Source organism: Homalodisca vitripennis, unplaced genomic scaffold (genome assembly GCF_021130785.1).
Source record: "Homalodisca vitripennis isolate AUS2020 unplaced genomic scaffold, UT_GWSS_2.1 ScUCBcl_817;HRSCAF=3595, whole genome shotgun sequence".
In the NCBI taxonomy this organism is placed as follows: domain Eukaryota; kingdom Metazoa; phylum Arthropoda; class Insecta; order Hemiptera; family Cicadellidae; genus Homalodisca; species Homalodisca vitripennis.
The window spans coordinates 29,867-101,955 of record NW_025776950.1 but is presented as its reverse complement, the minus strand read 5'-3'; the positions used below and the strand labels follow the sequence as shown (position 1 = coordinate 101,955).

Below are 72,089 nucleotides of genomic sequence, written 5' to 3'. Positions count from 1 at the left end.
ATCGACTGTTTGGAATCCACACCAAAAATACCTTTGTGACGATCTTGAACGAATCCAGCGTCGTTTCATTCGTTTGGTGGGTGTCAGAAATGGATACCAATATCAACAAGTACCCAATTGATGATCTGTACTCCAAACTTGAACTAGAACATCTTGAGACTCGCAGGACTGTGTAGCTGACTTAGTAGTTCTACACAAGTTGGTAAAACAGTGAGATGGTTTGCCCAGACGTCCTTCAACTCCTCCATTTCAAGACACCATCCAACACTCGTTCCAATGACCTCTTCATCAGGCAACACTATGGGACAAAACTATGCAGCAAACAGCACGGTGGCACGCCTGCAGAGGGCCGGCAACAACCTGCCTTCTACTGTCGACCTGTTCCACGATGGTGTGAGAACATTGAAGTGGAAAGTGAAAGGTGCAGTGCTACCAACTTAAATGCCTCCACTCAATTTCCCACATATTACACCATCAGTTTTTGTTATCTTCGCTGCTAACTTGCTGACTACGTATAATTATTCATATTCTTTGTTATTGCACGCCATAGTTATCTTGTCATTATTGTTATTTTTACTGTTGCTGTTTCTGAAAAATTGTTATGAATATTCTTGTTATATTATGTTATAGTTTATTATGTTATTTCTATTGTTCTAGTTAGTTTATTTATTTGTTGCTGTTCTCATGTTTTTATTGTTACAGTTTTAAAAATTTATATACATATATATATTCTTGTTATATATCACGCCTTGCCATAGTTTATTATGTTAATATCATTTTTCAGCCTTTCACATGTTGTGTTGTTGAAATTCTTGTTTAGGTTAAGTTGTTATAAGTTTATAATATGAATCTTGAATATAAAAATGGAGGAGTGTGTCCGGTGAAAATAAATAAATAAAGTATGGTGCATATCACTGAATAGGATTTGGCATAGCGTTACTGAAAAATTGTTTCAAGTGTAATCTTCATGGAAACTAGAAAATCATTGAATATATAAACTTGTAAACACTATTATTACAATCATATGAAATATTTACATCTGACATAATAAACCAAATAAGATATATTAAGAATTATATTTTCTGTGGACTTTAGTGTTTGCATGTAAATAAATTTGTAACATACAAGCATAAGTCCTATGATGGCGCATACCTAACCATGGCATTCAACTCAGCTTTACCTATCCCAAAGAAGGCTTACACAATTTGTCTATGGTTTTATTATAATTATCATATGGTTGTTTTCTCCACGAGAAGTTCACGAGAAGTTCTTATTCATTGAAGAAGATCATTATTAATTCAATTACGAGCACTCTTCACTCAAAAGGTAGTGTGAGAACAATGCAGATGTGGCGCACTGCTTCAAACTCGTTACAGAATACCAAAGCTCTGGCGAAAGTCGGTTTACAGGTACACCTGCTGACTTTGAAGTGTTTTCCATCTTCGCGTTGGCCAATTTAAGCGTACTTTAATGGTGATGATATCAACCTGACAACTTATAAACGTCAGTAATGGAATCATATCAGTTGGTAAGACAATTTTTGGGCTACTGAATAACAATAATCAATGAATTATTTTATTACATTCTGTTACCTCAATTTTTTGTTTACGCGCGCGCGCGCACACACACACACACACACACACACACACATATATATATATATAATATATATATATGTATAAAATAAATACTTTTAAAACTAATAAGTCTTTTTTCTGAATCAATCCAGTTATTTAAACTATTTCATCATTATTTGTCATTTAAATTTGTTCCCTTCCTCTACTAGATGTTACCCGCGGCTTCGTTAGTGATTTCCTGCTGATAACAAGATAATCATAGTAACATAATTTTTTCAGTTGCATAAAAAGCGATCCTGAAATAACGAAGGTCATTGGCAGATACTTCTTCTGATCTACTTAAAACAAAATTTTGGACCTTAGGTTTAAAAGATTATAAATGCTCGAGAGCCTAAAGGCACAGAGTGTAGTATTTTATAATAAAATTGCAGAATATTGGGAGAAATACTAAATTCTGAGTCCATAGTTTTTTTTTTTTTTTTTTTGTGTGAAAGGGCCTAGCTTATTATGATCCCTATTATGATTTTTAAACGTAAGTACCAACGTTTTGAATAGATACGTATCTTGTTATAGTACGCGCATTACTTCATAAATATAGTACATAGACGTTTTTGCGTGAAAGAGACGCAAACCTCTAAATCACCACTCAAGTTACTATTAAGCTGGTTACCTAAAAGGACTCATACGCCAACTCACAGACCATCCTATGGTGACAGAGCGAGCACTTTGTCTTCATCAATCTTTATAGATGTTGAACTAGGCTGTTACCCATAAATTTATTTATTTGCGTATGTAAAATTATATAATTGTAAAATGGCGACAAAAATGTTAACATTTCTAACTGTTTATTCAATTATGAAACCTTTAAATCTGTAGTTTGACATTTGAGTAAAATAAAGAATTTATTTTAGTACACACGAAAAGCACAGGTTGTATCTTGTTTTGGATTCTTAAGAAGGTCAATAATTTTTAAATGCAATTTTAACGAGTTGGTCACTTGAATATCACAAGAACACGAACGCTTTAAAGTTTTTGTTAGGATTCGGAGTAATGGCTATCAAAAAGTTTCTACTAGCCAAGGCTTTCTCACCCCATTTTAATGGCAGGTTTTGGTTTCAATGACATTATTTAACCTGCTTACGAGAATAATATTTAAAAGTATGTTTATGAGCAGTTTATTTTCGGTAGAATTTAAGCCCTCCATAAATGTTTGCTGTTTGATTAAAAAGGAATCCCCATGTTAACAGTATACGTATTTAAAAATTTCACATAAGTCGGCCATATAAGTTACGTTAAAAAATTTCTATGTTGGGCGATGTATTAAATGCTAAAAAGAATGAATATTTACTGAATGATAACAAAACAAGCGTATTTGAAAGGTAGAAAACTGATTATATAAAACTATACTCTTGAAATACTATGCATCACTAATATCACAACAGATTTAATGTAACAAATTGTGCTTTTACTTGACAACAACGGCTCTTTAACAAAATAAACAAAGGGTATTTAAAAACGAATTGAGCAGATACAGTAATGAACAATCATGTAGTACAGTCCCAGTAGTTGAGTAACGGGGCGAATGAAAAACACAGATGCACATTTACATAACGCCCTTCACTAATTCTCTGTACAGCAGTGTACTAATTGATGACTCTTTACTACCATTAATGATGTCCAATAACTCTAATGAATGATGTCTGCTCATAAAGTACTATCATCAATCATATTACATGAACCATACAGAGCAGAAATCACATATGTACTGAGCTTTCCATTTGTCCGCAGAGTAGTGTGATATAATTTATTACTATCAAAATTACGACTTTCATTAAAATTTCACACACAGGGATTCCTCAATATTTTCTCCCCTTGCTGTTTAAAATAATTTGGGATATGGACACTTCGTAGGTACAAACTTTAAGTTTAAATTCACTGGAATGTTGAAAATCCCCAGTTTCAAACAACATCCAAAAAAGTTAATGTAAATTGTCGAAAAGCTGTAAGCCAGTGTTGATGACCCCATATTGATTAGTGATATTCATAATTGCCGTTGGTTGGTTAAGCGTTAGCCAATGACGAGAAAGCACCGCCCCTTTCAACTCACATGTACAGCCGGATATGTGCTATTGTCAATTTCGGTTTAACAACTGTTGACTGAGTATGATTCTTCAAAGAATATATAAATATTTCTAGAATTTAATGTTATAAGCAACGTTTCGGCACGGAAACGCTTTTAAAAATGCTTTTATCATTTTATATTTTACTGTCTAAACCCAATTGAGATTTTAAATGTAATGTTTTACGTTATATATGTGGGTTTTTTAAGTAAACAGAAACTTTGTTTCAAATCTGTAACATATCTTAAAGTATGTATATGTATGAAAACCATTTACCTAATTTTTTTCACTTCTAATCGTTTCTGCAATGTCAAGAAAATGTCTCATTGTTTGAAAACCTTTCAAAATATATTTGATTTATCATTGAAGAACATAAAATGTTGGTACAAATCTGTATCTCCCAGTATTAGTAACCTTATCCATCGTAATAAAAACACATTTTTAACATTGTTTTGAGTTACAAGTACAATTTTCACGGATAATAAAAACAAATATTTCAGACTACACATTATTAGAGGCCATTCTTTATAAAATAAATATTAAACACACTATTTTGATTTTTCTAACCAATTCAGTTTAACAGAAAATATCTTCCATGTCTTAGAAGTGGTATTATTTTATAATCGAAGTTACCTGTATTTTTTGTACTTCCGCAAAATTGTATGAATAAACTTGAAATATATATAAACAAATTATAACAACTTACATGCTACAAAAAAACGACTTTATTGCATTTTTCCAACAGTATAACCATAACGCACTTGATCAAATAATGAAAAATACGAAACTAAAATAAAGTGAATTTAAATTTAAATTACAATAACTGGCGTATAAGTTATTCTATTGTAAATTTTGTTTTAGGGTTAAAATTTACTGCTTATAACTGTAACAAAAAGAAATATAACTGGTGCATCGTTATCCTGTGATCCCCATAGATGTGTAAATTGAAACCAATGTTCAATTTCCTTTTATTGGCATTCGCAATGAAAATCAAAATGTTGCAAAGCCAACCTTTGGGCACGTTGGAGTTATTTATGATTTTTATCCACAGTCATCTTTTACAGTACTCCATTTTTACTATCTGTATACGTCAGACCAACATACGTCGTGTCAACTACTACTAGCTACATTATTTATCCAAATGAAATATTTAATTCGTGGTCAACTTTTATATTTGCATAGTGCCTTACTGGTTAGTGCAAACTTTCACATATAAGAGTTAAGACTCTGCATTGCGCTATTAGACAAAATATGATTTCCTGTTGTTAAAACTCCTCTGAATAGTTCACCAGCAAACCAAAAATCTCCTTCTCTGAAAATAAATATGACATATATGAAGAAAATATTCTACTCGATAATTACATTACTCAAACTATGATTATAGAAGTTTATAATGAATCTATTTTTCTGTCTATTAGTTAATATAAGGCCAATATTAATAAACAACCCTGTTCTATGTAGTGTATTGGAAAAAACCCCTTACCACCATATAAAATAACTACCCTATTGACCATTCATTAAAAATATAGCTAAACCGCAACAACAGTTAAAATTAGAACTATTAAGGTCAAGTTGCGATCGTCAATGGTCTGAATGAAACTGACAATTTCCTCTGCACTGAATTGTATAGTCCGTTATAGTAGGCTTGTTTTGTTTCACTTCTGGATAATAGTTCTCTTATTTTTAGATAAGACGTCGAATTTCTGGTAGACAATAGAATAGAACTTTATTTGGCAAACGACCAGGAAAGCACTATTGGCACAGGATGAAAACACGGGAAGTGGTCAAGTTTTGCCGGAAAATGAAACTTCTTCAGCTTTATTCTATTGATACTGAACAACTCACAAAACATAGAGTGGTTTGCAGAATAAAATAAATAGGAACGTTGAATAATTCTTTAGAAAACCCACCTGGCTTTCTCCTTGAACGAATAACTAAAATATTCATCAACGTACGTAGTAGTTTTTAACTAATAAACCAAAATTAAGTGTGTTTGATCATAAATTCAGGCAATAAGGCTATCACTATGGGCTGCAGTAGCACCATGTACCTCACATGGCTGTATTTACATAAATAAAAATACAACTATTTTAATATGCGATACTAATATACAGTTAATATTTTTTGACTCTATATTATGAGTTCATTTATTTCCTAAGAGAAGTTTGTAAATGATTATAATTGCTGGACAACATGACTTGACAACCAGAAATTAAAAATTGTAGCATTTTAGATACCTTTATCTTTTTGTTTTTCAACACATTTGAATTTTGACCAAAAGGGTTTATACGGCATTACAAAGCAAACGCTCAAGATCCCTAGGTGTTCTTATGCATACGTAAGAGGGGTTGGAACAGGAAAGCATTGTTCAGAAGATCTCATTAGTTTTGTAAAGGCCTTGGATGGCTGAGAGGCAACTACCAGGCATAGGAAACCTGGCCCTCTGTTACAAAAAAAGGTTTTTTTTTGCATTATGTAAGTTGAAGATCACTTTGACTTAATTTTTTTTACTTAATCAAAAAAGCAATTCTATCTTCGTCAGGTACATCTTTTGCGAATTTTTGAAGGCCTTACAAAAAAAAAAGTTTTAAATTTTGGTTTATGTCTTCGATATGTGTAACTTGTGTAAGTTGTTATAATTTTTATATATTATAATTTAATTATAAACTTTTGCGGAATTATAAAAAATAACTTCAATTATAAAATATTACCACTTCTATCAAGTACAGAGCAAGACAAAACGTACCAAGACATTTTCTGTTAAACTGAATTAGTTAGAAAAATCAAAATAGTTTGTTTGATATTTATTTGATAAAGAATGGCTTCGAATAATGTGTAGCCTGAAAACATTTGTTTTTCTTATCTTTAAAGATTATACTGGTAACGCAAAACAGTCTTAAAAAATGTGTTTTTATTACGATGAAAAAGGTTACTAATACTGGGAGCTGCAGATTTTTACCAACATCTTATGTTCTTCAGTGATGGATCAAATATATTTTTAAAGGTTTTCAAACAATGAGAAATGTTCTTGATATTTTAATTACGTTTAGAAGTGATAAAATTAGGTAAATGGTTTTCTTAGATATAAATACTGAAATATGTGTTACAGATTTGAAAAAAGTTCCTGTTTACTTAAGAAACTACATATATAATGTAAAACTTTACATTTATAATCTCATTTGAGTTTAAAGAGTTAAATATAATGAGATAAAAAGCAATTCTGAAATATTATATTGTAACAAAGATCTAGTATTCATTGCCGAAACGTTACTTATAAAATTAAATTCTAGAAAAATATATATGTATATATATATATATATATAATTTTTTTTTTTTGAAGAGTCATACTCATTCAACAGTTCTTAAACCGAAACTGACAATAACACATGTCCGACTGTACATGTGACTTGAAAGGGGCGGTGCTTTATCGTGATTGGCTAACGCTTAACCAAGCATCGACAATTATGAATATCACTAATCAATATAGCTTCTTCAGCACTGGCTTACAGCTTTGCGACAATTTAAATTAGTCTTCATTCCTAAAGCAACTTTTTTGGAAGTTGTTGAAACTGCGGGTTTTTAGTATCCAGTTAGATTAAACTTAAAGTTTGTACGAAGATTCAATATCCTAAATTATTTAAACAAAGACTTCCTCGCTGAAAATATGCAGGAATTACTATGTGTGTAGTTATAATTGAAAGTCGTAATTTTGATATTAGGAAATTACTCACACTACTCTACGGACAAATGGAAAGCTAAGTACATTTGATTCCTGCTCTATGTGGTTCATGTAACATGATTGACAATAGTGCTTTATGAGTAGACATCATTCATTAGAGTTATTGGACGTCATTAATGGCAGTAAAGAGTCATCAATTAGTACACTGCTGTACAGAGAGTTAGTAAAGGGCGTTATGTAAATGTGCATTGTGTTTTTCATTCGCCCCGGTACTCTACTATTGCTACTGCACTACATGATTGTTCATTACTGTATCTGCTCAATTATTTTTTAAATACCCTTTGTTTATTTTGTTAAAGAGCCGTTGTTGTCAAAGCACAATATGTTACATTAAATCTGTTGTGATATTAGTGATGCATAGTATTTCAAGAGTATAATTTTATATAATCAGTTTTCTACCTTTCAAATACGCTTGTTTTGTTATCATTCTGTAAATATTCATTCTTTTTAGTATTTAATACATCGCCCAACATAGAATTTTTTAACGTAACTTATATTGCCGACGAAAGTGAAATTTTTAAATACGTATCCTGTTAACATGGGAATTCCTTTTTTAATCAAAGAGCAAACATTAATGGAGGGCTTAAAATCCACCGAAAATAAACTGCTCATAAACATACTTTTAAATATTATTCTCTTAAACAGGTTAAATAATGTCATTGAAACAAAAACCTACCATTAAAATGGGGTGTGAAAGCCTTGGCTAGTAGAACTTTTTTGCTCAGCCATTACTCCGAATCCTAACAAAAACTTTAAAGCGTTCGTGTTCTTGTGATAGTCAAGTGACCAACTCGTTAAAATTGCATTTAAAAATTATTGACCTTCTTAAGAATCCAAAACAAGATACAACCTGTGCTTTTCGTGTGTACTAAAATAAATTCTTTATTTTACTCAAAGGTCAGACAGGAGAGAAAGGTTAACGGATTTAAAGGTTTCATAATTGAATAAACAGTTAGAAATGTTAACATTTTTGTTGCCTTTTTACAATTATATAATTTTAAATACGCAAATAAAGAAATATATGGGTAACAGCCTAGTTCAACATCTATAAAGATTGATGAAGACAAAGTGCTCGCTCTGTTACCATAGTGACGGATGGTCTGTGAGCTTAATAGTATAAGTGGTGCTTTGGATGTTTGTGTAACCACGCAAAATAGTAACTATGTACTATATTTTTGAGGTTTGCGTCTATACGCATAAAATACGCATCTATTCAAAACTTTGGTACTTACTATAATAACCTATGCTTTTTCACACTATGGACTCAGAATTTAGTATTGTCTACAATAGTCTACAATTTTATTTAAAATGCTAAACTCTTTGACTTTAGGCTCTCGAGCATCGATTTTCCTTTAAACCTAAAGTCCAAAATATTGTTTTAAGTAGATCAGGAGATGGAAGTATCTTTCAATTACCTTCTTTATGTCACGATCGCTTTTTATGCTATTAAAAAAGGATGTTACTATGATTACCTTGTTATCAGCAGGAAAACACTAACAAAACCGCTGGTAACATCTAGTAAAGTAAGGGAATAAAATTTGAAATAAAAAATAACGATGAAATAGTTTAAATAACTAAGGGATGATTCATAAACGGGTATAACAATATTTATTAAGTATATATAATAAATAATTATGTATATAAAAAACTATTTCAGGTAACTGAATGTAATGAAATAATTCATGTGGCTATTGCTGTTCAGTTGCCAATTATTCAGTAACTCAAAAATTGTCTTACCAGCAGATATAATTCAGTTACTAACGTTTATACGTTATCTATTTATAAAACTGTCATTAAATTGGCCAACACGAAGATAACAAACACATCAAATTCAGCAGATTTACCTGTAACTAAACTGTCGCCAGCTTTGGTATTCTGTATTGAGGTTGATGCAGTGCGCCACATCTGCATTGTTCTCACACTAGCTTTCGAGTGAGGAGTGCTCATCATTGAATAATAAAAAACGTGGAATTCTCGTGGAGAATACATCTGTATTATAATTAGAATAAATCAATTTTTTATGGACAAAGTGTGTCATCCTTCTTTGCTACAGGTTTTAATGAAGCTAAGTTGAATTCCATGGTTAGGCATGCGCCATCATAGGACTTACTCTTGTATGTTAGAAATTAATTGACATGCAAACATTAAAGTCCACAAAAAATATAATTCTTTATATATCTTATTTATTTTATTATGTCACATGTAAATATTTCTTATGATTGTAATAATAGTGTTAACATGTTTATTTACACAGGGATTTTATCGTTGCCTTGACGATTACCTTTAAAACCAATTTAACATATTTCAGTGACGCTTAGCCAAATCCAGTGGAGTGATACCCACCATAACTCAACTCAACATGCCTTTAAATAAATGAAGCTTCGTGCATGGATTTTACTAACACTCAGTGATTCTTTTTATAGGCAAATTTAATCTTAAGAATATACGTATGGCATTTGGACGTTCTTATAAAAGAAAAGAGGTGTGTATATGTTATATATAAATAAGGTCATATAACAAATATATATATATATATATATATATATATATATATATATATATATAAAACAGTAAAAGCAACGCTAATAAGAGTAAGGTAACTTCTGATCCGTACTCCATCTTGTAGATACGTGCAAGGATTCAAGGCGACTTTGTTCGTTGTTGATAGATTTTAATACTTGGATATAAGCAAGGTACGAGTTAATACAAGAGAAACTCAGAATATAATAGAAGAATAACTATTACCCTGTATGAATTAATACAGGTTTATTAATAATTTAATAAATATGGTGACATTAATCACCTTTAAATTAGCAATATGTTACTTGATTGTTTTATTTTTACGTTTACCTTTAAACTAATTTACGTTTTGGATTTAAAATGCCCATTTATTTTAAACAAAAAATATAATTAGGCAACTATAATATCAGATATATTCATAATTTTGTGGTTTAATCTACAGGAATACTTATACGTAAGGTAGGGATTATAATTTTATAATAATTATAACTTTTATTCTAACATTTTAGTTGAAAAGGTAATCATAGCTCTCAGGTAACGACCTGCTGCAGTGTTTTCGGTGGGGAATGACTCATTTGCTCGGTCATTAGTAAGGTTCTCCAGTCATTAGGGTAAGACAGTTTACTGTTTTATGAGCTACTTATATTAAATTTACTTATAAGTGATTCCTTAGATATTTAATATTTTTAAAGTATTGCTTGAAGCTGTATACAATTACATAATGACTATTTGAGGAATTTCATATATTATGCACTATATTACACTGTATAACGACGAAACAACGATTCAACCCTACTAGCAAACCATTAGTGAACTTCATAGGAAATTATCACTAAATTTTGTTTAAGAAAGTTCAACAAAGCTTACGAGAAAGGTGGTCTGGCGTACTCCTTCCTTGTTGTTTAGTCTATGTGTCGACGACGTGTACATCAGAATACTTTTATGTTAATTATGAAACCGACCGCGTAAGCATAACGTAGATCATATGACTTTGTCTTGAAATAATCTAATTCCAGGCATCTTATTATATAAAAGTTGATTGGATTATATGAATTGACTATGAGTGGCAAGAATTGTAACAATTCATCATTAAATCGATTTTACCATAAAACATGGGATCGCAGGCAATGAAACGGGTGATCTTTTGACTTTACAAGGATCTCAGGCCACATGTGTTGTTCCTGGGCCAATCTGGACGACGTTCTCAGGCTGTAAACGCGGTAAAAATTTAACCATCCCGTCAACAATTTTACATGTGAGCGATTAATTCAGCTATTTTTTTAATCTTGTCAAAGGTTTATTAGAATTAAAATAAACTGAGTGAACCCGCGTACTTGTGTTACTCTTTTCCTGTGCTATTTCTGATCCGGTTTCACTCCATTAATGTTTATGACAACACAATATGGTTAATTAAAATAACGTAATAATGGTTTAAAATTGAGTTGATTGGGAAATTTTGGGTTGTTTTGTGCTGATTAACCTCCTATAATAAATTTTATGATTTATAAACATTCCCAAGTCATTGTAAATCACGTACAGGATTTAATTACAGGTAAACAATTGGGCGGATTATTTTTATGGATATAGAAGAATAAATAAATAAAATTAGAGTTTCACCGCAGTATCCTCACGTAATAGCTATATTTCGGTACTTCAACCAAAAATCTTTACCCAGATTGCACTGACAGGGTAACCGATGTCAATTGGTATTATGCCGATAATGAGAATTCTATATTTTCCAATCGATTCTTGTGGTAAGGATCGGTAGATAATCATCGGTACACAGGATAAATACAAACGTAGTTTTTTATTAAACAAACTTAATATAAGGTGTTGTTTTTCGTATCATTTAAAGCCAAATACTGAATATAAACGCCTACAGACATTTTTAAAGTACCAGGATGGTTTCGTATTTTACAACAATTTCAGATAAAAATATAATACTTGACACATTGATATTGAACCTAAAATCTGCTGTTTTACGCGAGTATAAACATTTTTACTTTTGGATGACAGTTACCATGAAGTCAGAATAAAATGTTGAATAAGAGCGTAATTTCATTAAACGTTTTTTTATTATACACGATACACCAAACCTGATATCAAAAAAATATTTCTGGAAATGTCTGCTAAAATGTTGAATGTTTTCTGATTACCAGGATGTGCAGTGCGAAATAAGTCTTTATATGATTTAATAATCTGTTACCATTTTCTTTATATAAGCTAAGCTTTGTACAGCATACAATACAATGCAAGCTACTTTATTACGATTATAAACTTTTTAACTGGAATGACAAACTTCTTATTTCAAACTCTAGACTTCAGTAGTATGAGACTAGAGGAATCGGAAGACAATCTTAATTTAAATGACGTTCATATGGTTTTACAACTCTTGAAGAGAGAAAAAGAATATAATGAAACACAACTTTCTTTCTACTATTATGGACCGTTTATTTCATAATAACCCATGCGATTTTTTCAGCTATAGCATATGGCACATACTTTTGAAAGCATAATTAAGACAGCATGTTTACAGAACAACATTACGACTCGGCTGTACATGGGGCCATTGGTTTTAGCCCCATAAAACAATGTTAAACTTATTCACTTCTACATTATTTTAAAGATAGTCAACACACATCCAAACACTTATTAGGTTTTCAAAGATTTTAAAATGGGTATGGAGAAACAATCTTGAAAGTGTTTTAATTCCATTGTCTAAATATTCAAAACTATACATATTACAAGAAAAGCTAAAGAACGTGTTATGCGTATTACCTTTACCTTTAAAATTAGACATCTCCCACAATTGCAGGTCTACAAATATATTTGAAACGTAATATTATTTTCAAGGAGTAAAAGTTCATTTCACTACACTTGGCTCTTAATTTGACCAATTTACTGTTTTGTACAGAACGCTTACCAAGAGCACTACTGCAGAATACTGCGTCAGTTCTAAAGATATTTACTCGAGATATGGACACCTTTCTGCTAGTGAAACTTTTGCACCATAAAAATCAAAATTTTCAATACACAAAATCATCTCTTGCGTCCAAATAGTTTCTGAAGCAATAAATTAACACCGTCATTTGGTACCACAAAATATTTTTACGTAATTAAAAAGACCACTTTTATTACTTTTAGTTCCATTTAATTTATAAAATAATTAGTCAGTGACAGTTATCGCTCACGGTGAATGCCAATGTAAGGAGAGCTTCATCTTCCTCTCATAGCTAATAATTAATAAACTATATTTTTCCGTTGTAAACTAAGTATTTATATGATTATTTGTAACTATCACACCACAAGGGTTTCCTGGTATGTTTGCAAATAATCCTGACAGGTTATGTGATTTGACACAATTGGATATTGCGGACCTTTCTGCCTTCAGTTAGGTTCTTCTATTTTGAAACTGTCATTGCATTAATTATGAGATAATATGTATTATGTAAGAGCCCGACAGGTCATTTATAACGCGTATTGTTGTCTCTCTGTCCACACATCTGTATATCCATCTATGCGATAAATTTGGTACAAACGTAGACTTGAAATGAAACTTGGTACATAGGTTCCTCCTCATTGGTTGAATAACTCAATTTGTTTTGTAATCAAAATGCCAAATGGTAGCAACGTTTTCACTAAAAAAGTCGAACGTTCTAAGCGCCTAGTTGGTATTCAATACACGCTGTACACCAAACACGTGGTGTTGCAGACACCAGATAAAAGGCGCTAGTAATAGACGAGAAAAAAAAATTGCAGTCTGTTCATTACTCCTTCGTAACCTTTTCAAGGCTTTGGTACTTTTCGGTTTACTATGTATAATCTGATTTTCTTTTACATCAACCGCAACGTATGTGGATCATGAATATAAATATAAAATGAAATTATAAATAATAGCCGCTGACACATGTGTAATTTATCCAACCGACACAAGTTGGATAGTTGAATAGTTTAGCTGAACCCACGCAGCCCCCGCAGCCTTGTCGGTTTAATATTCATCCTATTGTTCGTGTGCGTCACTGTCAAGCCTAGTCTAAATAGATAGACAACACTAGAATAGCATAGTGGTTTGATGTTGAACTACAACTTATCAAGAACTAGCACTCTGAGACATACAAAGTGATAGGCATGATGCGAAGATTATGTTTTGGTGACGACATTACTGTTCTGTGCTAGGATCTGAATGAGATTTTATGATCTATAATCTTTCTTACGTAAATGTTGAAAAAGGTATGGGGGAAATGTATTTTAACTGTCTTGGGAGTCGAGTGAATATTTACATTATATTATATACATACGAGTACCACAAATATCAATAGCAAGTTTTACTTTTTCATGCGCACCTCAATTCTCGATTTATTATATTGTAATATAAACAGAATTCCTATATATATGAAAGTTGATGTAAAAACCAAGTCGATGAAAAATTTAGCTTCAACCTTAATATTGCACGGCGTTTGCAATACCTTTAAAAAAATTAATTGTAGGATAATGCAAATCTTATAGGAGAAATATTGCCCTCTATATTAAATAATATTATGAAACTTTTTTATTTTACAAGCTTGTATGCAATGTTATTGCAGTGTTTTATTCCAAACTTTAATTTAAGTCAACGTATAAGTTCTGAATAAAGATGTATAACTTAATAATGCCAGAAAGGGCAGCGTGGCCTTTTCAATAATATGAATTAATAGTTAATTATATTGTTATTGGGTAACAATATAATTACCCAATAACAATAATTCCCCAATAGTTGTGGTCCCTAACTCTAATCAACCGAACAACGTCAATTGGGACTTAATCAATTGGAAGTCGATTTAAATTAACGGTCCTCCGCTGAAATATTTATAACTAATAGCAATATTAACAACTCATAGCAATGCCACGTTACTTTGTGGTCGATAGTGCATTTGTGCCGTACTGGTGTCTTAGATTGTGTTAACTATTTTTTTAAGTAGTAAAATCAATGTTACTACACAATAGCGTTAGATACAAATATAATTTATCGTTTTCTACGTACTTAATTTTCACCATTTTATTACTTAAGACTTAGTTCTAAGATTTGTCTTAACAAGCTATTTTTGTGGGACGTAAGTTGCATGTTTTCGTCTACTATTGTACATAAAATAAACAAAAATTGCTTTTTAAACTATTTTTTACTAAATAAATAATACTAACTGAAGGCATTTCTTCTGGCAACGCTCACACTAGACCATGTCTTTTGGTACCCAATGAGTTTTATTCTGGTGATGAATTCATAATGAATTGCTAGGATATATGAAAAAGCTGAATTTAATATCAGTGTGCATGTATATAAAAGAAATTACGTAGTGTACTAACAAAAGAAAGGATTTACTTTTGGTTAATTTTTGTACACAAACTAGATTATATTCATTTATTTTCAGTGTGGACTAAATGTTTAATAATGTAAAATAAATTTAAAAATTATTTATATCTTGTAATTTTAATTTTCAATGTGGGTGACCGGACAGAACAGGCACACATACGTGAAAGAGTGTGTAGAAGATCGACAAGCAGAAGGAGTACAGACCATAATAAACTTTCTTAAAGTTTTCACATGATTACAATTACTCTCTTCCAGCATACCACCGGAAGATAATTTAAGTGGTGTTTCCCGATGTACGTTTATTTGCATGGATTGACTATCGAAGTCAGAAGTCTTGCTAGGTAGTTCGGAAGTCACCTTAAGTCGTTGGTCTTAAGTGTTAGAGAGCTTATTAGCCCTAATTTCGCCTGGTAAAACAAGGCATTCTTCAAGTTTTTGACTTTGTTTTGCTGTCTTCCAGTTTATCATGTAATCAGCCTTCCCTTTCTAAACTGGATTCAATAAAAGTTTCCGCTTCTCAGCGTTCTGCTGAAATCATCTATTTTTAACGTTCAATAACAATAAAAATTAAGATTCTCAAAACTAAAGAGCCTTTTATGAATAAGTATACTTACGAATTAAATAAAATAGAATTTCATAAGTTGTTTTTGAAAAGTTATTGTCTTCATAATACGAGAATAAATCTTCTGATACCAGTTTTTTTCTTTCCAAACAGACATTATTATGGCAAACAATAGCTAATAAAATTAACTAATATTAACGTAATGTATATTAAAACTGGAGATATTATACAGTAATTCACTAAGTGTAGGTCGATTGTTGTTGTAAAGATTTTAATTCACTTTCCCCCTTAAGCGGCGTTGGCGAAGGGATCATTAGTGGCAAATATAGTACGTATATACTACTAGTATCGCAGCTATATAGTTTTCTAGACAAGAATACGTAATACAATGATGTTTCAAACACGTTCTCTAATGTTATTATGGACAGTATTACTGACAAAAACTGGTTATTAAAAAACTAATATGAATATTAGTTACAAGATATTAAAATGTAATTATAGGACTGTTGTAAGAAATTGCTGATGTAAATCTTAAATACAAAAAGGTATTAATATTTAGGAACGTGATACACTATAAATTTAACATTATGTAAAAATACGGTTTGGGGTACTCCCATCTTGCCGTTAGTATAATTGGTTGAATAAAAATAATATGAACTTCGTAAAATTATGAATACAATTAAAACCACAGCTCCTTCATTCGTTTTATCCCTTTTATAGTATCATTCTCTCCGGTCATCATGAGCCACTGCGCTGTCCGCTGATGTTATTAACAGAATAATGAGGGGAATAAGTACGACACAAGATCGACTTTACTGATAAATACAGCAACGGTTAAAGACAGGATTTGAACCTGCGCTATCCTGAACTCTGTCTGTAATTCACCACACGTTCGCCAACCTAGTCAGCTCGGCAACCGACTTTCTCATAGCCATATAATTAGTTGAGTGTTAGTTGAACTAGCGGGATACCTATAAAAAATCTTACCTATATATTACAAATCTTCCATGAAGTTTAATTTTTATATAGACAATACAGACTTCGATCATAGTGCATGTCATATGTCCATGGAAATGTCGCTGAGCATTAAGAAATGTTCTTAGAGTGGTATTGTATGTAAGTGTGATGAGAACGAGAAAATAGCAGAATAAATATGTGTAAAATTTTTACACATATCATCACCCAATAGTGAACGAAGAAAAAATATTTTAGGTATAACACAATATGAATAAAGCTTTTAACACTTTTTTAAACTTTTATTTTTCTTACGATGTACATTTCGAAACCTGCGATTTCATCTTCATGTACTATATATATAAAAAAGTCACTTATTATCTACTATAGAACATTTTGAAATTTACAAAAGTGCCAAAATTACTCATAATATATTATTAAATGACAAAGATTTTGTAGCAAAAAATGTATGATTCGATAGACTTTTAAACAATATACATTGATCACACATAAAATTAAAGACAATAAATTTAGCTACCAAGGTAGTGAAAAAACACATGACAAATTGGTTTTAATTATTTATTTTCATAATTAACTTAACCTTAGTTAGTACCTGAAGATGAAATCGCAGATTTCGAAATGTATATCGTAAGAAAAATAAAAGTTTAAAGAAGGTGTTAAAAGGTTTATTCATATTGTGTTATACATATTTACAAAACACTTTTCGAGGCTACATCTCTAATATTTTAGGCTTTTGAAGTTTTAAGTGGAGTAATAGCTTTTACCGTAACAAGACAGACTGATTGTAATGTGTGTACATTTTAAAAATTAAATAAAATAACAATTTATGTGAATATGAAATCGGACTCTTTATGAAACATAGTGAAGCTACACTAAAAACGACAAAATTATCAGAGTAAAATTTATTGTCTAGTAGATATCGTTCCCTCACTAGCAGCCAGCCAGTAGATTCGCAGATATGGGTACTCGACTTGTTGAAGGCCGACTTGCTCTGGTAACAGGTTAGAAGTATTTGTTTTTAACTTTGTGTTTAAAGCTAATTAGCATTTTTGTTAAACCTTTAATATCTTAATAGTTCATAACTAATACTGTCATTTTAAGCCTTTGTGGTGATAAACTTTCCATCGATTAAAATTTATAATTTTAGTTTAGTTATGATTAGTTATACTGCATCGTAATGATAATATTTAATATACCGTAATCTATTTATTTATTGCATTGAAAATAATAACATATAGATAAAATATAAAACCATATAATAAGTGAATCAAAAGTATTTTTCTCACTTTAACAAATTCAATTTCTCACTCAAAGTAATCAATCAAATCCCAGATTTATAAGTCAGATTGTGACGTGTCTTTTCTCAACACAAACATTTACTGTTAAGAATGACACGTATCGCATACCCTAGATAAGCCCAATCAAGCGGGGATTCGATCCAGGGGTCTAAATTCTATTCTTATGGATTATGTATGTCAGTTGGGTTCAGATATATTGCTATCACCTAAGGTGGTGGTAAATTTTAAGCATTTAGTAAATCATCATTACCCAACTGACATTGAAAAAATAGAGAATTTGAAATAAAATGGTGCCGATGTGTAAGATATTTACTATCATCAATTAACGAAAAACATAAAAGTGTAACTACCTAGATCTCTATCTACTGTAAATCAAAGCTATCTCAAATCTCAAACCGCAACACACTGTATGTTATATAAAATAGTATGAACAAAAGTAATATCAACACTAAGAATAATATATAGTGTTTGGTCGGTATCGTATGAACAAAGATTAAGTAAGAGTGTAAGAGAAATAATAATATACCCAGAGCAATAATCTATTTGTTAGGTCCGTATTGCACGAACATAGATTATGTAAGATATTAATTAAAGTAAAGAACCACTAATACCAAATTTAAAGGTTAGGTCCGTATTGCACGAACATAGATTAAGTAAGATAGTAAGTAAAGTAAAAGAACCACTAATACGAAATTTAAAGGTTAGGTCCGTATTGCACAAACATAGATTAAGTAAGATAGTAAGTAAAGTAAAGAACTACTAGCACACAATTTAAAGGTTAGGTCCGTATTGCACGAACATATATTAAGTAAGATAGTAAGTAAAGTAAAGAACCACTAATACCAATAACCAATTTAAAGGTTAGGTCCGTATTGCACGAACATAGGTTAAAGTAAAGAACCAATAATACCAATAACCAATTTAAAGGTTAGGTCCGTATTGCACGAACATATATTAAGTAAGAAAGTAAGTAAAGTAAAAGAATACCAAGAATAATACGTTATAAGTAAATTTCGTGTGGCACAACATGTATAAACGATACAGAATATGATCGAAAGTATACTAATAAAAGTAATATATTACCGATAGCAAGAAGTATTCGATACGTCCGTATCTCACGAACAAGTCGGCAGGAGTGAGGTTAAGATCTCAGCGCACCGTGGGTCTTATCGTGGTGATAGGATTGTATAGACTGACCTCTCGCTCCTCTGCTGGCCGGTCCGTCTGACGAGTCTGCGTTGGAGCGCATGCGCGAGTTATCGTTCATGTCGTAACCCGTCAAGCGTCGAACATGTCGTGGCACGATAGCTGAGGCGAACTTGTTTTATCTGGATCCCGTTAATCATTGTTGACGGGAAAACTAATCCCACAATAAAGCTTGAATGGACGACCCAAGATAATAAAAAAATACACTGTACATTTTAGTACCTCACAAGATAAATATGCTATATGTAAGTACTGCGCTTAAAACTGTGTCCATATAGCAACACTGTCAGTTACGCTTTATACACTTTATCAAATTCAGCTCCAATGAATCCACCGCAGCCTAGATTAATGAGTCATATAAACATGCTCTGAGAATTACTATGCATACAATTTTTGGTTATAGTATTATAATAGTATAATCGAAGGCACAACTGTAATTACATGGCTACAACCATTCTGCTTAGAGTTCTTATATGATAATAGATAAAATTGTAAAGGAGCAGTTTGTTTTAATTTTAATCTTTTTAGATCTCAAAAAGGCTTATCATTCCAGTGATAGATCCAAACTATTACATAAATGTAAGCCATTGGTTTTTATGAATATATACTTTAAGTGGTTAAAAAACTTTTTAATTAACAGGAGGCAAAGTGAATCGATTTGAGGGGGTGAACAGCGATCCTTTGGTGGTGGATTATGGGGTGGTTTTTAAGGTAGCACCCTAGGCTTGGTTTTATTTTTTATGTATAAGTAACATTTTAAAATTAGTTGGAATGGTAAGTTATTTCTATTTTCCAACGATAGGCTGATAATCTTGAAGGAAAAAACATGTGATGAAGTCCGCTTGAAAGCCCTAAGAGATTTTATGTCTTTGAATAATTAGCTATTTATTTATTTACTCGTGAAAACACTGAAAATGCATTAAAATATTAATACCTGGGCGTTATGTTCTATCATTGTATGAAATAGGTTAATAATATTAATTTAATAAAAAACAAAATTCGAAAATGTATTTTTGCTTTTAGGCAATTGAAATACATTCTTAAAGAAGAAGAAATTAAATTCGCATACAATGGCTACATTTAATCGCTGTATCATTTCATGTAAAATCTGGGGGAGGTTTGTTTTCCTATCTATTCCAGCCTCTAAATCTTGTATAAAAATAAATTTTGAAGATGGTTTCATAATAGCAGAAGATTCTTAATAGTAGCTCTTTTTAATGCTACCGAAGTATTTGCTGTCTGCAAAATATTAATAAAATGTCTTTTGATTCATATTTATAACAAATTTGAGCAATTATTTTAAACAATTATTCATGAACACAACACCAGATACGCGTGCAACGCAGCTGTTTAATAAAATCAATAACACATACAAATCAATTTAGTACAGCTAACCCGTTGTACTGAAATCTCCGCCAACATTTTCATAACTATAATCTCTTTCAGTTACCATCAATGTCAATTTCAAAAAGTAATGTCATAGGTGGAGAGGAAGCGTGACCTGTCACAGTTAAGAGACTTCCACTCGCTTCCCCTCGCCAACTCTAAGCCATTTTATTTAAATAATCTATATCTAGACACTAGTGACTACACTAGATATCGCAACAGTCCAAAATGATGCCAACTAACTGATTTTCCTCTTCTTTTTTAACTTTTTTACCTTCCGTTTCTAAAACAGTATTCTCTTTAATTTTCATTCTTTTTATTAATTCCATCCCTCGTAAATTAGTTGCTACATCACAATCACCTCATAGTTTTAATTTTCAAAACAAAATATATTCATCTATGGTTTTAGATTATAACTGACTACAAATTATTATAGAATATTAATTTAGGCAGATCCCGACATAACTCGAACATAGCATAACGCTCAAGCACCCGCCCATGTAGGCCCACGGTAAGAAATCCTCAGGCTAAAAATTGTATTCTTTTCTTGCATTATTGTAAGTAATTTGTTTATTACGATTATGTGTAAGGTACTTATTGTTTTGCTTTTACAAACCTTTATTTGCAAAAAAATTCATCTAATTATGTGTTATCTCTATTTTACTTGAATAAAATTATTCATTCATTCATTCATTCATTGTATATTAATACTTTACTTTTACAATCCATTGTTTTGACATTTAGAATTCAACACGACTTTCATAGATTTTCAATGATACTTATTTTTACACATATTCTTCATTTCATTGTTATAATAAACCAGCGCTCAGGCGTCGGTTAACCCTCTACTACCCTATTATCAAATTCCGTTTGATAACAGGGCCGTTTGATCACATTCTGTTGCATAACCCTGTATACTGCCCACCTTCCGTTCAGGAAGAACAATTATATTTTAATTTTTCTAATTCGTATATTTACGATCATTATAGCACTTATTTCAAGCAAAATATTTTTTCATTCTTATTGTATCAACGAAAATTAAAATGAAATTGTAGAGTTATTAAAATGTACTTATCAAAACAGGATCTTAGTCTTATTTTTTACATAGCTCTGTTTGACAAGAGCATTCCGGAAAGTAAATGATAGAATGTGCGTGCCCCTAACTTTGGCTTTTCATTTTGGCTACTAGCCGTTTACTGTATAATAGTATATCAGACTTATCACAGGCTCACATGCCATAGAGGATAGTTTAAAAGTTCATATTATAATGGTTTCCAAGATAATTTCTATTTCAAATTTAAAAATAATATTATTTGCTCGCTTAACTAATAATAAAATTAATAATTAATTAAATAGGATTTAAATATATCTATTATTTAACCTATTAACAAAATAGGTTATTAATCCAATTCACAAAACTACATACACAATAGTTTTTATGTAGCACTTATAAGAAACGCGTGTAGGAATAACGCCTATATATTAAGTAGTTTTGGGGGATCCAATACCACCATCATCCATCATGAAGAATTTTTTCAAGACACCTTTTCGCGCATATCATCATATAGATGAAAAATATTATTAGTATATTAAAAACGCAATTTATATCTACTATACAATAACTCTCAATTCCTAAATTCATGTTTTAATATTATGCTTTGTTCTATTATTTAGGAGCCAGTAGTGGTATAGGAAGGGAAACATGTAAAGTGCTGGCCAGAGAGGGTGCGACTGTGGTGGTCACATGTGTAGACGAGGCAGGAGCTCAGGAGACAGTCACACAGTTGGAAGGTAAGTTACAGACAGTAATAATTACTGTTAGGTAGGAGCCAACAGTGGTATAGGAAGGGAAACATGTAAAGTGCCGGCCAGGGAAAGCGCCACTGTGGTGGACACATGTGTAGACGAGGCAGAAGCTCAGGAGACAGTCACACAGTTGGAAGGTAAGTTACAGACAGTAATAATTACTGTTAGTTAGGAGCCAACAGTGGTATAGGAAGGGAAACATGTAAAGTGCCGGCCAGGGAAGGCGCCACTGTGGTGGTCACATGTGTAGACGAGGTAGGAGCTCAGGAGACAGTCACACAGTTGGAAGCTAAGTTACAGACAGTAATAATTACTGTTAGGTAGGAGCCAACAGTGGTATAGGAAGGGAAACATGTAAAGTGCCGGCCAGGGAAGGCGCCACTGTGGTGGTCGCTTGTGTAGACGAGGCAGGAGCTCAGGAGACTGTCACACAGTTGGAAGGTAAGTGACAGACAGTAATAATTACTGTTAGGTAGGAGCCAACAGTGGTATAGGAAGAAAAACGTATAAAGTGCCGGCCAGGGAAGGCGCCACTGTGGTGGTCACATGTGTAGACGAGGCAGGAGCTCCGGAGACAGTCACACACTTGGAAGGTAAGTTACAGACAGTAATAATTACTGTTAGGTAGGAGCCAACAGTGGTATAGGAAGGGAAACATGTAAAGTGCCGGCCAGGGAAGGCGCCACTGTGGTGGTCACATGTGTAGACGAGGCAGGAGCTCAGGAGACAGTCACACAGTTGGAAGGTAAGTTACAGACAGTAATAATTACTGTTAGGTAGGAGCCAACAGTGGTATAGGAAGGGAAACATGTAAAGTGCCGGCCAGGGAAGGCGCCACTGTGGTGGTCACATGTGTAGACGAGGCAGGAGCTCAGGAGACAGTCACACAGTTGGAAGGTAAGTTACAGACAGTAATAATTACTGTTAGGTAGGAGCCAACAGTGGTATAGGAAGGGAAACATGTAAAGTGCCGGCCAGGGAAGGCGCCACTGTGGTGGTCACATGTGTAGACGAGGCAGGAGCTCAGGAGACAGTCACACAGTTGGAAGGTAAGTTACAGACAGTAATAATTACTGTTAGGTAGGAGCCAACAGTGGTATAGGAAGGGAAACATGTAAAGTGCCGGCCAGGGAAGGCGCCACTGTGGTGGTCACTTGTGTAGACGAGGCAGGAGCTCAGGAGACAGTCACACAGTTGGAAGGTAAGTTACAGACAGTAATAATTACTGTTAGGTAGGAGCCAACAGTGGTATAGGAAGGGAAACATGTAAAGTGCCGGCCAGGGAAGGCGCCACTGTGGTGGTCACATGTGTAGACGAGGCAGGAGCTCAGGAGACAGTCACACAGTTGGAAGGTAAGTTACAGACAGTAATAATTACTGTTAGGTAGGAGCCAACAGTGGTATAGGAAGGGAAACATGTAAAGTGCCGGCCAGGGAAGGCGCCACTGTGGTGGTCGCTTGTGTAGACGAGGCAGGTGTATCAGACAGGCAACAGGAGCAGGAGACAGTCACAGTTGGAAGGTAAGTTACAGACAGTAATAATTACTGTTAGGTAGGAGCCAACAGTGGTATAGGAAGGGAAACATGTAAAGTGCCGGCCAGGGAAGGCGCCACTGTGGTGGTCACATGTGTAGACGAGGCAGGAGCTCAGGAGACAGTCACACAGTTGGAAGGTAAGTTACAGACAGTAATAATTACTGTTAGGTAGGAGCCAACAGTGGTATAGGAAGGGAAACATGTAAAGTGCCGGCCAGGGAAGGCGCCACTGTGGTGGTCGCATGTGTAGACGAGGCAGGAGCTCAGGAGACAGTCACACAGTTGGAAGGTAAGTTACAGACAGTTAATAATTACTGTTAGGTAGGAGCCAACAGTGGTATAGGAAGGGAAACATGTAAAGTGCCGGCCAGGGAAGGCGCCACTGTGGTGGTCGCTTGTGTAGACGAGGCAGGAGCTCAGGAGACAGTCACACAGTTGGAAGGTAAGTTACAGACAGTAATAATTACTGTTAGGTAGGAGCCAACAGTGGTATAGGAAGGGAAACATGTAAAGTGCCGGCCAGGGAAGGCGCCACTGTGGTGGTCACATGTGTAGACGAGGCAGGAGCTCAGGAGACAGTCACACAGTTGGAAGGTAAGTTACAGACAGTAATAATTACTGTTAGGTAGGAGCCAACAGTGGTATAGGAAGGGAAACATGTAAAGTGCCGGCCAGGGAAGGCGCCACTGTGGTGGTCACATTGTGTAGACGAGGCAGGAGGAGCTCAGGAGACAGTCACACAGTTGGAAGGTAAGTTACAGACAGTAATAATTACTGTTAGGTAGGAGCCAACAGTGGTATAGGAAGGGAAACATGTAAAGTGCCGGCCAGGGAAGGCGCCACTGTGGTGGTCACATGTGTAGACGAGGCAGGAGCTCAGGAGACAGTCACACAGTTGGAAGGTAAGTTACAGACAGTAATAATTACTGTTAGGTAGGAGCCAACAGTGGTATAGGAAGGGAAACATGTAAAGTGCCGGCCAGGGAAGGCGCCACTGTGGTGGTCACATGTGTAGACGAGGCAGGAGCTCAGGAGACAGTCACACAGTTGGAAGGTAAGTTACAGACAGTAATAATTACTGTTAGGTAGGAGCCAACAGTGGTATAGGAAGGGAAACATGTAAAGTGCCGGCCAGGGAAGGCGCCACTGTGGTGGTCGCTTGTGTAGACGAGGCAGGAGCTCAGGAGACTGTCACACAGTTGGAAGGTAAGTTACAGACAGTAATAATTACTGTTAGGTAGGAGCCAACAGTGGTATAGGAAGGGAAACATGTAAAGTGCCGGCCAGGGAAGGCGCCACTGTGGTGGTCGCTTGTGTAGACGAGGCAGGAGCTCAGGAGACAGTCACACAGTTGGAAGGTAAGTTACAGACAGTAATAATTACTGTTAGGTAGGAGCCAACAGTGGTATAGGAAGGGAAACATGTAAAGTGCCGGCCAGGGAAGGCGCCACTGTGGTGGTCACATGTGTAGACGAGGCAGGAGCTCAGGAGACAGTCACACAGTTGGAAGGTAAGTTACAGACAGTAATAATTACTGTTAGGTAGGAGCCAACAGTGGTATAGGAAGGGAAACATGTAAAGTGCCGGCCAGGGAAGGCGCCACTGTGGTGGTCGCTTGTGTAGACGAGGCAGGAGCTCAGGAGACTGTCACACAGTTGGAAGGTAAGTTACAGACAGTAATAATTACTGTTAGGTAGGAGCCAACAGTGGTATAGGAAGGGAAACATGTAAAGTGCCGGCCAGGGAAGGCGCCACTGTGGTGGTCTTGTGTAGACGAGGCAGGAGCTCAGGAGACTGTCACACAGTTGGAAGGTAAGTTACAGACAGTAATAATTACTGTTAGGTAGGAGCCAACAGTGGTATAGGAAGGGAAACATGTAAAGTGCCGGCCAGGGAAGGCGCCACTGTGGTGGTCGCTTGTGTAGACGAGGCAGGAGCTCAGGAGACTGTCACACAGTTGGAAGGTAAGTTACAGACAGTAATAATTACTGTTAGGTAGGAGCCAACAGTGGTATAGGAAGGGAAACATGTAAAGTGCCGGCCAGGGAAGGCGCCACTGTGGTGGTCGCTTGTGTAGACGAGGCAGGAGCTCAGGAGACTGTCACACAGTTGGAAGGTAAGTTACAGACAGTAATAATTACTGTTAGGTAGGAGCCAACAGTGGTATAGGAAGGGAAACATGTAAAGTGCCGGCCAGGGAAGGCGCCACTGTGGTGGTCACATGTGTAGACGAGGCAGGAGCTCAGGAGACAGTCACACAGTTGGAAGGTAAGTTACAGACAGTAATAATTACTGTTAGGTAGGAGCCAACAGTGGTATAGGAAGGGAAACATGTAAAGTGCCGGCCAGGGAAGGCGCCACTGTGGTGGTCACATTGTGTAGACGAGGCAGGAGCTCAGGAGACAGTCACACAGTTGGAAGGTAAGTTACAGACAGTAATAATTACTGTTAGGTAGGAGCCAACAGTGGTATAGGAAGGGAAACATGTAAAGTGCCGGCCAGGGAAGGCGCCACTGTGGTGGTCACATGTGTAGACGAGGCAGGAGCTCAGGAGACAGTCACACAGTTGGAAGGTAAGTTACAGACAGTAATAATTACTGTTAGGTAGGAGCCAACAGTGGTATAGGAAGGGAAACATGTAAAGTGCCGGCCAGGGAAGGCGCCACTGTGGTGGTCACATGTGTAGACGAGGCAGGAGCTCAGGAGGTAAGTTACAGGTCACACAGTTGGAAGGTAAGTTCTGTTACATAAAATTGTATACATGTTAGTAGGGAAGGCGCCACTGTGGGTGGTATGTGTTAGTCGAGGTCAGGAGACAGTCACACAGGGAAGGTAGTTAGACAGTATAATTTACTGTTATTAGGTTAGTAGCCAACAGTGTAAAGTGCCGGCCAGGGAAGGCGCCACTGTGGTGGTCGCACTCAGGAGACTGTCACAGTTGGAAGGTAAGTTACAGACAGTAATAATTACTGTTAGGTAGGAGCCAACAGTGAGGAAGGGAAACTCCGGCCAGGAAGGCGCACTGTGGTGGTCACATGTGTACACAGCTCGGAAGACAGGTCACACAGTTGAAGGTAAGTTACAGACAGTAATAATTACTGTTAGGTAGGAGCCAACAGTGGTATAGGAAGGGAAACATGTAAAGTGCCGGCCAGGGAAGGCGCCACTGTGGTGGTCACATTGTGTAGACGAGGCAGGAGCTCAGGAGAACCGTCACACACTTGGAAGGTAAGTTACAGACAGTAATAATTACTGTTAGGTAGGAGCCAACAGTGGGTATAGGAAGGGAAACATATAAAGTGCCGGCCAGGTAAGGCGCCACTGTGGTTTCACATGTGTAGACGAGGCAGGAGCTCCGGAGACAGTCACACACTTGGAAGGTAAGTTACAGACAGTAATAATTACTGTTAGGTAGGAGCCAACAGTGGTATAGGAAGGGAAACATGTAAAGTGGCCGGCCAGGGAAGGCGCCACTGTGGTGGTCACATGTGTAGACGAGGCAGGAGCTCAAGAGACAGTCACAGTTGGAAGGTAAGTTACAGACAGTAATAATTACTGTTAGGTAGGAGCCAACAGTGGTATAGGAAGGGAAACATGTAAAGTGCCGGCCAGGGAAGGCGCCGCTGTGGTGGTCGCTTGTGTAGACGAGGCAGGAGCTCAGGAGACAGTCACAGTTGGAAGGTAAGTTACAGACAGTAATAATTACTGTTAGGTAGGAGCCAACAGTGGTATAGGAAGGGAAAACATGTAAAGTGCCGGCCAGGGAAGGCGCCACTGTGGTGGTCGCTTGTGTAGACGAGGCAGGAGCTCAGGAGACAGTCACACAGTTGGAAAGGTAAGTTTACAGACAGTAATAATTACTGTTAGGTAGGAGCCAACAGTGGTATAGGAAGGGAAACATGTAAAGTGCCGGCCAGGGAAGGCGCCACTGTGGTGGTCACAATGTGTAGACGAGGCAGGAGCTCAGGAGACAGTCACACAGTTGGAAGGTAAGTTACAGACAGTAATAATTACTGTTAGGTAGGAGCCAACAGTGGTATAGGAAGGGAAACATGTAAAAGTGCCGGCCAGGGAAGGCGCCACTGTGGTGGTCGCTTGTGTAGACGAGGCAGAAGCTCAGGAGACTGTCACACAGTTGGAAGGTAAGTTACAGACAGTAATAATTACTGTTAGGTAGGAGCCAACAGTGGTATAGGAAGGGAAACAGTAAAGTGCCGGCCAGGGAAGGCGCCACTGTGGTGGTCACATGTGTAGACGAGGCAGGAGCTCCGGGAGACAGTCACCCACTTGGAAGGTAAGTTTACAGACAGTAATAATTACTGTTAGGTAGGAGCCAACAGTGGTATAGGAAGGGAAACATGTAAAGTGCCGGCCAGGGAAGGCGCCACTGTGGTGGTCCCATGTGTAGACGAGGCAGGAGCTCAGGAGACAGTCACACAGTTGGAAGGTAAGTTACAGACAGTAATAATTACTGTTAGGTAGGAGCCAACAGTGGTATAGGAAGGGAAAACATGTAAAGTGCCGGCCAGGGAAGGCGCCACTGTGGTGGTCGCTTGTGTAGACGAGGCAGGAGCTCAGGAGACTGTCACACAGTTGGAAGGTAAGTTACAGACAGTAATAATTACTGTTAGGTAGGAGCCAACAGTGGTATAGGAAGGGAAACATGTAAAGTGCCGGCCAGGGAAGGCGCCACTGTGGTGGTCACATGTGTAGACGAGGCAGGAGCTCAGGAGACAGTCACACAGTTGGAAGGTAAGTTACAGACAGTAATAATTACTGTTAGGTAGGAGCCAACAGTGGTATAGGAAGGGAAACATGTAAAGTGCCGGCCAGGGAAGGCGCCACTGTGGTGGTCACATGTGTAGACGAGGCAGGAGCTCAGGAGACAGTCACACAGTTGGAAGGTAAGTTACAGACAGTAATAATTACTGTTAGGTAGGAGCCAACAGTGGTATAGGAAGGGAAACATGTAAAGTGCCGGCCAGGGAAGGCGCCACTGTGGTGGTCGCTTGTGTAGACGAGGCAGGAGCTCAGGAGACAGTCACACAGTTGGAAGGTAAGTTACAGACAGTAATAATTACTGTTAGGTAGGAGCCAACAGTGGTATAGGAAGGGAAACATGTAAAGTGCCGGCCAGGGAAGGCGCCACTGTGGTGGTCACATTGTGTAGACGAGGCAGGAGCTCAGGAGACAGTCACACAGTTGGAAGGTAAGTTACAGACAGTAATAATTACTGTTAGGTAGGAGCCAACAGTGGTATAGGAAGGGAAACATGTAAAGTGCCGGCCAGGGAAGGCGCCACTGTGGTGGTCGCTTGTGTAGACGAGGCAGGAGCTCAGGAGACAGTCACACAGTTGGAAGGTAAGTTACAGACAGTAATAATTACTGTTAGGTAGGAGCCAACAGTGGTATAGGAAGGGAAAACATGTAAAGTGCCGGCCAGGGAAGGCGCCACTGTGGTGGTCACATGTGTAGACGAGGCAGGAGCTCAGGAGACAGTCCCACAGTTGGAAGGTAAGTTACAGACAGTAATAATTACTGTTAGGTAGGAGCCAACAGTGGTATAGGAAGGGAAACATGTAAAGTGCCGGCCAGGGAAGGCGCCACTGTGGTGGTCACATGTGTAGACGAGGCAGGAGCTCCGGAGACTGTCACACAGTTGGAAGGTAAGTTACAGACAGTAATAATTACTGTTAGGTAGGAGCCAACAGTGGTATAGGAAGGGAAACATGTAAAGTGCCGGCCAGGGAAGGCGCCACTGTGGTGGTCACATGTGTAGACGAGGCAGGAGCTCAGGAGACAGTCACACAGTTGGAAGGTAAGTTACAGACAGTAATAATTACTGTTAGGTAGGAGCCAACAGTGGTATAGGAAGGGAAACATGTAAAGTGCCGGCCAGGGAAGGCGCCACTGTGGTGGTCGCTTGTGTAGACGAGGCAGGAGCTCAGGAGACAGTCACACACTTGGAAGGTAAGTTACAGACAGTAATAATTACTGTTAGGTAGGAGCCAACAGTGGTATAGGAAGGGAAACATGTAAAGTGCCGGCCAGGGAAGGCGCCACTGTGGTGGTCACATGTGTAGACGAGGCAGGAGCTCAGAGACAGTCACACAGTTGGAAGGTAAGTTACAGACAGTAATAATTACTGTTAGGTAGGAGCCAACAGTGGTATAGGAAGGGAAACATGTAAAGTGCCGGCCAGGGAAGGCGCCACTGTGGTGGTCGCTTGTGTAGACGAGGCAGGAGCTCAGGAGACAGTCACACAGTTGGAAGGTAAGTTACAGACAGTAATAATTACTGTTAGGTAGGAGCCAACAGTGGTATAGGAAGGGAAACATGTAAAGTGCCGGCCAGGGAAGGCGCCACTGTGGTGGTCGCTTGTGTAGACGAGGCAGGAGCTCAGGAGACAGTCACACAGTTGGAAGGTAAGTTACAGACAGTAATAATTACTGTTAGGTAGGAGCCAACAGTGGTATAGGAAGGGAAACATGTAAAGTGCCGGCCAGGGAAGGCGCCACTGTGGTGGTCGCTTGTGTAGACGAGGCAGGAGCTCAGGAGACAGTCACACAGTTGGAAGGTAAGTTACAGACAGTAATAATTACTGTTAGGTAGGAGCCAACAGTGGTATAGGAAGGGAAACATGTAAAGTGCCGGCCAGGGAAGGCGCCACTGTGGTGGTCACATGTGTAGACGAGGCAGGAGCTCAGGAGACAGTCACACAGTTGGAAGGTAAGTTACAGACAGTAATAATTACTGTTAGGTAGGAGCCAACAGTGGTATAGGAAGGGAAACATGTAAAGTGCCGGCCAGGGAAGGCGCCACTGTGGTGGTCGCTTGTGTAGACGAGGCAGGAGCTCAGGAGACAGTCACACAGTTGGAAGGTAAGTTACAGACAGTAATAATTACTGTTAGGTAGGAGCCAACAGTGGTATAGGAAGGGAAACATGTAAAGTGCCGGCCAGGGAAGGCGCCACTGTGGTGGTCGCTTGTGTAGACGAGGCAGGAGCTCAGGAGACAGTCACACAGTTGGAAGGTAAGTTACAGACAGTAATAATTACTGTTAGGTAGGAGCCAACAGTGGTATAGGAAGGGAAACATGTAAAGTGGCCGGCCAGGGAAGGCGCCACTGTGGTGGTCGCTTGTGTAGACGAGGCAGGAGCTCAGGAGACAGTCACACAGTTGGAAGGTAAGTTACAGACAGTAATAATTACTGTTAGGTAGGAGCCAACAGTGGTATAGGAAGGGAAACATGTAAAGTGCCGGCCAGGGAAGGCGCCACTGTGGTGGTCGCTTGTGTAGACGAGGCAGGAGCTCAGGAGACAGTCACACAGTTGGAAAGGTAAGTTACAGACAGTAATAATTACTGTTAGGTAGGAGCCAACAGTGGTATAGGAAGGGAAACATGTAAAGTGCCGGCCAGGGAAGGCGCCACTGTGGTGGTCGCTTGTGTAGACGAGGCAGGAGCTCAGGAGACTGTCACACAGTTGGAAGGTAAGTTACAGACAGTAATAATTACTGTTAGGTAGGAGCCAACAGTGGTATAGGAAGGGAAACATGTAAAGTGCCGGCCAGGGAAGGCGCCACTGTGGTGGTCACATTGTGTAGACGAGGCAGGAGCTCAGGAGACAGTCACAGTTGGAAGGTAAGTTACAGACAGTAATAATTACTGTTAGGTAGGAGCCAACAGTGGTATAGGAAGGGAAACATGTAAAGTGCCGGCCAGGGAAGGCGCCACTGTGGTGGTCACATGTGTAGACGAGGCAGGAGCTCCGGAGACAGTCACACACTTGGAAGGTAAGTTACAGACAGTAATAATTACTGTTAGGTAGGAGCCAACAGTGGTATAGGAAGGGAAACATGTAAAGTGCCGGCCAGGGAAGGCGCCACTGTGGTGGTCGCTTGTGTAGACGAGGCAGGAGCTCAGGAGACAGTCACACACTTGGAAGGTAAGTTACAGACAGTAATAATTACTGTTAGGTAGGAGCCAACAGTGGTATAGGAAGGGAAACATGTAAAGTGCCGGCCAGGGAAGGCGCCACTGTGGTGGTCACATGTGTAGACGAGGCAGGAGCTCAGGAGACAGTCACACAGTTGGAAGGTAAGTTACAGACAGTAATAATTACTGTTAGGTAGGAGCCAACAGTGGTATAGGAAGGGAAACATGTAAAGTGCCGGCCAGGGAAGGCGCCACTGTGGTGGTCGCTTGTGTAGACGAGGCAGGAGCTCAGGAGACAGTCACACAGTTGGAAGGTAAGTTACAGACAGTAATAATTACTGTTAGGTAGGAGCCAACAGTGGTATAGGAAGGGAAACATGTAAAGTGCCGGCCAGGGAAGGCGCCACTGTGGTGGTCGCTTGTGTAGACGAGGCAGGAGCTCAGGAGACAGTCACACAGTTGGAAGGTAAGTTACAGACAGTAATAATTACTGTTAGGTAGGAGCCAACAGTGGTATAGGAAGGGAAACATGTAAAGTGCCGGCCAGGGAAGGCGCCACTGTGGTGGTCGCTTGTGTAGACGAGGCAGGAGCTCAGGAGACAGTCACACAGTTGGAAGGTAAGTTACAGACAGTAATAATTACTGTTAGGTAGGAGCCAACAGTGGTATAGGAAGGGAAAACATGTAAAGTGCCGGCCAGGGAAGGCGCCACTGTGGTGGTCGCTTGTGTAGACGAGGCAGGAGCTCAGGAGACTGTCACACAGTTGGAAGGTAAGTTACAGACAGTAATAATTACTGTTAGGTAGGAGCCAACAGTGGTATAGGAAGGGAAACATGTAAAGTGCCGGCCAGGGAAGGCGCCACTGTGGTGGTCGCTTGTGTAGACGAGGCAGGAGCTCAGGAGACTGTCACACAGTTGGAAGGTAAGTTACAGACAGTAATAATTACTGTTAGGTAGGAGCCAACAGTGGTATAGGAAGGGAAACATGTAAAGTGCCGGCCAGGGAAGGCGCCACTGTGGTGGTCGCTTGTGTAGACGAGGCAGGAGCTCAGGAGACAGTCACACAGTTGGAAGGTAAGTTACAGACAGTAATAATTACTGTTAGGTAGGAGCCAACAGTGGTATAGGAAGGGAAACATGTAAAGTGCCGGCCAGGGAAGGCGCCACTGTGGTGGTCGCTTGTGTAGACGAGGCAGGAGCTCAGGAGACAGTCACACAGTTGGAAGGTAAGTTACAGACAGTAATAATTACTGTTAGGTAGGAGCCAACAGTGGTATAGGAAGGGAAACATGTAAAGTGCCGGCCAGGGAAGGCGCCACTGTGGTGGTCGCTTGTGTAGACGAGGCAGGAGCTCAGGAGACTGTCACACAGTTGGAAGGTAAGTTACAGACAGTAATAATTACTGTTAGGTAGGAGCCAACAGTGGTATAGGAAGGGAAACATGTAAAGTGCCGGCCAGGGAAGGCGCCACTGTGGTGGTCGCTTGTGTAGACGAGGCAGGAGCTCAGGAGACTGTCACACAGTTGGAAGGTAAGTTACAGACAGTAATAATTACTGTTAGGTAGGAGCCAACAGTGGTATAGGAAGGGAAACATGTAAAGTGCCGGCCAGGGAAGGCGCCACTGTGGTGGTCACATGTGTAGACGAGGCAGGAGCTCAGGAGACAGTCACCACAGTTTGGAAGGTAAGTTACAGACAGTAATAATTACTGTTAGGTAGGAGCCAACAGTGGTATAGGAAGGGAAACATGTAAAGTGCCGGCCAGGGAAGGCGCCACTGTGGTGGTCGCTTGTGTAGACGAGGCAGGAGCTCAGGAGACAGTCACACAGTTGGAAGGTAAGTTACAGACAGTAATAATTACTGTTAGGTAGGAGCCAACAGTGGTATAGGAAGGGAAACATGTAAAGTGCCGGCCAGGGAAGGCGCCACTGTGGTGGTCGCTTGTGTAGACGAGGCAGGAGCTCAGGAGACTGTCACACAGTTGGAAGGTAAGTTACAGACAGTAATAATTACTGTTAGGTAGGAGCCAACAGTGGTATAGGAAGGGAAACATGTAAAGTGCCGGCCAGGGAAGGCGCCACTGTGGTGGTCACATGTGTAGACGAGGCAGGAGCTCAGGAGACAGTCACACAGTTGGAAGGTAAGTTACAGACAGTAATAATTACTGTTAGGTAGGAGCCAACAGTGGTATAGGAAGGGAAACATGTAAAGTGCCGGCCAGGGAAGGCGCCACTGTGGTGGTCACATGTGTAGACGAGGCAGGAGCTCAGGAGACAGTCACACAGTTGGAAGGTAAGTTACAGACAGTAATAATTACTGTTAGGTAGGAGCCAACAGTGGTATAGGAAGGGAAACATGTAAAGTGCCGGCCAGGGAAGGCGCCACTGTGGTGGTCACATGTGTAGACGAGGCAGGAGCTCAGGAGACAGTCACACAGTTGGAAGGTAAGTTACAGACAGTAATAATTACTGTTAGGTAGGAGCCAACAGTGGTATAGGAAGGGAAACATGTAAAGTGCCGGCCAGGGAAGGCGCCACTGTGGTGGTCGCTTGTGTAGACGAGGCAGGAGCTCAGGAGACTGTCACACAGTTTGGAAGGTAAGTTACAGACAGTAATAATTACTGTTAGGTAGGAGCCAACAGTGGTATAGGAAGGGAAACATGTAAAGTGCCGGCCAGGGAAGGCGCCACTGTGGTGGTCACATGTGTAGACGAGGCAGGAGCTCAGGAGACAGTCACACAGTTGGAAGGTAAGTTACAGACAGTAATAATTACTGTTAGGTAGGAGCCAACAGTGGTATAGGAAGGGAAACATGTAAAGTGCCGGCCAGGGAAGGCGCCACTGTGGTGGTCACATTGTGTAGACGAGGCAGGAGCTCAGGAGACAGTCACACAGTTGGAAGGTAAGTTACAGACAGTAATAATTACTGTTAGGTAGGAGCCAACAGTGGTATAGGAAGGGAAACATGTAAAGTGCCGGCCAGGGAAGGCGCCACTGTGGTGGTCACATGTGTAGACGAGGCAGGAGCTCAGGAGACAGTCACACAGTTGGAAGGTAAGTTACAGACAGTAATAATTACTGTTAGGTAGGAGCCAACAGTGGTATAGGAAGGGAAACATGTAAAGTGCCGGCCAGGGAAGGCGCCACTGTGGTGGTCACATGTGTAGACGAGGCAGGAGCTCAGGAGACAGTCACAGTTGGAAGGTAAGTTACAGACAGTAATAATTACTGTTAGGTAGGAGCCAACAGTGGTATAGGAAGGGAAACATGTAAAGTGCCGGCCAGGGAAGGCGCCACTGTGGTGGTCACATTGTGTAGACGAGGCAGGAGCTCCGGAGACAGTCACACACTTGGAAGGTAAGTTACAGACAGTAATAATTACTGTTAGGTAGGAGCCAACAGTGGTATAGGAAGGGAAACATGTAAAGTGCCGGCCAGGGAAGGCGCCACTGTGGTGGTCGCTTGTGTAGACGAGGCAGGAGCTCAGGAGACAGTCACACAGTTGGAAGGTAAGTTACAGACAGTAATAATTACTGTTAGGTAGGAGCCAACAGTGGTATAGGAAGGGAAAACATGTAAAGTGCCGGCCAGGGAAGGCGCCACTGTGGTGGTCGCTTGTTTAGACGAGGCAGGAGCTCCGGAGACAGTCACACACTTGGAAGGTAAGTTAAAGACAGTAATAATTACTGTTAGGTAGGAGCCAACAGTGGTATAGGAAGGGAAACATGTAAAGTGCCGGCCAGGGAAGGCGCCACTGTGGTGGTCACATGTGTAGACGAGGCAGGAGCTCAGGAGACAGTCACAGTTGGAAGGTAAGTTACAGACAGTAATAATTACTGTTAGGTAGGAGCCAACAGTGGTATAGGAAGGGAATCATGTAAAGTGCCGGCCAGGGAAGGCGCCACTGTGGTGGTCGCTTGTGTAGACGAGGCAGGAGCTCAGGAGACAGTCACACAGTTGGAAGGTAAGTTACAGACAGTAATAATTACTGTTAGGTAGGAGCCAACAGTGGTATAGGAAGGGAAACATGTAAAATGCCGGCCAGGGAAGGCGCCACTGTGGTGGTCGCTTGTGTAGACGAGGCAGGAGCTCAGGAGACTGTCACACAGTTGGAAGGTAAGTTACAGACAGTAATAATTACTGTTAGGTAGGAGCCAACAGTGGTATAGGAAGGGAAACATGTAAAGTGCCGGCCAGGGAAGGCGCCACTGTGGTGGTCGCTTGTGTAGACGAGGCAGGAGCTCAGGAGACTGTCACACAGTTGGAAGGTAAGTTACAGACAGTAATAATTACTGTTAGGTAGCAGCCAACAGTGGTATAGGAAGGGAAACATGTAAAGTGCCGGCCAGGGAAGGCGCCACTGTGATGGTCGCTTGTGTAGACGAGTCAGGAGCTCAGGAGACTGTCACACAGTTGGAAGGTAAGTTACAGACAGTAATAATTACTGTTAGGTAGCAGCCAACAGTGGTATAGGAAGGGAAACATGTAAAGTGCCGGCCAGGGAAGGCGCCACTGTGGTGGTCTCTTGTGTAGACGAGGCAGGAGCTCAGGAGACTGTCACACAGTTGGAAGGTAAGTTACAGACAGTAATAATTACTGTTAGCTAGCAGCCAACAGTGGTATAGGAAGGGAAACATGTAAAGTGCCGGCCAGGGAAGGCGCCACTGTGGTGGTCGCTTGTGTAGACGAGGCAGGAGCTCAGGAGACTGTCACACAGTTGGAAGGTAAGTTACAGACGGTAATAATTACTGTTAGGTAGCAGCCAACAGTGGTATAGGAAGGGAAACATGTAAAGTGCCGGCCAGGGAAGGCGCCACTGTTATGGTCACATGTGTAGACGAGGCAGGAGCTCAGGAGACAGTCCCACAGTTGGAGGGTGAGTTACAGACAGTAATAATTACTGTTAGGTAGGAGCCAACAGTGGTATAGGAAGGGAAACATGTAAAGTGCCGGCCAGGGAGGGCGCCACCGTTGTGGTCACATGTGTAGACGAGGCAGGAGCTCAGGAGACTGTCACACAGTTGGAAGGTAAGTTACAGACAGTAATAATTACTGTTAGGTAGGAGCCAACAGTGGTATAGGAAGGGAAACATGTAAAGTGCCGGCCAGGGAAGGCGCCACTGTGGTGGTCGCTTGTGTAGACGAGGCAGGAGCTCAGGAGACAGTCACACAGTTGGAAGGTAAGTTACAGACAGTAATAATTACTGTTAGGTAGGAGCCAACAGTGGTATAGGAAGGGAAACATGTAAAGTGCCGGCCAGGGAAGGCGCCACTGTGGTGGTCACATGTGTAGACGAGGCAGGAGCTCAGGAGACAGTCACACAGTTGGAGGGTGGGTTACAGATAGTATTAAGTACTGTTGGATGGGACTAATTCATGGTATATGCAGGGAGACATGGTCCTGCCAGAGAGGGTACTACCATGGTGGTTATTTTTATAGACGAGACGTTAAATAAATATGAATAGTTATGTTGTAGCCATTTAATGAATATGTTAAAAATCTGTTCTTGTTAAATACATATTTATTGTATTATCAATAAATTAAATTGTATATTTGCTCTAGAAGTTATCATTTGTGTCGATTTGACTAAACTTAATTAGACAAATATATAACAGAAAATATTAGTCTCATGCATCACGACAACTAAGAATCACATTTATTTGAATGTTTTGATAGGAACAGATCACATTGCCCTCTGGTATGACGTGACAAAGTTTGATTCAGCAGCGGAACTCGTTAAAACCATCAAGGAGACATTTGGAAGGCCTCCCGATATTCTGGTGAACTGCGCTGGTATTGGTGGGAGAGAATATCTGTTTGATTTAACTCCGGAATCTTTCCAAAGGGATTTGGACGTCAATCTCAAGGTACAATATAACATTCATATGATTATGTATCTGTTATAAGAGATAAAATAATATTTCATTTAAGTTATTATTGACTACTGCAACTATACAATCGAAAGGAGACAACTCCTTATATCCCCCTACTGTATACTTTAATGGTTCTATAATACTTTTATATTTAGAATGATACAAATTAACTTCAACGCAGCCTCATCAGTTATCAAAACTACTACTAAAACTTTCCTCTAGTTAGAATTTCGTATTTTATCGGAATTTGAATTGTCTGTACATTATCATACATAATAGTTAGAAAAAGTATAATCTTTAGCAGTGACCAATTGTTTTAGAGTACATTTTTTCTGTTATTAGTGTTAATGAACAATTCGAGCTCGTGCATGTGACCTCATCTTCTGAGCTGGCACGCAACATCTCTGTCCATAAAATTCACTATTACTCCACGACAAGTTTCCACTTCCATTTCACTGACAACACGCCTAATTTTCCCTTCAAATCAATGATGTTTCAGTGTCTTTTGGCATACACCAATGACTTCAGATAACCCAAAGATAATAGTCACAAAGCGTCACAAAGTTACACTACTTAGATGGGCATTGATGGTTAGAGTTCCTAGAAATGACGCAATCCGGAACTGTTCAAGGAGCAACACAATTTTTCAAGGGACGGTTCTAGGTGGCTGAAACCACAACTTTTCAATGTTCATTCTATCCAAATAATGTCGCAAAGACTCCTTAACCATCGCACGGTATCCGTATCAATTTACTATCACTGCCTGTATTTCTTGATCTTAAAAAAATAAGGGTCGATGACGCTACCCGACCAAAGCCGCACCAAACAGTCACTTACCGTGCATATATTTCCTTTTCTTTAATCACGCGAGGGTTTCCTGAACTCCAGATACGGCAGTTCTGCTTATCCATTTAATCCATTTCAGTAGAAGTGAACTTCATCAATGAAGATGAATTTGTTTGAGAAGCTGTCATCCTCCTGCCGTTTTCCCCTTGCCCATTCAGCTCGACTGTCATCTCTTGAATTTTATAGGGTTCATATTTGAGAACGTACCGAACGATTCTCCGTACAGAAGAAAATTTTGAACTCAATTTATAAAAACGGTGACGTATTGATTCCTCTGGGCTAACAGCCACACTGTCACAAACCAACGCAATTTTCTTCTTAGTTTTGGCAGGAAAAATGACGTTCAGAAATTTTAAGGTCGTCTTTTGAACCTGTTGCAAACTGTTGATTCATTCGTGATTATGCCCGATAGTAACGCGAAGTCACTTAACTGATATAACACCATTACTTTCTCCAATCTGATGAAATTTTTTTGCGATTAACACTCGTTGCAAACAATTACACATCTGGTTGGACACGGAATGCAAGGACAAAAGAGGACATACTGTTGCAACCGATAAACGAAATGTTACCATCCGCTTAAACCCGGCGCCCTTGTGAATCACCCTAGAAGGCTACCATTTTAAAGCCTTCACGGATCATCAAGCGTTACGCTGACTACTATGAATTAAAGAACCATTGAGACGGCTTGGCCGTTGGTTTCTTGAAATTCAGCAATACAACTTTGAAATATCATACAGAAAGGGAATTAACAACGAACTCATATAGTATAAAACGTTTTCACTAGGTTTTATTTAAATAGAACAATTAACTTATTTGCATCACACATAGCAAGATTTTTCCGTAACATATTAGAGCTCATTCTTGTCAATGGAAAAAAATAATTTTCATTCAAAATTTTAAATTTACAGATTATATTTTTCCCAATTTCAATTTCCTTGCGGCAGTCATCGTTTAGCTACAATATCGTTATGCAATTGTTAACTGACTCAACGTAGATATTTTCTTCCTCAATACCCATGTTGGTAACAGAGCAACTATTAAGGAATCGTCCACTTTTACAGGGAACATTCTTCACGAGTCAGGCAGTGTGCAGAGAGCTGGTAACCGCCAATATGGCAGGGTCTGTGGTGAACATATCCAGTTTGAGTGTACACTACGGATCAGTAGGATTGAGTGCCTACATTTCCAGCAAAGGAGGGGTAGATGCAATTACAAAATGTATAAACAGGGAATTGGGACAGTAAGTTATTTTCTGGTATCAATATTACGAGTATGCAAAATAGTTCCTAAAGGTTAATACTCCTTAGCAGTTTTTATATTACGTTTCTGTCTTAAAGGTTAAAGATAAGATTTCTGCCTCAACCCGTAAGTCTTATTGACTTATCATATACACATATTATATACCCGGGTGTTCCAAAAGTGCCACCCCTTCCCCTTCTAACCTTTGAACGGAATTAAACAAACCAATGTCCTTTGGGGGGTAGTCATATAATGAAAAATTTTGATTTTTGCGCTGCATGAGAACTTATCATCGATGTCTTGTTAATTTGTAAGGTTACAGATGACCAAATATTATCATACTGTACGCAATTAAATAGTATTATTGGTGGCACAGTGTTGGGTTGCTTAAGCTGTAAGAACACTTTTATAACAATTATTAGACTACATTGAAATATTTAATGCTAAAGATATAACCTAACAACTTATTATATATAGCTATTTCGAGCTTAATGACTATATGTCACCGAGAGAAAGACACATGTATATATAAAATAATTATAACTTGTGATTATAATACAAAACTTACATCGTTCAGAGGGGAAAAATTCTTTTGATAGGAATACTAAATAAAAGCCCCAACTAACAATAGCCCTCCTCCTCAACATCCTCCAACACAATAATCGACCAGAATAACCTAACCTGGACACGACCCCTCATTGCCCGTTCATACAGCGACAGCTGTATCGGTTAAACCAGATATTGTGAAATAAAAATATAAAAATTTCGTTGGTTTTATTATATTAAATGAGATGTAGGGGAATAATTATATATATATATATATATATATATATATATATATATATATATATATATGTATGTATAATATATGTTATGTTATTAACTCCACTTATTGAGTTGGGAAACTGGAAGAAATTTTAATAAAAGGTTTAAAGAACACATACAAGCTTTGAAAAAAAATAACATGTCTAAAATAAAATCCAATTTTGCTGAACACTTATTGGAGACTGACCATAACTACACAAATATTGAAAAGAACATGGAAATTTTAGATATCGAAAGAAAAGGAGAGAAATTAAACAAAAAAGAAGAATTACATATTTATCTAAATTATAATAAAGATCCTCATAACATTTTAAATAGTAATCTGAAAAATGCAATTTTTGAAAAAATTAAAATATTAAATACAGATTACTAATAAGAAAACTACAACTGTGTCATTTAAATTTAACATATGTTTAAAAGGTCCACATGTGTATATCTAATTTTTTATTATTTATTTGTTTATTTAGAGATTAATGTACACTGATGATGGTTAAAAACCGAAACACGTGTATGTAATAAAAAGATTTTTAACCCTCCAACTGTTGTTTATCAAAATTTTGATAAACATAACCCTTTGCGGATTGTTGTTCGTCAAAATTTTGATAAACAAACATTCTCTTGCATAATCACTCATAACAGTATATTCCGGCAACGTATCGATTCGATTCATGCACCATTGGATTCGGGGAAAAAAGCCTAAGGAATACTATAGTTTTATTCCTCTTTATATTGTAGTTGCAACGTACCAAGTTCGTAGTTTGGAACGTAAAAGATGTGACCGCCATGTTGTCGATGCCGTCTGAGTTGTTGATGTGACGAGTCGTGTTTATTAGTAAGTTTTAGTAGGTTTATTTGTGTTTTAGTGTTGTGTTTAGTGTGTGGTGAATTGTTAAATATTGCAGTAGTGCAAATAAATATATTTTAGAATAAATAAATTTCTCGAAAATTTTTCGCAAAATTTTTGAGTCATGACAAAATGAAACTTTTTTCGACTCTTCAAAAAAAAGTTATGGAATTTATTTTACTACTGCTGTATAGTTTACTTCATTCTGAGTAATAAAATATGCAATATAACATGTATAGAAGTAAAACTGTATTAGTAAAAACTTTTATTAGCAAACTCTTACATATACGCCCTATTTTCACAATTTATGCGCATCGCTGCTTTTTGTTATATAGTGTTATTATAGTTTCATAAATTTGTATAATGCTTATGTGTTTCTGAAACTAGAATAAATTTGACACACAATGGTACTCTCACTTTTATAGTTTTCTTACTATAACTTGGTTTGCTAGGTATGGTCCCCCCCAAATAAAAAAAAGAAAAATGTAAATTTTGAATTTCATGTAAAAAAAATTTTAGTAAACATTTTTTTTAAGGCCAAATTTAAATACTAATATTATTATATGTTTAATTCTGAACACAAATATATATACTTCTATATATATTACTTTTAATTTATATTTTTAATAAATTTTTTTAAAAAACCCTTGCACGAGGCTCGAAAACATGCCGCCACTACAGGAAAAAATGACTGCCAGTTGGAGGGTTAAAAGGGTTTTAGTTACTTTCATTACATTAATATCATATATATTTCTTAAATGTGAAAGAAAAATTGTAGTCTTATATATATTACTAGTGACTCATACATATATATATATATATATATACATACATATATATTTTCAGTCGTAATATAAGAGTCAACAGCGTCCAACCTGGGGTTGTGGATACCGCAATGCCGCCCGAGGCTTTTAGGGCTACATTTGCCAAACTAAGTCCCATGAAACGCATTGGACAACCTCAAGGTATTCCGCTTTTAAACTATATTTTAGTAAGTAGATAGTGTATAAGTCGATAGAGAGTGCTGCTAGACTCTCTTGATCTCGATGCAGTACCTATTTTTACCCCTAAGCTGAATGAGCCAAGGGGTGCTTTTCAGTTATAACATCACTTTTTAAGAAATAAAATTTCACGTTGCTATGCTAGTTCATGTTGTGATAAAACCGTTGATCTACACACCCTGAAGTACGGCTACGATACGAAAAGTAAACGGTTGAAACAGTAAATTGGCAGAGCGGTAGTGGCTACGAACAAGCGGGTATTTTGTTTTTAGACAATCGTCAAAATGGAGTCTCCAGAGAGTGAAAATAGCATATTGAAAAGACTTTTTAGATAAACTGTACAGACCTAAAATGTACGGTGTTTACTTTACAAACAGACTTACAATTCGGTTTGATGAATATCATAATCTTTTTCTAGTTTGAAAAAAGATTCAACTCGGTTTTTTCAGTACACCAGATTGCTATTCGGAATTTTTTCCAGACCTGATAAGACAACTTTTGAAGAGGAAAGGGTGGGATTGCAGCATCAATTAAAGTTGTGAAGGGGCTAGGCAGGTGTTTGTTTCCAACACGATACACAGCATTGACAGAATACGCTGAGCGCTTCTTATATATTCATTTACATCTTACTCTTTTTTAAAGGATGAAAAAAAAACTGGTGTGATGTTAAAAATTTTACGTAATCTTCTGTTGTTTATTATTGATAAATCTATATTTTTACTTCAAATATTGTTCAAATTAAGAAAGCTTTTAGGTTAATTTCTTCTACATTCATAACTTTCTTATTGAGAAATTCAGGAAAATAAGCAGAATCGTAAATAAACATGTTAGTCTTTTTCTTTACAGTGATTCTCGAATATTTCTGTCTATAATTCCTTTTGCTTTTGTTACGTGCTCCTTGTGTCTCTTACTTTCTTGCATTAGTTAATTTTAATAATAAGAAATGTGTATTTTGAATAATTCTAACTACTGTTTTTGTATACATACATTATATCAAAGTAATTGTATTATTTTTGTTTCAGAAAACACGCAATCTACCCTACCGTGTAACTATAGACTTTGGACAGGCGATTATTTTGTCGGTAGTCAAAATATACCTCTATTTGCCAAATTTTTCTAAAATTTTTAAATACATTCATTATAATATAGGTAAAGCAATTTAGAAGACAAGTTTTCGAAAACAATGTTTGTATGATATGTGACAGGCTTTCAAAAGGCGAATACATTATTTTAAATTGGAATAACACTTTTCTTTGTATAATATTTAATTGGTCATTGTTTCTTCGTTTTTAAAAACCGGAAACACAACTGGTAATTTCAACGTCAAGAGAGAGTGGGCCCTAAGAGAGTGTGGCTCCACCCTCTAATACCTCATAGGCAACTATCGGCATATTAGTTTTAAAAACAATGCATATGTACGCAGTAGATGACGTTAATTGTTTTACTAGTCAAAAGTCGGCCATGTACAGAATGTAGGCTCTTGATGGCGTCACAGCTTGATTTTGATTTTACTGCGATGGATTTTCTTGAATGGATAAACTTATTCATTATTGCTTGGTAATTTATATTATTTAGCTCAAATATTCATATAACCTCACTTTTTGTCTATGGCTTGAAGCTTCCTATTGAAGTACGAACGAACACATCTAAACCTTACTTTACTTCACGCTCACCCTCTTATTCTAGTTCCTTATGGCGGTAAATGACAACTTTACTTTTCAATTCCACAAATTTTTGTTCTAACTAGTGCACGGATGTAATATCAGTTTGTAACAAACCACCCTCACACCTCACTTTTTCGTACCCCTTTTTATAATGTGCCACACTTAACGGAATGAAAGTTATTATTGCGAGTAGAGTACGAAATTGATTTGTTCCGACTTTCCTGCTGAAGTGAAACCCAATTTATAGCAGGTAGTTCATAGACCGTATGCACAGATAGTTTATATCTATTCAGTTATTATTGTCAATTTGGTTATGGCCCAATTTTTAAATAATATTGTGTTTGTTTGCAGAGATAGCAGAAGTAATTGTATTTCTTGCATCAGAACGAGCCTCTTATATAAGCGGAGCTGATTATTCCATTTCTGGAGGAGTTCTATGACACCCAAGCTACGCTTTACTATTAATAAAAATTAAATTTCATACTAACAAAAATGTAAACCAATACGAAAAATAATATGTACAACTCTATTTAAAATAATATAATTTTAAAATTAGGATAGACCGACTTCAAAACCCAAGAAACTACAAAATAATTTTTATTGTATAAAATGAAAGCTAATACTACTTTATTAGAGATGTAACCTCGAAAAGTGTTTGATAAATATATATATAACAAACACTAAACGCTAATACTACTTTACACTATTTTTAAAGACGTTGAAGAATTTTAAGAAACAAATATATTATATATATATATATATATATATATATATATATATATATATATATATATATATAAGTAGATAGTAATATGGGGTTTCTAGACCACTTTCGGAGCCAAACGAAAAGCAATGTAAAATCTTGTTCAATGTACCATAAAGGAAGCTGAGAAACAACACAGCAAACCTCAATGAAAAATTAACAGAATCTACATCCGTTCGTCTCCGAAAGCAATCTAGAAACCCCATATTACTATCTATTGTGAACCATAAACGAATCTGTAAACCACGAATGAAAAATAACCGAATCTATAGCTGTTTGCTTCTACTTTCTTAAGCTGTCTAGTCAAATCAATCAATGTGGAGTCAAAATCACAGTTTTTAGGGTTAAAATCAAGGTTTTTTAAGGTCCCTACACACTAGTATTAGAGATTTTTTGAAAAATCCTGAAAATCTACTGAATTATCTCAAATTATTGCCAACTTTAAGCTTAAAAGTTGATAAATTTTCCTTAATAAAAAGATATTTTACTAAATAGTGAAACTTGACACACTCAATTTTTTTAAATATAAATGGAGCCCGATAAAATATCATGTCCATTCTGTAAAAAAGAAATTTTAAGAAAAAACTATGATCGACATTATAACTCCAAAATCCATTCCAAAAATAAAGAAATTTATGAAAAGGAGCTAAATTATTTAAGACAATGGGCTAGAGAAAATCAAATTGCCGATCACGAAAACATGAATAATATTGAGAAATTACGAGAATTAAAGAGAAATTACAAAAGTTTTGAAAAGAAAAATCTCGACCTATTTAATGATGAAAAAATTCATTCAATAGCTGAAAAGTTGGCTATCGGTACTAACGATAAAACCAAGTCTGAAATCATTGTAAACATTGATAAAACTCTTAACGAAAAACCTGAAAATATCATAGATGTTGAAGTTTTATCCTCTATGCAAGGTCTTTTCAAGCAATACATTTTAACGAATTTGAGCGATAATTTTATGTCAATTTACAAATATCTTTCAATTATGCGCCCAGAAATTAAAAGTTTAATAGAAAAATTTCAAGACACTGTGAAAAATAGTAAAGGATATCTCTCTTTAGAATGCGAATACGAACGAACTTTAGTAAACGGTGAACCACAAACTTGCCCAATGTACTTTACTATAAAAGCAGATGAAATCTTTGACGTAAACGACTTTATTACTAAGCAATTTAATAAATTATCACATCGAGAACAGACAAATCATCCAAATAGGGGTTCAGGATGGACATTTAAAAGTTGCAAACAACTAGTTTTGAGCCTTAACAAACACGAAATGATGAATGCTGGATCATATATCGATTTACCAAAGAAAATCAAAGATAAAAAAGCTTGTATAAATATCAAAAATAAAGATGACTATTGCTTTATTTATTCTATCCGATGTGCTATTGAAAAACCCGAGACTCATGTTGACAGAGCAAAACAATACGAAAAATTTGTAAATGACGAGATATTTTCAGGTTTCGAGTATCCAATGTCCTTAAAAGATATACAATCATTTGAAAAACGAAGTTACAATTCCAAGTATAAGTATCCGAAAATGTCAATAAATATCTACAGTTATGATGAGAAATTTAACATTGTTCCGTTGCAAATTTCAGAAATTTATGACGCCGAGTTAGAAGTTGATTTATTGTATGTAAAACAAGAAGATAAATCTCATTATGTTTTAATAACCGATCTAAATAGATTAGTGAGTTCACAGTTATCCAAGCATAAAGAAAGGAAATTTATTGTGTCGAAGATGTTTAACCCATTTCTACAAATCTGGAGATTTAACAGATCATTTAGAAATTTGCAAGCAACATGATGTTTGTAAGCCAATTATGCCGTTTTCAGGTCAAGCAACTAAATTTACTAATTATCAAAAGAAGTTTAGCCATCCGTACGTTATTTATATGGATTTTGAGAGCATATTAGAAAAAATTCCGACATGCAGGAACAATCCACAAAGATCGACTACAACAAAGATTCAGAAGCACATTCCTTATGGTTTTACTCTATATTTAGTGTCGAATGTGACCAATCGCATGTACAAACCTATATGTTATAGAGCAAAAAATGAAGACGATTTGCCTAATGTTCCTGCAAAATTGTTTGAAGAACTCAATAAAATATCAAAATACATAGCTACAAAATATAATTCTAAGAACAAAAAACCTATGAAATTGACCGAAGAAGAAGAATTAGCATACCAAAATTCTAGTGTTTGTCATATTTGTGAATGTGAGGGTTTTGATAATCAAACAAGGAAAAAAGTACGAGATCATTGTCATTTAACAGGTAAATTTAGAGGTTTAGCTCATTTATCTTGTAATCTGAATCTAAAATTTCCTCAAAATATTCCAGTTTTCTGTCACAATATGTCAAATTACGATACTCATTTGTACATAAAAGAATTGGCTAAACAATATGGAAATGTTGATTTGATCGCAAACACAGATGAAAAATATATAAATTATTCAGTAAATTCAGGATATGGGTATGAGTTTGAAGATGATAAACCAAGAAAGTTCATCAAGTTTTCATTCGTAGATACGTTCAGATTCATGGCCTCGTCTATAGAAAAGTTAGCTAAAAATCTAAAGAAAGAAGACTTCAAACATACAAATCATTTTATACAAGATGGTCTGAACGCAATTCTAGAAATACAACCAAATGACGAAGAAGAAATCTTTAAAATTCTATGTGGAAAAGGTATATTTTTTTACGAATTTATCGATAGTATTGAAAAACTTGATTACACAGAAGAGCTGAAAATTCAAGATTTCTATTCACTTTTGACAGACGAGAGCATATCTGAGAAAGATTTTCAACATTACTTGAGCGTTTGGAACAAATTAAAAGATAAAAATCTTGGAAATTACTCTGATTTGTACAATATCCAAGATGTATTATTGCTCGCTGATATATTCGAAAACTTCAGAAACATTTGTCTAAATTGTTACAAACTTGATCCAGCACATTATCTAACAGCTCCAAGTCTCGCATGGGACGCTATGTTAAAATTAACGAAAATAGAATTACAATTGATTAGTGATTATAATATGTATTTAATGATTGAAAAAGGTATTCGTGGAGGTATTTCTCAATTTATTAAACGATATGTTAAAGCAAATAACAAATATTTGAAAGATTTCGATAAGACAAAGCCCGAAAACTATTTACTTTATGTCGATGCAAACAACCTTTATGGTTATGGTCTTATGCAAAATTTACCATATGGTGATATTAAGTGGACGAATCCTAAAACATATACAAAAGAAGAGTGGCAAGAAACAATTTTAGAACTCACTGGCGACGAAGATTATGGCTATATTCTCGAAGTTGATCTAGGATATCCAACAAATTTACATGAACTTCACAAGGATTTACCTCTTGCTCCCGAACATTATAAAAACAAACTTTGCACAACTTTACTGGATAAAACTGAATACGTTGTTCATTCAAGAAATTTGAAATTTTACCTCGAACAAGGTATGATTTTGAAACATGTAAATAGAGTTATAGCATTCGATCAGAAGCCTTTTATGAAAAAGTACATTGATTTTAACACAAACATGAGAACCAAAGCTACAAGTGACTTTGAGAAAGATTTTTACAAGCTGATGAACAACTCAGTTTTTGGAAAATCTATGGAAAATGTGCGAAATAGATGTGATATCAAACTAGGAAATGAAGAATTTTCAATAAAACAGGCCAAGAAAACGAACTTCAAATGTTTCAATATCTTTGACGATAACTGTATAGCGAGTCACATGTTCAAACAAAAGGTTAAATTTAACAAGCCAATCTACATACGATTTTCAGTTCTTGACCTATCAAAATTGTTAATGTATGAGTTTTATTACGATAAATTAAAGAAGTTTGACCCAGATTTGAATCTGTGTTACATGGATACAGACAGTTATTTTCTAGAATTGAAACGAGATCCTTTTAAAATTATTAAAGAAAATATAGATGACTTTGATACAAGTGATTATCCAAAAGATCACGAATGTTTCACTACTAAAAATAAGAAGGTAATTGGGAAATTTAAAGATGAGTTAAATAGCGAAGTTTTAGAAGAATTTTGTGGATTGAGATCGAAAATGTACTCGTACAAATATCTAGACAAAAATCCAGTAAGATGCAAAGGGATTAAGAGAAGCGTTGTAAATAAAACAATAAATATCGAAAACTTGAAGAAATGTTTGTTCGAAGGTAAAGAAGAATTTAGAGAGATGACTTGCATTAGAAGCTACAAACATGAGTTGTACACAGTTACCATAAACAAGTTAGCACTGAGCGCTAAAGATGATAAGAGAATTATCCTAGAAAATAAGATCGATACAGTACCGTATGGATATAAAACAGATATTTTAGACGAATTAAATAAACATGGAAACTTTGATATATAAATGGAAGATGATTTAATTCACTGTCACAAATGTAAGAAAAAAACGAAAAATATCGATGCTAAGATTGTTCAAACTCAAAACGGATTGTATAGAATTGCAGCAAAATTTTCAAAATGTAAGACAAATAAGAGTAAATTTATAAAGAATCCTTATGAAAAACAAGTAAAGAAAGAATCTAAGAATAAGGAAGAAATCGAGATTGAAGCTAGAGAAATTCATGCACCAGTACGAAAAAAGTTTAAAAAGAGAAAAAATTATAACTTTAGGAATTGACGATTTATGGGCAGCAGATTTAGTTATAATGTCTAACTATTCAGATCAAAATGATGGATTTAAGTATATGTTAAATGTTATTGATACTTTCTCAAAATATGCTTGGTCAAGAGCTATCAAAAGAAAAAACGGCAAGGATGTTTCAAAAGCTGTCGAAGATATAGTAAAAGATGCCATAAGGATCAATCACAAACCTCCTAACCTACTTCATACAGATAAGGGTTTAGAGTTTAAAAATAAAGAATTTAACGATGTTTTGAGAAAATACAACATTAAGATTTATCATACTGAAAATGAAGAGAAATCAAGTATTGTAGAGAGATATAACAGAACTCAAAATGAGAGAATGAAAGTAATTTTTGAGATTAATAAAAACTATAAATGGATCGATATTCTTCAAAAAATCGTAAACAAGTATAACGATACAGTTCACAGCACAATAAAAATGAAACCGAAAGACGTAGATAAAGATGCAGAAAAGGAGTTATTAAAAACCGTTTTCAAGTATATTCCACCAGAAATTCACACAAAAACTAAATTTAAAGTCAATGATCATGTAAGAATTGTTAGTAAAAAAACAAACATTTTCAAACAAATATAAGAAAAATTGGTCAAGAGAAATCTTTGTGATTTATCAAATTAATAACACAGATCCTGTAACTTATAGTATAAAAGATTTAAATAATGAAGAAATAACCGGAAAGTTTTATGAATATGAATTGAGAAAGTCAAAGCTGTAATTTTTTCTATATAAATGGAGTCTCAAAAGAAATGTACAAAGTGTCAAGAATTTAAAGATTTTGAAGCTTTTTATAAAAATAAGAATAAAAAAGAAGGATTAGGGTCTATGTGTAAGGATTGTCGTAGTAAATATGAGAGAGAATTATACGAAAAAATAGAAAAATTAACGTCAGAAGAGAAAAAATGTTGCGTTTGTAAAGAAATTAAGAATATTTCAGAATTTCACAACTATTATTATAGTAAAGATAAAAAACAAGCTTTTTGTAAGGATTGTGCTAGAAGAATTTTCCGAGAAAGTCAAAATAAACCGACTTATTGCGAATGTGGAATAGTTCTTCAATGGTTACCTAGTTATGCTAAACATTTACAAACCAAATATCATAAGTTAAGAGTTTTTAATAAAATTTAGTAACATTTTCATCGTGTAATAATTTTTTCTTTATAAATGGAGTCTCAAAAGAAATGTACAAAGTGTCAAGAATTTTATAAGGAAAAGAAAAGAAAAGACTGTTATTGTAAGGAATTATATGATAAAATGGACAAATTAACTTTAGAAGAAAAAAGTGTTACTTTTGTAAAGAAATTAAAAATATTTCTGAATTTAATAACTGGCAGTATAGTAAAGATAGAAAAGATGCTTTTTGCAAAGATTGTGCTAGAAGAATTTTCCGAGAAAGTTATAAAAACGAAACGCCTTGTGAATATAAAAAAAAAATTCTATATTGGTTACCTAGTTATGCTAAAGATTTACACACAAAATATAATAAATCGAGAGTTTTTAGTAAAATTTAGTAACATTTTCATCGTGTAATTTAGATATTCTATAAATCAGTCGAGATTCTGCCATATTTGTAGTAAAATGATTTCCGTTGTATAAAATATTCAAAGATTCTTTCATTTGGTTGTAGAGATTTATGCTATTTGGATCTCCATGTCTTAATAAAATTTCCATTTCTGGGTAATCAATTTCAAGTTCTTTCAATCTTTTCGGTATTTCTCTCTTTTGAGCTCTGATAACGTAATAAGGATATTCCCACATGTGATTCTTCTTAATTAATACAAAAAACATGGTTTTTTTTCTTAGCAAAATCTTTACAAACAAGGTCTGGTTTCATTAAGTCAATTTTTACACTTTGTTTTGCGATTATTTCCGTTTTGATTTCATCTTTAATTTACAAGTGTTTTACTTCATCCTCTAAATATTTAATCTTGTTTTCAAGTTTGTACTCACCAAGTTTTCTAATAGAGGGCAAAACTTCTTTTGTTACCCAAGTTTTGAAGATTTTTGCCTCTTTTTTATGTGATCTCAAAATTAAAGAATAAAGTCCTGATTCATTGATGAAAATAGTATTTTTTTGAAAGTTAGAAGGTAGGGCAATCGAATGATCCACCTTATTTATTTCAGAATATGATAATTTATCATCATTATCAACATGCTCTCTAACTGCGTGTTTCGTATTTTCATATTCTAGAATTTCTGCAACATCTTTAGCTTTAAACCAAAATTCGTTATTTTTATCCACCATCGTAAAAATATGTTTGTTTTCAAATCTAAGTTGATTATTGAGTAGGTCTACAACTGACTCCATTTAGATAGAAAAGAAATTTAACTAGTAATTTTTATTTAGAGAATAAAGGCCAGATTCATTAATGAAAATAGTATTGTTTTGAAAGTTTGAAGGTAAGAACGATTCGTTCCCCCCTTGATTCATGTCCGTTGCTTCATCATTCTTTCGACAATCTTAAATATATTGTTGTTTTACTCTCATTATTTAATAAATTTCCCTCAGAGTCTCGTATAGTTAGAGCGACTTTTTAAATTCTTGAAATATTTTTTCTAATAGGAATATAATCGATTTCATTCGGTTTTTCACTGATTTTTGATCCATAAGCAACATTTGGGAAAAATGTGTACAAAATTTCAGATTCTTTGTGTAAATGTTCGGTATGATTTTCAAAACTAGGTTCAACGAGATTACAATGTACTTCAATTACATCGAACGGTCTAAATTTTGGCGTTTTATTTCCTAAATATACCTGATTTGGCTTAATAGTTTCTTGAACAAACCCTAATAAATCTACTATAATTGCTGAAAACATTATTCTTACTGGTGATTTTATTTGAATTTTATTAGAGAGATAATTTTTTTGCATTTCAAACTTGTTTTCGTCAAAGTTTAAAGATTTATCAGATTGTTTGAATGTTTTCAGATAATTTGTAAGGGAATCTTTTATTTGATCGAAGGTATAATATCCTTTGTTTAAACCATAATATTTTGTTATGTTCTTTTCACTAAATCCTATACAATAAGGAGAACTTTCACTAATATTTATTACAAAATTGTCAGAATAAAAACCGCTTAAACCGATAAAATAATTTGATTCTTCCTCTAAATGAATAGGATGTTCTAAGTTTAAAACTAATTGAGAGCTTTCTGAAGTCAACTTGAACAGCTTCATTTTCGCTATTTAAATGGAGAAATTTTTAAAGCAAAAAGATCAGATAAAACTTCAAACGTTTGAAGAAAACAAGAAAGATCAACCTATTAGATTGTTAATTGTTGGTTCAAGTGTATGTGGAAAAACAACTTTATTATTGAATTTTATCTACAATAGGTTGATTCCTTATTCCAATTTGTATGTTTTTAGTAAATCTTTAGAACAAGACGCATACAAAATATTACAACAAAGATTTAAAAATAATGAGAAGAACTTAAGCAAAGAAATATCACATTTTTATAATGCTTCTGAGGACATAGTTCCGTTAAGCGAATGTAAACCCAATTCGTTAATCGTTTTTGATGATTGTATTTTGGAAAATCAGGACGTTATTAAGGAATATTTCGTAATGTCTCGTCACAAAAACATATCTTGTATCTATATTTCTCAATGCTTTTCAAAGGTTGATAAACAAGTTATAAGAAATAATTTGAATATGTTTTTTTTTTTAAACAAGATGATCATTATTCCAGAAAGATTTATAACAATTATGTGGGATCTGATATGAGTTTTAACCACTTTATTGAGTTGTGTGATAAAATTTGGAAAGAAGACTACGGTTTTTTAACTATTAATCTAACTTTGAAGCCTAAAAATGGAAAATATTTGAATAAATTTTCTAATATAAATGCTGCTCAGTGGTCTGACAAATCTACTTGATAAAATATTTGTTACAATTATTTTTACATTATCTTTACTTTTTATTTACATTATGAAAACAACTGAAAAACGGTAAATCTGTTCACGTTTTTACGTTTCACGTTCACGTTCGTGTTTACGTTTCACGTTCCACGTTCATGTTTCACGTTCGTGTTTACGTTCATGTTTTACGTTTCGTGTTCACGTTTTACGTTTCGTGTTTACGTTTCAAAATTTTTCTTAATAAATGGCGAACGTAACTTCTGAAGAGGCGAAAAAACTTGATCAAATCGAAAAGAAATTAATCAAAGAATTTAAAGAACAGATTCGAATTGATGAAAAAGAACAAGAATTTATTCAAAAAATTAATCAACCTGTAACTTCTGCAATTAAAAATGTTGAAGGTAAAATTGAAAACGTTTTAAGCGATAATCAAAATTTGATGAATTTGGTTCCAGTTGTACGACAATTTGCTGATATTTCGATTCCAGAATCTGAAGTAGAAGAGTTTGAATTGCCAAAATTACCATCTTCAACACCATTTAGACATCGAATCATTGAAGACTCTACCATATTTGAACCAATAAGTCCTGGAACAACGGATATAATAATTGGTGAAATTGGTAAAAATTCCTTCCTAGAGTAAAAGATGATAAATTTGGTTTGTATTGGGATAAAAAAAAGAAAAGTTTTATGATTGGAAATTTACCCGTTAATTTTGAGCATAATGATATCATTATTAATGAAAAAACATATGAAGGAACTCAAGGTTTATGGAGATTATTAACAGACTATGACGCTCCAAAAGATAATTTATATTCTGAATAAGATTTGAAAAAGTATACAGAAATTTTATGGGAATCTGACTCAATTTACAAAAATAATGATCCATCTACTAAGAAGCCTAAGTCAAGTAGAGGTAAAAAATATATTAAATTAATTAAACCAATTTGGGAAAAACTAATCGAAGGATCAGGTGTAAGAAAATACAGTGATAATAAGATTGAATACAGATATATCGACGATTTGACAAAACTCGATGGAATTATAAATTAGTATATTTATGCTCAAGAAAAGGCTGGAAACAACAATTTTTTGAACGAAAAGAAAGCGATTAAGGATTTTATTTCGAACAAACTTGATGAAATGATTGAAAAACCTGATGGAATTAAATATTTAAAACGAGTTTTGCCAGCAATAAGTTCATGTATGATTGAAGGTAGCGGACTTTTGAATGATTTTATCAACAATTTACCTTTTGAATTACACGTACCAACTTATCAGTATCTGGGGCCTGGCACAAAACTCGAAAAAAGACTAAAAAGAGGAGATCCTGGTATAAATAAATTAGATCAAGCTGCTATGGAACACGATATTTTTTATGCAAAACATAGAGACACAAATTTCAGACATATAGCAGATAAAGTTTTGCAAGATAAGGCAATGGATAGATTTTTATCAAAAGATGCTAGTTTAGGTGAAAGTATTTGTTGCGCTTCCAACAGCTGGAGCAATGTTTTTGAAGAGAAAACTAGGAATGGGAATCGAAGAGAACTTGAAATTTTAACTATATAAATGGAGGTGAATGTAAATTTCAGCAAAAATCAGAAAGAAAAAATAAAATCCGCTTTTAAGAAGAAAATACCCGTTAGTATTCAATTTAAAATAGATCAACTAAAAAATGGCGAAGATAAGATATTTTTAACAAATAGACAATACAATAAACTCGAAAAACATAAGAAAAACAATAAAGGAACCAGAATAGAATTTTCTTATAATCAGTTGAAAGAACTTAAAAATGGTGGACTTTTGAAAGATTTATTAGATTTTGGAGAAAATATTCCAGTTGTTAAAAATGTTGTTCCTTATGTTCGTAAAGCTGCTCCAATCGTTAAAAAAGATGTGATTCCTATTGTTCGAAACATTTTAAATTGGTTAGATAAAGAGTTGGAAGATGTTACAGGATCTGGATTAGATGAAAAAACTTTGAATTACGTGAAATCAAACATTAAAAAAAAATTTGAAATCAAACCTTTAACATTCGGGGAATTGGAAGAAATCTGCAAAAATATTAAACATTTTAGAGGAATCTTCATGAGAGATACATTACCTGAAAAAGTTAAGAAATTTGAATGTGGAATTGTGAATTTAGACTCGATTATGGGAAGTGGAACGCATTGGATTTGTTATTATAAAAATGATAAGAATGCATGTTATTTTGATTCGTATGGAAGAATTGAGGACAAACCACCTATAGAATTGATTAAATATTTGAAAAAAATCAAGCGTCTACTACAATGATTCTCAGATTCAAGACTATAAAGATCCCCCAATTTGTGGTCATTTATGTGTTTTTGTGCTGAATGAACTGAGTGATGGTAAAGATTTTAAAGAAGTTGTTAACAAATTATTACTTAATAAATATGGATTCACAAAATATTTTTGACGTATTTGGAACACAAATTAAAACAGAAAGTATTCAAAATGTAGATAATAGTTTGAATTTTGATAGTTTGAGAAATGAGTTTGATAACAAGTTAGAAAATTTATTACAAAACCTTCCAGATCCAGATATGTTTGCTGTCGAGATTGAAGATTTTAAAGCAGAATATGATAACAAACTTGCAAATTTCATGAGTTCAAATGAAGTTGCTGATAAAATAAAAACATTGAAAAAAGAATTTGAAGATGGTGCAAAAAAAATATTTACCAATTTAATGTCTCATATCGAAAAAGCTGATAAAATTACTGAAGCGATCAAAGTTGAAAAGAATTATGTTAGTTTGACTAATAAAAAAAGAATTGTAGGTGTTCGACCTGGTATTGACAAACATGATGTTGTTGTTAAAGAACAAATTTTAAAACCTCTAAAATTATCAGAAAACATCGATATTGTTGATTTACATGATCCGAATGTTAAAAATGCCTTAGATTTTAAAGGAAAAAGAATTAGCAGTGTTAGTAAAGGAATTAATCCATTTGATGTTGTTGTAATGATTCAATTAGAAGATCCTATTAAAATGTTTAATGAACTAAAACAAAATTATGAGAATCATAAACAGCATGTTAAAGATTTTACAACAGAAGTCTATGAAAAAACTTGATGAAAGAAGTAAAAGATCAGTAGACGATGTTGGTGAAATTAATGAAAAACTTACTAGATTTAAAGAGTCTTTTGATCAGTTTAGTTTAGATGCTACGAAAACTTTTGAGAATATTGGTCATAAATTTGTTGAAATCATTGTAGATTCTTATGCTGTCAAATTTCAATAATTAGAAGAAAAAATTAATAAGTTCGAGGAAGATCTTACTGAAATAGGTATTCTCGCAGGGTATTATGCATGATAAAATTTCCTTATATAAATGGCGCTCATATATTGTGTGAGGTGTAAGGAAAAAACTGAAACAAATGATATAAAATACTATGCAAATATCAATGGAGTTAAAAGAGTTTCTGGAAAATGTGCTGAATGTAACACTAAAAAGAGCCAATTTATAAAAACTTTATTTTGAAATTTTTTCCTAGTAAATAGAGATGGCGGGACATTACAGTGCTTTCGATCTTTTTATAATGCAACACGAAAGAGATTTGAAAAAAGAACATTGGGATGATATTTCTCAAAAATATGAATTATCCGAAGATATGATGAGATTATACGTAAACAAATTGCATTGGTATAACATTGCTAAATATCAAAATCTGTCCCCAGAGTTCATTCAAGAAAATATACATTATCAATTAAAAGATCATATGTCTGTTCTTTGTCTCTATCAACACTTGAGTATAAAATTTTTGGATGAAAATAAAGATACAGTTGATTGGAACAATATTATAGATAGCGGTTACTATCCTGTGCAAATTTTATTGAAATATGTGACCTAGATCGCAAAATTTAAGGAAGAGAATCCCGAATATGACGAAGTAGATCATTAAAAATGACTTTAATCTTTTTAATTATTTTACTAAAATTTATATCTTTTCTTATAAAAACGTACATTAGATCGATGAAAAAATGATATCTTTCTTATACATGATGTTTAAAATTTCTAAATTTTCTCTTATTAAATGGCGGACTACAGAAAATATGCTAGTGATATTGAAAGGGCGGAGTTTAAAAATTTCTATCCAATTAGTAAACAACATTTGAATGAACCGAATAAAAGAACTGAGTTTAATATTGATTTTGGAGATAACTTTTGCTCGTCTAACTTCCAGTTTTATATTTCTGGAACTTTAACAAAACAAGATGGTCAAGCATATCTTGGAACTGATAATGTTAGATTAATCGATAATTTTATACCGTTTTTATTTTCTAAGATTGAAGTAAGAAAACACAATAAATTGATAGAAGAAGTCGAAAACTGTGGCTAATTAAGCACAATTAAAGGAACTATTTCGTATTCAAAAAGTGATGTTATTTCTCAAACTTCTAATGGCTTTGAATCAGATTTTAAATTTGGTGTTTTTGAAGCAGCTGTAAATTTATCTCATTTTGGATTAGGATTTTTTGAAAATGTTACTATTCCGATCTATAAAGGAGGATTTTATCTAAGTTTTATAAGAGCAGAAGACGATGATGTGATTCTGATGACTGCAACTGGAAATGTTATGCCTGTTGATGGAAAAATAACAATTACAGATTTTTTTATTAGAGTTCCAATGATTGATTATAAAACCACGAGTAAAATTAGGTTGATTGATGAAATTACAAAAAGTCAAAACATTATGTTTAATTTTCTAGATTGGCAATGTATTGAACAAAAAGGTATTTCCGGAACAACTTATTCGTTCGATATTACAAATATTTATAGAAATATCTTCAATCCCAAGTTCGTTATCATAGGTTTTCAAACAGATAGACAGAATAATCAAGAAAAAAATCCTTCAAAGTTTGATAGTTTGGATGTAAAAAATATCAGAGTAAAATTGAACGGTTCTTATTATCCAGATGAATTACAAAATTTAAGGGGAGCACTTCGTAAAAAATCTCAAAAATTACAAATTTTTTTTTTTTTTTTTTTATTAAAGTTTGGAAATTTCCCGATAACAATGGTGGTATTAAATTTTTTTTATGATGACTAGAAGTGTCCGAAATATTTTTTTTTAAATAGGCCTGCAGGCAGTTTCGGGCCTGTAGCAGTCACACTTTGAATGGTGCTGTTATAGTACTACTTCGTTGCAGTCATGTTCATGATTTTGGTTGGTAGTGACAGTTTGTTTATGTCAACAACTTACACTAACCAACAAAACATCTGTTTTATAAACCATTGCTTATAACCTAGGTAGCATACATGTTTTGGTTACTGACATTTCTGTTTTAGAGAGTGAAAATTACGTAAATGATTATGGTTTTTTGTGAGTTTAGTGGAGAGTTCTGAGTATTTTTTGTTATAAGTGTAGTGAATTTTATAATGCCACGTTCAAAGCCTTGCTTTCAAGAAAACGCGTTTTCAAAGGAAATCAACATAACCCTCCAACTAGTCCTAGGCCTAGTTTCTCAGGATCAAGTAACAATCGAGGTACCAATACTCCAAATGTGGATAGGCCAAGACCTCAAAGTGCATCTTCTAAGAAGGTCAGTCCTTTTTTGAAACAGTACCAATTGAATGAAAATGATGAGTCTGAAAACTGTATAGTTAATATAGGATTGTTGAATGAGCTCTTAGTAACGTTTCCAGTGTGTAAAAATTGCCATGGCCAACTTGTTTACAAAGTAAAACACATTGTAGGCCCTAGCATCAAAAATTATAGTCAGCTGTTCTGATTGTGAAAACACTATTACTGTGACAAACTCTGAATTAGTCAGGCCTAACACTAATCAGAATGAAGCAAAGTCTGATAGGCCTAACACATTTTATGACCTAAATCTTCGTTTGGTTTATGCTATGCGTAACATAGGCAAAGGTAGAGTGGCTGCGGAGAAAATTTTGCGCTTTTATGAATCTTACACCTCCGCCTTTGAGATATCATGAACATGAGCATTACTTGGGTTCAATTGCTGAGTTAGTGTGTAAGAAGTCAATGCAAAGTGCTGTGCAAGAAGCTGTATCGGATAATGATGGTTGCAGAGACCTCGCTATAGCTGCTGATGGCTCATGGCAGAAGCGGGGTCACCTTTCACTAAATGGAGTGGTATCAGTGACATCTTTATCAACCGGTAAGGTCCTAGACATCGAGATTTTATCTAAATATTGCAGATGCACTAATAGACTAAACAACACGCATGGTGATGGCTGTATCGCAAACTTTAAAGGTTCTAGTGGAGCCATGGAAGTTGCTGGAGCAGTCGCAATTTTTCAGCGCTCGCAGGCATTGTATGAGGCTCGTTACCTTGAATACCTTGGTGATGGAGACAGCAAGGCGTACTCCAGTGTATGATGCGAAGCCAAGCCCTATGGTGATACTGCCATAACAAAGATAGAATGCATAGGCCATTGTCCAGAAACGGATGGGATCGAGATTAAAAAATCTAAAAGCTAAGACTAAAACACTCCCTGACGGCTCACGACTTGGCGGCAAGAACAAGCTAACAGATTCTGCCATTATTCAGCTCCAAAAATACTACGGATTGGCAATTAGACGCAACACAAACTCTGTTGAAGACATGAAAAAAAAGCCATTTGGGCAGAGTTTTTCCATGTGATGTCTTCTAATGAAAGGCCTCAACATGGACTATGTCCAGATGATGAAGAAAACCTGGTGTAAAAGTACCGCAAAGCCGTAAAATCCAATGAAAAACTATGATCATGGCAAGCCATTTTCACTTGCCTGAAAACCTAATGACATTTATTAAACCTATTTTTTCAAGATCTAGCCAATCCAACTCTACTGGGCAAATGTACTAAGGGAAAAACTCAAAATCCCAATGAGTCCCTCAACAATGTCATTTGGGACCTACATACCTAAAAGAACATTTGTGGAGATTAAAACTTTGAAATTTGGCATATATGAAGCTGTTACAGCTTTTAATTGATGGCTACATTGGCAAATGCAAAGTATTTCAAGAAATAGGAGTGTCACCAGGGCAGCATTTTATTACAGCAATGAAAAAGCTTGACCGGCGGCGAATTTGGAAGGCAGAGAAAGCTCAAGAAGATATAGAGAAAAAAATTAGACAGAAGAAAAACTTACTAAAAAGAAGTCTGGAGGATGAATATGAGGAGCAGGAAGGAGATCAGCCAGCCCTATGCACCTGGAATGTACTGAAAAAGGTAATAAAGCAGTATTTTTTCCGTTTTTTTGTGTTTTTCCGAAAGTTGCGGTTTTCAATACAAAAGTACATTTTTCTCAAAAACTACAAATGGTAGGAATATGAAATTTTTTTTTGTATGTTTGTAGCACTGTTTTAACATATGTGGAACCACTAAAAACATCACATTTCACTGAGTTTCAATATTTATATACATACATATACACATATTTAATATAGGTTTTTGACAAGCGTTAAAACAAAAATATATAACTTTTAGGGTATATGCCAAAAAAAAATTTTTTTTTTGGTTCCACGTGTTCCCCCTAGAAAGCCCTCTTTAAATGAAAAAAAGAATTATGAAGATACCTCAAGTAGTTTCTTGAGATAAGTGTACCTATGTTAACATTACGAAGATAGGGCGAAGTGCTCCCCTTAAAACATTTCAGGAGGTCTTTTCAGAATCATGTATCAGATGTATCAAGATTTTAAGAAAGTTTACTGTAATAATAAGGAAATGTATTACAATCCTAAAGAATTTTTAGCGAATAGACCTATTTCTGTCATTGATACAACAAAGAGTTTGACAAATATTTCTGGTTCAAAGAACGATATAATTATCAATATGGATTTTCAAAAAGCTGTTACAAACGCGATTTGTTATGTGGTTGTGGTTTCTGAGAAATTTTTAGCCTATGATGTGATTAAGAACGATATTAGAGAAATTCAGTAAAAATCGCGTTATTTTCGCTATTATTCGTCGGATAGTTTTAAAACTTTACAGAATTGTTAAAGACATTGATAAAAGTATACATTTTAAATTGCATTAAAACATTTTGAAAAATAGGGATGATATTAGGAAAAAAACTATTTCAAGGTCATGGACCGGAAGTGGTGATTTTTAAAAAGTACTTTAATATTTACTGATCCTATATACCAAATTTCATCAAAAAATCTCCAATAGTTCTCTAGATATAAGAGTTTAAAGATAAGGGATGATGGTAGTAGATTTTGAACATTTTGTTATTTTCATGAAATTTTAAGTTGAACTCGCTTGTTTTTGAAGTTTCAGATTTTTCTGATAATTTTTTTATTTTTTTATGAATATTAAGAAATAGGAGATGATTTCACCCTTATGGATAAGTTAAGTCGAAAGAGTTAAGTATTTACTATATGTGTACCAAATTTCATTAAAATCAGTTAAGTAGTTTTTGAACAACAAGGTTTGAAATAAATATTGATATTCACTTATTTAATATACATTGGAAACTATAACAGTTCTAATATCGATTGCAACCATCGATTTTTATTATCGATAAAACTTCGATATTCATAATCGTTTATCGCACGTAAAAAAATTTTCATCATGGGCGTTGGCCACGAATAGCTAGCCATGTATGATCCTCCTCTATTTTAACGAAATTTAACAAGATATATCATTATTTAGAAGATTCTAATATATTTGTGAGTTGGAGAAAGAAGATATGGACTTTATAATGTAAGAAGATTGCTGTGAAGATCTGTGTTTCTTGTTAAAAGTGAAGTGAAGTGTTCCACTGGGCGTTGCCATTCATAGTGTTATTATATTTTATAAGTTACTTTTATATTTGGGACTCGAAGAAAGGAAAAATTGCAAGAAGATTGTGAATTTGTGTAGACATTCTAAACTGTGATAAAAACATTGTGTGAAAATAGTGTTCATTTGTAATACAGAATTAAGTGTTTTTACAGTGATTTCATTGTCGCACACAGCGTGAGCAAAGCAAGGTCATTGTTTCACGGGCCGTGAGCAAACCAAGGTCATCGTGGAACGCCGACGTCACAAATCTAGAGTTGATTGAAATAAAATATATGATACCTTTCTTCTTCTCCCATTCCCAATTTCTTAGAAGTTAAGTAGATATCGCAAAAACACGCACACTAACAACACTCATTTTGTATGTCTTTCATTATATCGTAATGAATTGCTGAATGGCAAACGTTTCTCTTTTCTTCGTCAGAATCACACACACACAATATATCTGTTTCGTAAATGTTTTTTCCGTATAATTTATCCCAATCTACAACAAAAGCGTGATCTATTATAAATTCCTTTGATAAATCTTGTTGTTTACAAAGACTTGTTAAAAAACTAGCTGTATGCATATTTCTTGGCCAGTATGGATATTGTCTTCTCAACATTTCAACAAATAAACAATGAAATTTAGCATAAAAGCGATGAAAAATGTCAGATTGTTGGTGTTTTAGTTTATTTTGTAAAAATCGGAATATTTTTCTTATTTTTCTATTATTTAATTTAAAATCTCCTATTACATTTAACATATTTATACTATCTAAGTTGTCTGTAATAAATTGCATTGAACACTTTTTAGTACTTAAAAGTTCTCTGAATTCGTTTTCATTTAAGGATTCGTTTTCACTTAAGGAAAATATCAACATTTGTTTAACATATTTAGGTAATTCAAAGAAGTCTTTATAACTATTTCCTGTGGTAAGTTCTTTAAATGCTAGAAACTGAAGTGATTTTGGAGAGTTCATGTTGTTTGATGACTATTTAGTAGAATAGATCTTTTATTTAAGAAAAATAATTTGCTAAATTCATATTATTCTCTTTCATTCCTTCTAAAACTTCAAAAATATACTCTTTCGCTGATGAAAAATCTCGATTTCTTCCGGAATAATCTTTGTAATCATAGACAAAATATCCTAAATAGTTGTACAATAGAATGAAATTATTTCTATTTATCTCTGTTGTAGAAATGTAAACATAAACATTTGCGTTGAAAAATTTATATCTCGGTAGACTTAGTTCCATAATCTCCATTTATAAAAAAATCTTTTTGTTTAAATGGAAGAGTATAATGCCAACTGTTACAAGTGTTATAATAGAGAAGAAATTATTGAAAAAAATTATTTAGTTTGTAGAGATTGTAATTTAATTTTGTACGAAAGACCTAAACCTAAGACATTTGGAAATAAACTAACACATTTGAATAATCTGCTTACAAAATTACAATACGGAGGTGAAAAACAAACAAAATTTGTTACAGAGTTTAGGAAAATAAATAAAAATTTTTACTTATCTCTCATAACCCTTGAAAAAATTATTTTCCTTTTCAAAGAATACATTAGGTTTGTAGGTATCGATACACACGTTTATTATGAGAAGATTTTACCTGTATTTTTTCATTATCTGGATGTTGAATTTGTCTACGATTTTAAGCCAGAAATCCTCGTGATTTTATAGTACATTTGGAGAAAGTAAATGAAGAACCTCGTCAAACAATGAAGATGTTGGCAATTCCCTCGACTTCTCGAGTGATTGTTAGCAAATTTCATTTTTTTCTGTATTTAAATTTTTTCTATTTAAATGGAGTTCTTGAAGGAGTTAAATGATATTGGAGAATGTAAGTTCAAAGAGTATAAGAAGTTAAATGAATTGGAAGAAAATAAGAAATACAAAATTTTGAATTTGGAGAAAATGAAGGATAAATTCGGGTTTACAATAATTGCAGAGTTGGAAGATTATAAAGTACACTTACCGAACAGACTTTTGACTGTTTTGGATGAAAAAAAGATTAAAGAATTGAATAAACATGATAAATTACACTTGGTTGTTACTGGAAAGAAGACTATTAAAGATAAAGACTGTGTTACTATCAATTTTGTAGAGTAGAAGATTTTTCGTTTATTCGTAGCAGACATTTCAAATAGATTTATTTGACTAGACAGCTTAAGAAAGTAGAAGCAAACAGCTATAGATTCGGTAATTTTTCATTCGTGAGTTACAGATTCGTTTATGGTTCACAGTAGATAGTAATATGGGGTTTCTAGATTGCTTTCGGAGACGAACGGATGTAGATTCTGTTAATTTTTCATTGAGGTTTGCTGTGTTGTTTCTCAGCTTCCTTTATGGTACATTGAACAAGATTTTACATTGCTTTTCGTTTGGCTCCGAAAGTGGTCTAGAAAACCCATATTACTATCTACTTATATATATATATATATATATATATATATATATATATATATATATATATATATATAAGTAGATATGAATATGGCGGTTCTAGCGCACTTTTGGGACAGACAGAAAATCAAGGGAAAATACTGTTTAAAGGACAATAAACGAATCTGTAAAATCAAACAGTAAGGCGGTTCTAGCTCACTTTTGGGACAGACGGTAAATCAATGAAAAATACTGTTTAAAGGACAATAAACGAATCTGTAACTCACGAATGAAAAATTACCGAATCTATAGCTGTTTGCTTCTACTTTCTTGAGCTGTCAAATCAATCTATTTGAAATGTCTGCTACGACGAAAAATCTTCTACTCTACAAAGTTAATTGTAACACAGTCTTTATCTTTAATAGTCTTCTTTCCAGTAACAATCAAGTGTAATTTTTCATTTTTGTTTAATTCTTTAATCTTTTTCTCATCCAAAACAGTCAAAAATCTGTTCGGCAAGTGTACTTTACAATCTTCCAACTCGGCAATTATTGTAAACCCGAATTTATCTTTCATTTTCTCCAAATTCAAGATTCTATGTTTCTTCCTTTCTTCCAATTCATTTAACTTCTTATACTCTTTAAACTTACATTCTCCAATATCATTTAACTCTTTCAAGAACTCCATTTAAATAGAAAAAATTTAAAGACGGAAAAAATGAAATTCGCTAACCTTCACTCGAGAAGTCGGGGAGAATGTGAGTAAAACCGCATTCTTTTCAAGAGGTTCTTCGTTTAATTTCTCCAAATGTACTATAAAATCATCGAGGATTTCTGGTTCAAAATCATAAACAAATTCAACATCCAGATAATGAAAAAATACAGGTAATATCTTTTCATAATAAACGTGTGTATCGATACCTACAAACCTAATGTATTCTTTGAAAAGGAAAATAATTTTGTCAATGGTTCAAAGAGATAAGTAAAAATTTTTTATTCTGTTTTCTAAATTCTGTAACAAATTTTGTTTGCTTCTTGTCTCCATATTGCAATTTTGTAAGCAGGTTATTCAAATGTGTTAATTTATTTCGAAATTTCTTAGGTTTAGGTCTTTCTAACAAAATTAAATTACAACCTCTACAAACTAAATATCTTTTATCGATAATTTCTCCTCTATTAGAACACTTGTAACAGTTGGCATTATACTCTTCCATTTAAACAAAAAGATTTTTTTATAAATGGAGATTATGGAACTAAGTCTGCCGAGATATAAATTTTTCAGCGCAAATGTTTGTGTTTACATTTCTACAACAGAGATAAATAGAAATAATTTCATTCTATTGTACAACTATTTAGGATATTATGTGTACGATTACAAAGATTATTCCGGAAGAAATCGAGATTTTTCAGTGGCGAAAGAGTATATTTTTGAAGTATTAGAAGGAATGAAAGAGAATAATATGAATTTAGCAAATTATTTTTCTTAAATAAAAAATCTATTCCACTAAATAGTCATCAAACAACATGAACTCTCCAAAATCACTTCAGTTTCTAGCATTTAAAGAACTTACCACAGGAAATAGTTATAAAGACTTCTTTGAATTACCTAAATATGTTAAACAAATGTTGATATTTTCCTTAAGTGAAAACGAATCCTTAAATGAAAACGAATTCAGAGAACTTTTAAGTACTAAAAAGTGTTCAATGCAATTTATTACAGACAACTTAGATAGTATAAATATGTTAAATGTAATAGGAGATTTTAAATTAAATAATAGAAAAATAAGAAAAATATTCCGATTTTTACAAAATAAACTAAAACACCAACAATCTGACATTTTTCATCGCTTTTATGCTAAATTTCATTGCTTATTTGTTGAAATGTTGAGAAGACAATATCCATACTGGACAAGAAATATGCATACAGCTAGTTTTTTTTTAACAAGTCTTTGTAAACAACAAGATTTATCAAAGGAATTTATAAGAGATCACGCTTTTGTTGTAGATTGGGATAAATTATATGGAAAAAACATTTACGAAACAGATATATTGTGTGTGTGTGGTTCTGACGAAGAAAAGAGAAACGTTTACCATTCAGCAATTCATTACGATATAATGAAAGACATACAAAATGAATGATTGTGTCTTTGGTGTAGTGTTGTTAGTGTGCGTGTTTGCGCTATGGGGAATCACATCACATTCAACTTCTACGGTGTCTATTGTTTAGAGACTTGGCCCTGCACTGCTACTGTCCAACCAAGTTAATGGCTAGGAGCTGTAATTCGGGTCTTAGACTCTGGAATTTTTTTGTTCCCAAGTCTCATTTTTCTTTGGTAACTACTGTGTAGAAGTTGATGGAGAGATACAATTAGGGAATTTGTGTCGGGTGTTTTGTAAGTGTAATGTTGTATTAATGAATGATGTGAATGATGAATGTAATGAAACGAATTAAGGAAGAGAAGGAATTAAGGAATGAAGTGGAAAGGTGAGGAAGCAAATGGCGCGCCAACCACAGTTGTCATTACTCGGCTTGTTCTATAGTCATTACACTATGGCCACTCGTGTAAAGACTTGTCCCCAACCACTGAACGACAACCATGTCTTCCTCAATAAAAAGCGCGCCTAAAGCTCTGGGATTTGAACCCAGAACCTCAGGCTTTGAAGGCAAGCGTCTTACCAACTGAGCTACGGAGAGTCTCGAAAGTTATAAGCTATATCTCTGCTATATAAGTTGTTCAATTAGGAGTGCTAGTTTACAAATTTATTAATAATTTTATATTTCAAAAACCACTCAACCGATTTTAATGAAATTTGGTACACATATAGTAAATACTTAACTCTTTCGACTTAACTTATCCATAAGGGTGAAATCATCCCCTATTTCTTAATATTCATAAAAAAATAAAAAAAATTATCAGAAAAATCTGAAACTTCAAAAACAAGCGAGTTCAACTTAAAATTTCATGAAAATAACAAAATTTTCAAAAACTACCCCAATCATCCCTTATCTTAAAACTCTTATATCTCGAGAACTATTGGAGCTTTTTTGCTGAAATTTGGTATATAGGATCAGTAAATATTAAAGTATTTTTTAAAATCATAACTTCCGGTCCAACCCTTAAGATGACCTTGGAATAGTTTTTTGTTAATATCATCCCCATTTTTTAAGATATTCTTTTGAAATTAAAAATGAACACTTATATCAATGTCTTTAACAATTCTGTAAAGTTTTAAAATTATCCGATGAATAATAGTGAAAATAACGTGAATTTTACTGAATTTCTCTAATATCGTTCTTAATCACATCATAGGCTAAAAATTTCTCAGAAACCACAACCACATAACATGTCGAGTTTGTAACAGCTTTTTGAAAATCCATATTGATAATTATATCGTTCTTTGAACCAGAAATATTTGTCATACTCTTTGTTGTATCAATGACATAAATAGGTCTATTCGCTAAAAATTCTTTAGGATTGTAATACATTTCCTTATTATTACAGTAAACTTTCTTAAAATCTTGATACATCTGATACATGATTCTGAAAAGACCTCCTGAAATATTTTAAGTTTTGTAATTCATCTGGATAATAAGAACCGTTCAATTTTACTCTGATATTTTTTACATCCAAACTATCAAACTTTGAAGGATTTTTTTCTTGATTATTCTGTCTACCTGTTTGAAAACCAATGATAACGAACTTGGGATTGAAGATATTTCTATAAATATTTGTAATATCGAACGAATAAGTTGTTCCGGAAATACCTTTTTGTTCAATACATTGCCAATCTAGAAAATTAAACATAATGTTTTGACTTTTTGTAATTTCATCAATCAACCTAATTTTACTCGTGGTTTTATAATCAATCATTGGAACTCTAATAAAAAAATCTGTAATTGTTATTTTTCCATCAACAGGCATAACATTTCCAGTTGCAGTCATCAGAATCACATCATCGTCTTCTGCTCTTATAAAACTTAGATAAAATCCTCCTTTATAGATCGGAATAGTAACATTTTCAAAAAATCCTAATCCAAAATGAGATAAATTTACAGCTGCTTCAAAAACACCAAATTTAAAATCTGATTCAAAGCCATTAGAAGTTTGAGAAATAACATCACTTTTTGAATACGAAAATAGTTCCTTTAATTGTGCTTAATTAGCCACAGTTTTCGACTTCTTCTATCAATTTATTGTGTTTTCTTACTTCAATCTTAGAAAATAAAAACGGTATAAAATTATCGATTAATCTAACATTATCAGTTCCAAGATATGCTTGACCATCTTGTTTTGTTAAAGTTCCAGAAATATAAAACTGGAAGTTAGACGAGCAAAAGTTATCTCCAAAATCAATATTAAACTCAGTTCTTTTATTCGGTTCATTCAAATGTTGTTTACTAATTGGATAGAAATTTTTAAACTCCGCCCTTTCAATATCACTAGCATATTTTCTGTAGTCCGCCATTTAATAAGAGAAAATTTAGAAATTTTAAACATCGTGTATCATTTTTTCATCGATCTAATGTACGTTTTTATAAGAAAAGATATAAATTTTAGTAAAATAATTAAAAAGATTAGAGTCATTTTTAATGATCTACTTCGTCATATTCAGGATTCTCTTCCTTAAATTTTGCGATCTCGGTCACATATTTCAATACAATCTGCACAGGATAGTAACCGCTATCTATAATATTGTTCCAATCAACTGTATCTTTATTTTCATCCAAAAACTTTATACTCAAGTGTTGATAAAGACAAAGAACAGACATATGATCTTTTAATTGATAATGTATATTTTCTTGAATGAACTCTGGGGACAGAGTTTGATATTTTGCAATGTTATACCAATTCAATTTGTTTACGTATAATCTCATCATATCTTCGGATAATTCATATTTTTGAGAAATGTCATTCCAATGTTCTTTTTTCAAATCTCTTTCGTGTTGCATGATAAAAAGATCGAAAGCACTGTAATGTCCCGCCATCTCTATTTATTAAGAAAAAATTTCAAAATCAAGTTTTTATAAATTGGCTCTTTTTTGAGTTACATTCAGCACATTTTCCCGAAATTCTTTTAACTCCGTTAATGTTTGCATAGTATTTTATATCGTTTGTTGCAGTTTTTTCTTTACATCTCACACAATATATGAGCGCCATTTATATAAGGAAAATTAGTCATCGTAACCCCCTAATCCATTAAATCTGTTATCAATATTTTCAAAAGTTTTATTAACATCTTCTTTAAATTTATTAAAGTTTTCTTCTAGTTTATTTACTTTATCGAGATATAAAGAGTATCGATCATCTATACTTTTAAGTAATTCATTATTATGTGTTATTTGCTCATTTAAACGTGTACCAAAATCTTCAAAAAAAGTTTTTTTTATTTTCTCATTGAAATGTGTATCAAAATCTTCCAGAATTTTGTTAATTACTTCACCAACTAATACATTAACACTATTTTTATATGTATTAAAGTTTTCTTCTAGTTTATTTACTTTATCAAGTAATTCACCAACATCGTCTACTGATCTTCTATTTCTGGCTTCTAACTTGTCATAGACTTTTGTTGTAAAATCTTTAACATGCTGTTTATGATTCTCATAATTTTGTTTTAGTTCATTAAACATTTTAATAGGATCTTCTAATTGAATCATTACAACAACATCAAATGGATTAATTCCTTTACTAACACCGCTAATTCTTTTTCCTTTAAAATCTAAGGCATTTTTAACATTCGGATCATGTAAATCAACAATATCGATGTTTTCTGATAATTTTAGAGGTTTTAAAATTTGTTCTTTAACAACAACATCATGTTTGTCAATACCAGGTCGAACACCGACAATTCTTTTTTTATTAGCCAAACTAACATAATTCTTTTCAACTTTGATCGCTTCAGTAATTTCATCAGCTTTTTCGATATGAGACATTAAATTGGTAAATAATTTTTTTTACACCATCATCAAATTCTTTTTCCAAAGTTTTTATTTTATCAGCAACTTCATTTGAACTCATGAAATTTGCAAGTTTGTTATCATATTCTGCTTTAAAATCTTCAATCTCGACAGCAAACATATCTGAATCTGGAAGGTTTTGTAATACATTTTCTAACTTGTTATCAAACTCATTTCTCAAACTATCAAAATTCAAACTATTATCTACATTTTGAATAATTTGTGTTCCAAATACGTCAAAAATATTTTGTGAATCCATATTTATTAAGCAATAATTTGTTAACAACTTCTTTAAAATCTTTACCAGTACTCAGTTCATTCAAAACAAAAACACATAAATGACCACAAATTGGGGGATCTTTATAATCTTGAATCTGAGAATCATTGTAGTAGACGCTTGATTTTTTTAAGGGGGCCATTTACCCAAAACCAAAAGTTTTTTAATTATAAATTTTTTTTTAAATTTGACTATTGTATTATAACCTGGTTAGTTTTGTAAAAAAAATTTCAATGAAAAAACTTTCTTTCCCCCCCACCCATTGCCTTAGGGGGGGGAGAGCAGTTTTTTTTTGTTTTCACGGGAAACACTCTAGTTTTATTAGTATTATAGATAATTAAGTATTTCTTTTTTTTAATTGTAGGGTAAGCAAATACCTACACACTGTAGCATGGGTTTTAATAAATTCAGTTATTTATTACCATAAAAAATTTTTTTCCTCAAAAAGTCAGGTTTTAAAAAAAAAATTTTCAAAAAGATTTTTTTTGTGGGGTTATTTGTAGTATTTTTGTAATTTCCATGCTACAGTGTGTAGATAAAGTATCTAGGAGAGTACATAAAAAATTTCAAGTTGATATATTAACAAATAAAAAAGTTAGAGTGTTTCCTGCGACGCAAAACACAGAAATTTAAAACTTTCGGAAAAGTCCAAAAAACAAAAGCTTGACACAATTCTTACATTTTATTTAGTTTAAACACTTACTTATAAGGATATAAGTTCCTAGAAGTTCCCTGCTCCATAAGTAGGCCCTTCTTTCTTCTTCTTCTTGTCTTCTAGTCTCTGCTTCTTCAGCTTCAAATTCCTTCGATATCTCTTGTAATGCAGATTGTTCTTGCGCACAGTGCTAGTAACTCTCTTTTTGTCTCTGATATTTATTATTCTACCACTGAACCTTCCAGGAGAGACTCCAGCAGCACTCATGCTCAATGAAAATACAGAGTTTCCAAAATTAAACTGTGAAACAGCCTCAGCTACTGCGCCCTCAAGAGTCTTTTTCGAAACGTTTCTTGTTTTAGGACACTTTTTCCATATGGTACCATGCAAACTCTCATTTGCATTTTGGGTCCTTCCTTTTACACATC

The 72,089-nt window shown here is 34.6% G+C and overlaps 1 protein-coding gene across 1 annotated transcript; it reads left to right on the top strand.

Moving 5' to 3' along the window:
* Positions 1-17,756: 17,756 nt before the first annotated feature.
* On the top strand, positions 17,757-44,978 carry LOC124371023 ((3R)-3-hydroxyacyl-CoA dehydrogenase-like). Its single transcript, XM_046829333.1, has 6 exons — positions 17,757-17,841; positions 22,405-22,521; positions 37,687-37,877; positions 39,794-39,972; positions 42,487-42,605; positions 44,657-44,978. The coding sequence occupies exons 1-6, from the start codon at positions 17,799-17,801 to the stop codon at positions 44,743-44,745; spliced, it is 738 nt and encodes a 245-aa protein (XP_046685289.1). The 5' UTR covers positions 17,757-17,798; the 3' UTR covers positions 44,746-44,978.
* Positions 44,979-72,089: the final 27,111 nt, after the last annotated feature.

Bases quoted from the DNA above. Each gene is read 5' to 3' on its own strand.
- LOC124371023 (XM_046829333.1), top strand. From the start codon at position 17,799: ATGGGTACTCGACTTGTTGAAGGCCGACTTGCTCTGGTAACAG. The intron at 17,842-22,404 runs GTTAGAAGTATT...TCTATTATTTAG, and splicing joins CCGACTTGCTCTGGTAACAG to GAGCCAGTAGTGGTATAGGA. The intron at 22,522-37,686 runs GTAAGTTACAGA...ATGTTTTGATAG, and splicing joins GACAGTCACACAGTTGGAAG to GAACAGATCACATTGCCCTC.